The 72,089-nt window shown below is 33.2% G+C and overlaps 1 pseudogene; it reads left to right on the forward strand.

Annotated features, from left to right (window-relative positions):
- The first annotated feature begins 13,686 nt into the window (after window positions 1-13,686).
- LOC149530347 (uncharacterized) lies at window positions 13,687-37,470 on the forward strand (annotated as a pseudogene).
- Window positions 37,471-72,089: the final 34,619 nt, after the last annotated feature.

Genomic DNA, 72,089 nt, shown 5'->3' on the forward strand with positions numbered 1-72,089 from the left:
GTTTGGTGTGTTCTTTGGAAGCATATTTATTAAAGTTTTGCATTTAGAAAGAAATTAGAATTTACATATGCAATATATCTCTTTCTTGCAAAGTGTTTGACAAAATGTCAAACAATTGAATTTGAGAAGGATTTGGTGTTTCACAAAGTTATAACCTGTTGGGGTTATTACAAAGGAGACTATTACAAAACCTCCTAGTTAAGCTACATGAGCTAATCTAGAGCATAAAATAAATACTAAACTAAGAATTCCATGATGCAACTATAAGAATGCAAGTATGAGAATACAAATGCAAGAATGCTCTACATTCTTCAAAGCTCCAAATTGACAAAGAAAACTTGTAGCATAATGTTAGTACAAAAGTATAAAATGAGAGAATGAGGAGAGAGCCTCCTTTAAAAGATAAATGGACAATTGAGATTAAGAGGCAAGAGAGGTCTAATAAAGGGTGGAGAATGCATCTTGAGTGATCTATGTGCACAAGCATCTCATGTAAGAAAGATCAATGGTTGAATTTAAGAGGAAATAAATGTGTAGAGGCACTAGTACATTTGACCTCATTTTTTGACCAAAATTTTTGACCATCTATTAAAATGTTTTAGATTGGTTAGAATATGGAAGGAAAAATATCTTTTTTTTTAAAAAATCCATGCCTGTGTTGGTCAAAAACATGTTAAAATGAAAAAGGGTTTCCTATTTCATTGTTATGTTTCATGGAGTGTGCGCAGGAGCTGCACAAGCATTCACTTTGATTTTCATGGAGCGCAAGAGCTGCAGGAATGAAGGAGCAGGGTTTCCTATCAAGATCTAATAGTGTATCAATTGAATGTGCACTTGAGGTGATTTGTGGGGTGATGTGTGAAGGGTTCTTGAAGAGTGACGTGCGAAGCTATTAGGGGTGGAGTTATATTATGGGTTGTGCCATAGTCATTAAGAGATCCAATTGCAAAATTCAGCTTTATGCACTAGAGTTCCAAAAATTGTTTCAAAGCATCACGTAGTGTGCCACAATAGAGAATTATTAAGGTATTAAGGTATGAAGCATATTGAGCCTCCCAAACTTAGGTGAAAGTGTTCATAAGTTGTCCTTGATGTTGATATTTGGTATATTGGATATGAACATTTGATTAAGTTTGATGATGTGGACCAAAGACACATTTATTGGCTGGCTTTATTAACATGGTTGAAATTTGTTAATAACATATTCAATGACAGGGTCTGTGATTTGGCATCTAACCTAGGTTTAGAAATTGTGATCATATTATGGATTGCTTTGGTTTAACACCTTGGTCCAAGATATTCCATGTGGTGACTTTGTATAGATGAATTTCAAATTTTCTATTTTGAGCATTAACAAAATTCTCAAAAACTAAAGGTAATTGTAAAGCTTCTCTTATGAACCCTAGCAAATACGTCACCACCATGGACTTTTGCTTGATCATTTTGAAGGATTTTTTTTGTTGAGATTTATTCATGGGTTCAATAAATGTCAATCTACATAATGCGACAAGTTTTTTTGGTGGTCTTTTTGTGTCAAAAGACAAGGATCTAAATAGTTAAGAATGTGATTTCTATTTTCAACAAGATTTTTTTGTGTTTCATCTAAGATAACTGACATTCAATGACAATTTTTTCAAGTAATCTTTATTTCATTATTGGTAGTACATAATTTATTTATAGGTTTAACATCATTTGTGTCTAATGTAATATTATGAAAAAATATAGTAGTACTGGGATTTGTGTGAATCATTATTCATGAAGGATCAATGAATTTGTCTCAAAAACTACATAGCTAAATTTTAATAGCAATATCACAATTTAACTTCTTGTGAAAAATATCTCCTACTTATCATATTATGTTTTGTTTTCTTGTATAAATACATTGAAGAAACAAGTTTTGAAAGACTTCACTATCAAAGATATATTGCTTCTTAAACTAAGATTGAAGGAAGAAAAAATAGGTTTTGTTTATGTTTTTAATAAATCTCAGTTATGATTATTATAAGACCCTGCATATCAATTAGTTTTTTGAAGGAGATCTTCTTGTTTATTAAAAGAAAAATAGTATGTTCAATTTAATTATTTTGTGGGTGAAATATAATTAGAGGGTTTAGATAAAAAATTATTAAGACCCTATTTTCAACCAAAAGCTTATATTTTCAATTCTAATAACAAGAAGTGGTTAATGGATAAGAAATATGTTAAGGATTTGGAACTATTGTGATAGTTTTGTTTATTCACAAGATTATCAGGTAGTTTTTTTTTGGAAGGAACTTTTCTTTGGCTCAAGAATGATTTGAGGTTTGTTTGAAGAATAGTTTTTTTCTTAATAAAATCATTTAAGGATCATCAGGAAGAAGAAAAAAAAATTCTCTTTTGTTTGATACTAGTTTGGACAGTACAATTTGGCAATTGTGATTATACATGACACTGATGATATAGTTACTTCTTTTTATTAGAAAAAGTTACAGTTATGTTTGATTAAACATAATATTTTAAAGAGGACTAATACCTATCCATAGTTATGGTTTTTTAACGTATTGAAACATTTTTTATTTACGGGCTAACAAAGGGTTCATTATAACCAAATAGTTACAGCCTATTGTAACTGATATGGAATAGTGAATGACATATTTTGCATCCCTATATAAGGGAGTGTAGATATGCACATGATATATAGTAAGTTATTATTCTCAAAAAGATAATCTAGGTTTTTTATTATTACAATATTATTCCCAAACTAATCCATCATCAAGGTCACACACCCAACACTTCAAACCAAGGTTGCATGAGGACAGGGCTACTTGGGTACTTGGTGTAGAAGCATCAAGAGATGCCCTCAAGGCTTTGAAAACATCAAGGAATAGGAGTGATATTGGGTCTAAAGGACCTAACTATGAAATACTAAGGCCTATAGTGGCTATGGATTATAATGAATTCAAGAATGTAATCAAATGTCCTAATGGTCCTGGTAAGGACCATAGGACCAAAAGTTGTCAAGTGGAACCTAAGATGCCAAATGGGATAAAATGGATGTAACAAGTCCTAAATAATAGAATAAGGTCAATTTTTATCATAGGTAAAGTGGTAGGAGTCTAGGGGTTTACATTTTAGAAGTTCACAAATTTGAAATTCAATTACCTAACAGTTAGGTATTGGAGGGCGTAAAAAAATCTATTGTTTTTCAAATTGTAATGATCATAACAAACTAGAATAAGATGAGGAAGGTTGGAATAGGGTCTATAAATCCTCTAAAATGTGTTTGATGTAAGAGAGAGACAGAGATCTAAAGATTTGTATAGGAGATACAAAGTGAAGTCAATAGTAAATAATTTTCTTGAAAATTAAAGTTTGTCACATGATTTATTGATTCATTTGAGTAATCAAACATTTGGATATAGTTGTGGATTAATCTAAGATTTTAATACTGACTTGAATGCTCTACTAACAATGTTCCATCAGAATTTCCATTTTGCATTGCTGACAAATTCATTTCATGCTACTGCTTTTTCTGATTTAGAATGGTTTTGATGGTAACTAGGGCCATTCTGTGAATGTTGTCTCTGTTTCACCTAGACTGGGCCATCTATAACATAAATGAGATATTAATAACCTAATATATGCAAGAAGTGTGGTTTGATTGGTGTACACCAAGGGAATTGACAAGTAAAGCTAATAAATTTGAAGCCAACTGGCCTTAATAAGGGGTTTGTTTCATGTTGGAAGATGTTAGTACATGTTGAATGAATAGCGAAAAACCTGATAGCAAATTAACTGGCCTTTTTTATTGATGTAGACAAGCTTTTGCCACAAACATGCTAAGTCTTTGCAAAAAACTTGGTGAGGTTTCTGACATACTCTCTCAGTGAAACAAATAAGTATGCCTAGTGGTAGTCCCACCAAATAATAGGATCTAATAGCACCAAATCAGCATGATATATTCTTTGCAATAATAGTACTAGGGATACTTAATATATATGTGAAAGAAGTTATACAATAGACCAAAAAATGGAAGATTAGCACTTTTACATAAATTAAAACTATTGGTAAAATTAAATATTGTTCATGTAAAAACTTTTTCATAGAAAAATCTGTGGCAAATGCAAATGGTTGATGAAACATCCAGTTCAAGAGAACTCCAGACTTAGCAGCAATGATAGTGGATTGTCCCAACAATTTAAATATAGGCTCTTAAAAAATGTTTGGTATAAACAAGAGAATTGCTGTTGCTAAAAGTATCACAATAGATTTTTTTATGTAAATGCCAATCATATTGAATTATCTTGTTCCAAAAGCATGTCCACAAAATGTTCCTAGAGTAGTTCCTATTCCTAGCTAGCCTCCTGAGATTGGTAAAACCATAGACAATGAAATGTTTGATTACACTTTGTCTGAATTCCTTAGGATAATAATCTTAAGCAACAATGATGACTGTCTCTTACTCTAGTCTCAAACTGTACAAACCTCTTAATAAATTGATGAAAATATGATGCCCCTATTGAATGATTTTCAAAAGGTAATATTCATCTACCTAGAGTACACATAGATCACCTCTAATTCATATTTCCTTTTATATCTCTAAAGAGCATATATTTCCTTGAGAAAAATATTGCTATACATTAATATGTTTTGATCTTTTAGTCATCTTCATTAGTTGATGCATTAATCACATTAGTCATTTCTATCAGGATTAGTCAAGGCATGTTGTTGATAGCACCTAAGTAACTTTCACCTTGTGACATCTCTTTGAGACATTTTGCAAATAATTATGATACTTTTTTGTATAACTCTACATTTTGCAAACATCCAGGCCTTCTAGAAATTATAGGATCATTTTAGTTACATTTGAAAACATTAATCAACAATTTACATATGTGCAGATATAAATTTTAACTAGAACATGTCCAATTTATTTGTAGATATATTTTCCTCTAAAGAAAGACCATGCTTGAAAATATGAACCCATAACAAAATAATGAGACAATGGCTGCATTATAGTCTCAGTTTTGAAGAAAACCTGATAAATGTTATTGTCCTAGCAAAAGTGTAAGGGTTTAAAGAATCAAAGAATTTTAATCACAATAACCCAGAGTCATTGTAGGCAACATGGTCACATTGAAGGGGGCCATGATTTTCATCCATTACTGAATGTGGATTTCCTACTAGATGATCATGGAGGTGTGAATATCCAAGCTGAGGATAACACTCCCATGGAAGAAGATGATAATGTGCCAGACGACATGATTGAAGAAGATTGTATTGGGGTAGGTGATGAAGAGGCTCACAATGATGGTACTAGTGAATCTAATAATGATGATGGAGATGGTCTTGATATACCTTTACTTGAGAAGGCACATGAGCCCTTATATGAAGACTCCCAAACAACTCTACTCTTGGCTATAGTGTTGTTGGTGGACTTAAAGGTTATGACTGGTATATCCAATGTAGCAATGTCATATATGCTAAGGTATGCCATTTTTTTCATCTTCAATATTAGCATACAATTACTATTCATTATATTAACAATGCATATTTTTTGTTGTAGGTTGATAGGTGAGTTTTTTTTACCACCATCAAACATTTTTCCTTGTTTGTACTTAGAATTATCTACCATTATGATTCAAATTGGAATGAAGTATCAAAAAACACATGCATGTCCCAATGATCACATTCTATATCATAAATAACATGATTTTGCAATAGAATACCCTGATTGTCATATTAGTAGATATCGGTCAGATCAAATAATAAAAAGGGTGTCTCACAAGGTTCTTCAGTACATTCTCATTATTCCACATCTTCAAAAATTATTCAGGTGTGCTAGCTTGGAACAATTTATGGATTACCATGCATGCAATAAAAGTCAAGATGACATTATGTGAATGCCTACCGATGGTTTTGCATTTAAAGAGATAGAAGAAATATGGTCACACTTTAAAGAAGAACCTTGTAATCTGAAGCTTTCATTGGAAATAGATGGTGTCAATCCATATGAAGATATGAGACCTATTTACTCAGTGTGGCCTATTTTTGTTATTAACAATAACATTCCTCCTTGGATTTACATAAAGAGGGAGCACATAATGTTGTCAATGATTGTGCCAGGTATTTTTTCATTTTATAGTTATCTAAATTAATTTATAAATAGTGCATGAAAATGGTCATAATAATTATGTAATGTTTATGTTCATTCAATTACTAGGTAAGTACCAAGTTAAAGATATGAACGTGTATATTGAGCCCCTAATTGATAAGTTGTTGAAGTTATGGAATGGCATCACTATGTATGACATCTCTAGACCGATAGGATGCTGACAATTTCAATTCCATGCAATGCTAGTATAGATAATACATGATGCCCCTAGCTAACTCATTTTTGTGGTATGTTATATTGTTAAGATCACATATTTTTGGTCTATTATAGTGCATACACATTACTATTGTATGCTTAAGTTGCACATGATAATTGTGCATGATCCAATTGTACATGATCTTTTAGGTCTTTAGACAAAGGTAAAATTCACATGTCTAGTTTGTGGTCCAAAGATGAAATCTCGTCATTCAAGAAGTTTAGGAAAGTAGGTGTTCGATGAGTTGAGGCACTTTCTTCACAATAATCATAGGTATCAAATTTTTGACAAAAATCTTTTCAATGGGAAAGAAGAGACATCGTCAAGGCCACAAAGAATGACACCTCATCTATGGAAGTTGGAATATGATCGACTAAATCATCGAGGTAATCTCCAATTTGTAGTTTGAAGTTTCAAAATTATATTTTGATATTGTCTTATATTTACTAATGTTGTAATTGATTCTTGTGAAGGTCATCAAGGCATTAATGACCAACTTCCTAGAGGCATAAAAAGTTATCCTACTCAATTTAGTAGGCTACTGTACTACAAGGATCTCCCAATTGTGTATTTGTTTGATGCTATGCATATTGGAAAGAATGTAATAGAGATACTATGAAAAATGTTGGATGGAAGGCATGATAAAGAACAAATTGCCAAAATTTATACTGAAATTCATGAATCCAATCATGCACTAAAAGATTTCATTAAATCAAATAGCAATAGAGACTACATAAATACAAGTGCCCTTCCTTGGTTATTAATGGAGCAACAAACTGATGCATGAAAAGAAGTCATAAAAAAAGAAAAATTTCCAATAGGATTTGCTACAAATATAAGCACTATTCTATCAAAGAAAGGTGATTTTGGGCTAGGGTTGAAAACACATGATTGGCATATCTTCATTAAGGTAAGTCATGTTCTCTATTTACAATATATTTGTAAAATTGAATGTACTACCTATTAAATTATTTAATAATATATTGAAATGATCATTTTTTAATGATTGCAGTAAGTCCCACCTCTATCCCTTCTGCACCAGTTTGACAATAGTATTAAACAAGTTATCTATGATCTTGGAAAATACATGAGGTTAGAAGTGTTTTTTCTTAGATTTGTAGCCTTTTATCTAAAATCTATTGTATAATTTTATTTGAAATCTTGTTTATGTTTTTTTGCATGTTGGATCTCTTTTAGGTGGTTATCATCTAAATAAATTGATAAAAAAAGATACAAAATATTGGAAGAGAAAAATTCCATAGGTTATGTGTGAAATGCAAAGTGTTTACCTTCAACTTTTTTCAATGCTCAAGAACACCACCTCATACATCAAGTTGAGGAGATTGAATTGTGTGGACCTGTATAAACTAGGTCAATGGGGATGGTCGAGATGCACTTGAAATTTATGAAGGGCTTCATTTGACAAAGAGCACATCCTAAAGGTTCTATGGTAGAGGGATACATGGTATACCAGACCTTGGTGTACACTAGTGAATATCTTCCAAAGTTTATAGTAAATATCCATGTAGATCGCATTTGGGGTCCTAACTTTGATGACAAATTTGAAGGGGAGTACTTGACAGGGAAAGGTAGATTGAGGAGAGTGAGAGGTAATTATAAGTTATTTTTTCTATAGTTTAATAATTCTTATCCATCATCAATACATATATATATATATATATATATATATATATATATATATATATATATATCTGTTGTTTCTAACTAGTGTAATTTTTTTTTTATAGTTGGTCATGAGTGGGATGCACTACATTTGTACATTGCAAACAATTTTGATTGGATGATGGTATGGATTGAACAGTCTCAAGGAAGTGGTCACTCATTAGCATGGGATGGTGTTGCATCGTTGGTTAAAGAAGCTCATTGTAATAGAGATCCCAATGTTATGCCAATGGTACTTGATCTAGTATATGGCTTAAGAGATACAAAGGTACACATATGATTACTTATCATGAGACATTAATTGATATCAACTCACAGATCGATGCAAATAATTTTGACATGTCTAAATAATTATAGGTCAAACACCACAATGCTATGTACTACCATGGTAGTAAATTTTGCACAAAAAAGTCACATGAAACAAAGAAAATGGGTGATTCTGGGATAAGTGTTGTCTTTGTGGTCACCAATATTTCATCTAGAATTGACATACATCCTCAACAATCTAAAAATTGATACTATGAAATTTTGGATGATGTACTTGAGTGTGACTTTAATTCATTCAAAATAGTTCTATTTTTTGTAATTGAAATGATCTTGATAGGACTGTTATTAAACTTGATAGTGGATTTACTATAATTAATACAAGGTCATTTGAGCTAGTCGGAGATGAGCCCTATGTTCTTCCAAGCCAATGCAAGCAAGTGTTTTACTTTGGTGTTCCACACAAACCAATTTTGTCATTTTTTGTTAGACATGACCGAAGAGGAAGGTCGATAAAGTATAATGTGATGGAAGAAGAAGATATTGAAGAAGCACAAGATGAAGTAAATGATTATTAGAAATGATAGTTACCCAGTGATGAAGAAGAAGAAGATGGTGATGATTTTGGTCATGCTGATGATAATGGTGATAATGATGCTGATGAAAATCATGATCATGGTGATGAAGATGGTGATGATCATGGTGATGATGATCATGATGATGATGGTGATGAAGATGATGATGATGGCAATGAAGATGGTGGTGGTGATGACGATGATCAAAGTGACAAGTACGATGATGGTGGTGATGATGATGATGACATGGATGAAGATCATGATGATCAATGAAATGTCCAAGTAGGATCAATTTTAACTATGATGGGGTCATGTATGACCAAATTTTTCTTTCCAAACCATATGTGCAGATATAAACATTAAGTAGAACATGTCAAATATTTTTTTAGATATACACATTAGTTACACCAAATTTTTGGCTAACTTAAGAAAAATTATTTACATATACAATATACTTTATTTTTATTTTTTTTAGTAAGTCTATTACTTTAATTTCGCTCCTGATTTCTAAGACTTACTAATCTTTTTCATAGGGTGACATGGATGCACCATCTCACACACCTTCAACGAAGGTAAACATTAATTATTGTAATTTCTAATGCAAACATAGAAAAAAATGTCATATTATTATGTTCTTTTCTTTATGGCTTTGGAGTTATTTTGATGAAATTTTACCGATATTTGATGTGACAAATGATAGGAAAAAGATGGAATGATAGTTGATCAAATGCAATTTGAAATACGAGCATCATTTGTACATGACATCGCCCTTAGTGTTGACCCTATATTCATGGCCCAATAACTCAAAAAAAGATACATTGATGAAATTTTTAACATTATCATTGAGGGTGACACAAGTGACGAGAAAGATGTACTGAGAAAAGAATTGGACTGTAGGGTCCAACATTTGAAGGTAAGCAGTAATTTGACTAAAGCAATAATAGAAATTCAATAGATGTTAATATTTTATAGTATCTTATGGATCATGATCTCTAATTTTATTTGTTCTTGTATAGAAATATGTGATAGTTGTGACATCACATGGTGAACATGGTGAGGGTTGTAGCACACAACCTTTGTGTAAGTAACACATTCTTTGTTTGTTTTCACCAACATTATAACACTTACCTCTTTTTTTGTGGACTCTTCTAGCTAGTATCCCATTTGATCTTTATCCATTGAAAATTTATTTGCTAACAATATTGTATTCTTTAGCTCATGATGAAGTGTGGACACCTCCTTCAGTCGGTGGTCCAGTATTGCCTTGTGCATTTTCGGCAACAAGGACCATGCAAACATCCTCATCTATGCCCAATAAAATTGGTAAAACCTTGTTTTTCTATATTTTGTAATGTGATAATCATGCTTTTTTTTTATGGGTGGACTTTTTACTCATGTACCTATCATACATACTAGAGTACAAAATTTGGTGATTAGTACTTTGGTACGTGTGACTGATCCATTTCCTAGAGTAGTTTATGTGATTAATACTTTAGTTCCACCACCAAAAAAGAATTCCTCATCACTTTCATTTTCATCCTTATGTCTATATTGCTATGTATAACTATAGATAAGAGCTGGGGAAAATTGTATTTAAGACATTGGGATTTGCAAACCCGGGCTATTAAGCCTTACATGCAAAACATACTTCTTTGGCTTTTCATTTGTATCTTTAATGACAGCTTTTGTTTATGTGTTTAAAATCATATGGAACTTTTGTAAGCCTATAGATCATTGATTCTTTCCATTGCCTGATAGTATGGATATCAACACATATTAAATTGCTTTCTTTCACATGCATGCTATTTGTCAAATCTATCTACCGAAAAAAAAAACATACGTACCAGAGTAGGTTCCTCCCAAAAATATTAGTATTGGATGCTAACAAAAGAAAATACACTCAAAAACATTGAGATACAGTGAAATCCACCATAATTTGTGTGTTATCCTTGCACTCTGGTTACAAACTAAAGAGAACACTCATGCTTAAAGGATGTTTCTCAAGAACCCAAGTACTCTAGATGCAGTGTAAATCAATAGTTTCAATTGTCAAAAAGTCATATTAAATGAAACATTAAATATGTTGTCTCCTATAGTGACATGCTTGAGGTATAAAACTCAAATTATGTGAAACAGTTTTTGGGGAAAACTGTATATGCTTTTTGAATCAACTTTTCCCTTCCTGATGATGGATCACTGACTGCAAACCAAACAATCAATTCAAAATACATATAGAATTTTTCCCATGAAAGTCTTGCACATACCATATGAACTATGGGAAGCTCAAGCCCACTATTAAAATGATGATTTATATTCACCCATTTGTGTATTGCCTTCTATTGTTCTTGTAATGATAGATTTTGTATTCCATGACCTGTGTGAATTGCTAGACATTTTCAATTGAACAATTTAGAATACTTTTACTACTATTACATGTATAGGGAGTAGGAAAAATATTATTTTACATGACTATTGTATACTTGTAAACAGTAAGAGATGCCTTAGTTAGAGAAATTGACAATGGATTATCAGTGCATGCACTCTGTCATTGGCACTTCATTGCTTTGTGTAAATGTTAAAGTGTACACCTGATGAGGTCGATTAAAATTACAAGTATTTAACCCCATAGTAAGTAGCTCATGTCCAATGATCTATCACAAACCTCTACTAACACAACCATCATAGAATCAGTTCCCTTTGCTTATGGAAAAACTATTATCACACACATAAAATAGAAGTTAAAAATGAAACCATTAGATGTTACTATATGTGTAAACTGAACTATGTCAATATGAGATCTAGAATTTTTATACTACATGCATCCACCAATGCCAATCTGTGATCAATCACAATCTTTATCAACTCTAGCTCTGCCTATATCACTTCTCTGACCATTCATGCTAAAATATTCAATTCTACTATAAAGTTGCAAATCAAAACACAACTTAACTGATCACTCCAAACTTCAATTTCCAACTGACATAAAAGTTCTTGACCAAGGGTTTTCTAGAGGAAATTACATGCTATGCTACCACAATGTGTAGCTCAATGCTGACCACTCTAATAAAACAATACAACTCAAAGAATACACATATTACATCATAAATACTCATAATTATGTATTAATATGAAAAAAGTTAGTTTGTAAAAACCACAAAGTAGTTATTTTTTAATCATTACCACCATAAAAATGAATTTGCAAACAACATACTCATTAGATAGCCCATGTTCATCCTACATCCATATTTAGTTGGTCTCATAACTTCCACTCACCTAGACTGCTAATAAAACATAGACTTAAGCTAATTCATCAAGTTGCTCTTATCTCCTCATAGATTAAATTATTCCACTATTATAAGGACCATGTCATTCAATATTTTTTACTGGCAAAAAATTACCAACTTCAAAATAATCATTTTAAGATCTTTAGACTAGAACTACATCATAAGTATAAATCAAATATTGTTCAAAGAGTAGTCTTCACACAACTTTCTAATAATGTAAATAGAGATGACTTCAAAATTTCCTTCAATCTATATTCCATCAACAAAGCATATATCAAAAACTTCACAGAGTTCAAGTGGCATATGCACATATCTTACTTCTCGATGCTTTGTTTATGTTTACAAAGGCATTTTGTTCATAACAATTAGAATTTGTTGTATATGATGTGTATACAACTTCTAGGGCACTCAATTCCACTTTAAGGCTAATTAAATGTCAATAAAATAAAATATTTAATTCTAAGTATCTTTTTCTATTTACAAAGGCATTTTGTTTGTAGCAATCAGACTTTATTGTATATGAAATGTTTGAGACAACTGTTAGGGATCCAGTTCCATTTTAAGGCTCATTCAATGTCAATAAAGAATTATTTTTTTATGACTACTTCATTTCTATTTACAAAGGGATTTTTTTGTAGGAATCAGACTTAGTTGAATATAAAATGTTCATATAACTTCTAGGGCATTCAATTCCACTTTAAGGGTCATTGGATGTCAATGAAGTAAAATATTTTAAATCTTCAAACTCATCATGAAGAATGGTAGTAAAAGAATAGTATGGTCTGTAAATGTTTTTCCTAATTCATCAGTGGATGTAACTAGTGATAAAAGTTATGTCAGATAGATCTTATTGTAGTCCTATTTTGTGCACTAATAGATAGACCTTCAATTGATAGAGCAATAGAGAGAAGTACTATTGAAGTTGATCCATTTCTTGGAGCAATTTGTGTGGTTAGTACTGGTTCATATGCAAGGACATATTTCTGAACAAGAAAACTATGCTTCCGTTAAAAGAATGAAAGCTTCCAGGTGCTTTAAAATTGTTATTATTTAAAGTGAAAATTTAGTTTACTTTTACATTACTCATTTTGAACTGATAATCGCTTTATGATTTTGTATATAATAATGTTTTCTTTGATCATCTTTTTTATATGACATTGAAACTATTTGGACCCACCATATGTAAAAGGTACATAATTTTGTATCATTGCTACATAATTTTTATTTTCTTCCATTTATTGTACTGTATTAAAGTTATTGATCTAACAATCTATTTTATTTTTTAAAGGTGGAATTTACAAGCTATGGAATTAAAAAATAAATATTTTGAGGAGAAATTTGGGAAAAACATTTTTGACACTGGCCTACTTCTGAAAAGAGCATCAAAACATTTAAAGACTGTGAGGGATCAATATATAAGGGGTCTTAAGGAGAACCCAAAGTAAAACCATCCTCCTATGATTCCACTAATGGAGTGGAATGAAATAATAGAAGATGCAAAGGAGAAAAGGCTATGTAAAAATAGAGTAAATGAAGCAAGATAGGGCAAAAAAGGTATGTCATGATTGTATTAAGTACATTGTAATCATGCACTAATTAGTGATATTTGTAAATATATAATCTAAGATGTTTGAAATTGTTCATAAATTGTAGGACACATATGTGGCTCCAAAAGTGAGACTACAAAAGGTTGGCCAACACAAACTTGGATTTGGTGGCTATATGAATCTTTAGTCTCGACTTGTAAGTAGGAGCAATGAAATTTCATATTAATTTTTTTATATAACGTTGCAAAAAATTTTGTTTAATGAAACCATACATGGATAAATGACAATATTTAGAAAAAAATATAGAGTACAGAATTCAATGTGGAGCTCATAGACGAAGATAAAAAAATTGCCTTGAAGGAATGCTATAAAGTTGCGGTTACACGCCTACACGAAGAATCTGAAAGCCTTGCCCAAGAATCCAATGTACCAAATGATATCTCATAGGTAAATTGGTCAGATGAAAAGTAAATGAAATTGAATAGTTGAGAAGATTCTTTTTTGATGTTAGTTTTGAACATAAATTGACTGCATAACAATGTGCATAACATTTTACTACAACCTTCACATCCTATCATAGAACCTACTCATGACGAAGGTCATGATGTGCATTATAGTGGTGGAGGTATTAATTTTCTAGTGGAAATTAATTATGCAATTATGAATAAATATTTTAGAGCATGTTGAACATCATGGTGAAGGAGTGGAGCATATTCCAAGTGTTCAACATGTTGATGTGGCAGTGGATCAAAATGTTAATGTACATGATGTGGCATTGTCAGGTAAGAAAAATGCACGTTATGTTGTACTAGTAGTTAATTATAGACTTGTAACAGTTAAAAAAAGAAAAAGAGTATGCCAATTTATCTCATTTACTTGTTCTTGCAACAGAGCCCCCTTTAGTGTAGTAGCCTCCTGCTCCTCCAAAGAGAAGGAGCCATCATAATTTGACATTACACGTGCCAGAAGAGGAGGACAATGAGGAAGATATGGATGCTCCTATGAGGATTTTTCTTAAGAGAGCTAAGAATTTTTTTTTTTAAATGATGTTTTAAAAATGCTTTTTGATAAACCTTGTTGGATAATGAAAGAACTTTGTTTTAAGTAATTATCTATGAATGATGCGTATTAATATTGATTTTTATTTTATGTTAATGAATATTGTTATGTGTTAATGAAGTCTTGATTAGTATTGTGTATTAATGAATTTTATATCATATTAATGAATGTTATGTGATTGTATTGATTGAATGTTATAGTTCATAAATGGATGGATGAATGAATGAAGTATGTAATTAGATGATAATGGGTAATTTAGATTGATGTTAGGGGGAGGGGGGTGAGGCCAGATGAGCTTCCACCTTCATGTGGTTGGCCTTGTTAAGTAGAGAATATTATAGTATTCTTGAAACCAAGTGAAGCTCAAACTAACATACCAAGGAATCGCAAAACCCAAATCCATCTACCTCTCATCTTCTCATCCCAATAAACCAAGAATTATTTTTTGCTTCTATTAAAAAAATTTCTTCTATATAAATATAGTGACTATATGTGCATGAAAAGTTAGTGTCAACACTCTTGTTGTCTCTGACCCAGGAGAAAGGCAACATTGATCTGGCTATTCAATTATATTTGATCGCTATTGAGGTATGTCTAAAACCGTAGTCTTTTAGACCTTTATTGTAATATTTTATGATGGTGATGGTTCATTCAAACTTTTCATTAGTTTATTTTACATTATGGACTTGAGACTTCTATGTGGTAATTAGATGCTTTATTAAATGGAACATGTATATATGGAAATCTTTAAATATGTGTTATGCTTGATATTAATTTTCAGAAGTCTATAAATGTGTCTTGCTACATCTTTGATAGCTCTAGGGTTTATTGGTGTTTTATAAGTCTAGTTAAATGTGATTAATGACTGAATAAAATTTTGTTTAACATACTTTCACCAGGTGAATCAATAAAGACAATTTAAGTGGGGGGAACCGAATAAGGGAAGTGGAGATTTTTCTACTAACCTACAAATTGTCTGGGTCACATGTACCCTGAACAAGTCCTTTTTTTTTTTTTATCATGTGGAAGGGCTTAGGTTTAACTTGGAGAAGAAACTGTCAAGTAATGATAAAACAACCAATATGAAGTAACATAATAAATTGTTTTAAACATTTACAATGAGAAGTAAAGGGCTAATTGAATTATATTGACATGAAAAACTTTTAAGTTAATTGGAGTTCAATTTCACAAGTTAAATGTGGGAAAAATACAAGAAAATGTAGCAACTAAAACTCTGATAAAATACTATAAAACATACAAAAAGAATCTATGATAGTTATTTTTATGCCAAATTTATTGTATAGAAAAAACAATAGAGTTCAAGCATCAAATGCAATACATAAAAAAAATTCAATATTACTTGTTACTCTCAAAGTCTAAAATTGTTCATTCTTGGAGAGTATGAGTAGAGAAACTGATGTGAAAATGAAGAAAATAGTTACTCATAGAAGAAAGTAGTTATTTTTAATAGTCCACAAAAACCCACAGATTGATCAGTAATATCTAAGGCTAGTTTTTTGACCAAAAAAGTAAGCTAATATAAAATCTATGTTCTAGTTAGATTAGCACTGGCTACTAGTGGTTTTCAGTTATTCATGTTTAAACATAAGTTTTTGCTGAGTTTTGCTTCTATAATTTCAATTTGTTAGTTCGACTAGCACATTGATATCTGATCTGAATTGTGTGCAATGACTTGCTCTTTTGTTACAAAGGTCGAGATTAGTGCTCATTTGAAGGTAAATGTATTTTTGAGAGTCATTTTACATGCATCCCATTGAACACACACCACATAATGTGTAGGAAGTTCCATTTAGAGTTTTCTTTACAAATGTTGGACCTTGGAAGGAATTTTTATTTATTAGCTAATTGGGATATGCATTTGCTTTACTTATGTTGTTTGGTGGCTAGTTGATCAAGTCTCAATATTTTCCTCATCTTCTATTTACATTTTTTTTAATTTATATTTTTCCAATTTTGTTTTGAAGTTACAACCAAACTTCTGTGATGTGTGGTCCAATATGGCTAGTGCACACATGCAGAGAGGAAGGTTGAGTGAAGCTATAGAGACTTGTCGTCAAGCTCTTCATCTAAATCCTCATCTTTTAAGCCTCTCTCACATTGAAATTGTACATTTTGTATGCACTTCAAGACTTGCCTAAATTCTGTGGTTGTAATTTTTTTGGTACACTATACAGGTTGATGTACATAAGAACCTTGGAAATTTGTTGAAGGTGCAAGGATTAACTCAACATGTAAGCTCTATGCTTTTTCTCTTGATACTTTGCTGGCTGATATAAATTCAATACTTGAATTCTAGAGTTCTTAGCATGGTCCAGGGATTTGTCTTCTAAAATATTGTACTTTGGCCTAATTGGTAAAGTTTTATGTTGGAAATTGCTGAACATTTTTTATTATTTTAACATGAACAGGCATACTTATGCTATATGGAAGCATTGCACATACAACCAACTTTTGCAATTTCTTGGTCAAATTTGGCTGGCCTGTTTATGGAAGCAGGAGATCATACAAAAGCCCTTGCATATTATAAGGTTAGCTATTATTCTATGTGTAGTATATTTCACACGTCACTTGGGGTTTATCCATGATGGAGCAGATGTTCTTAATGAACAAGATGTGCAACAAAATTGTAGTTTTTAATTCTCATGGGTGTCTTTTCATCTGGAAAAGCATCCTAGATAAATTTATTATTTTCATTCTAAATTGGTTGGTTTTTATATGCAGGAAGCAATCAAACTTAAACCTAACTTTGTTGATGCTCATTTGAATCAAGGTATTGTTCTTAAGGTAAATTTTTGTTGTTTGGAGCTCTACTATTCACTTTTAGCTATGGAAAGTTGTGCTCATGTTCATTTTTTATATATATCCAATGTCATGCTATGGGAAGGCCCCAAGAGAAAATTATATGCTATAAGCAAGCCATTAAAATAAGACCAAACTATGCAATTGCTTATGGTAAGTATTCCTTTGAAAATTTAGGTGATGGATTTTTTAGAGGGGCTTGGATAGGGGCTAAATCACACAATTGTCATTTATTGTATTATGTTATGTTGAATCCTTGTTTGGTTGTATGTTCTATGTTTTAGATGATATTTTCTTGCATTCCTAGCTTTTAAGACCTGCCTAAATATGGTGCTTCCTAATAATACCTTTCTCATTTCTGCTTGTCCCATCTTTTTCTTTCGTGAAGGTAAACAGACTGGGGCACTAGTGTTGGCATGCATGAAGTATGTGTCTCAACCTATAGTTTTCCCAAGTGCTTGTTTTTTCTCAAGTCCTAGCAAGGAGTCTGAACTGAGTCTTTCATGTACCATGGTCACTCAATTAGTGTCCCTCACCATTGTACTTAGTCATCTAGCTAGCATTAAGCAATGTTGTGAGGCTACATTTATACAATCTTCACCACACTTTTTAAAGAAGTAGTAAACTATATTTTTATTTGCACAATTGGACAAATGCAGTTGATTCCACGAGTTATGGGTTACTTTAGTAAGAAATATCAAGCACAAGACATCTTAGGTAACTAGTAAGGTTGAGTTTAGTGACAGGGAGTTGGTGGATATGGTATGTTTTGTATTGCAGGGAATTTTGTAAGCATTTATTATGAAAAAGGTGAACTAGACTTGGTGATAATGCATTGCAAGAAAGCTATAATGTTGGATACAACATTCTTAGAGGCCTACAACAACTTGGTGAGTACTACACTAACTATAAGATATTTTCTCTGAGTTATTTATTTTTTTCCAGTAGATAATTGTCTGAGGTGAATTTAGTCTATAGTTGCACAATGTATTATTCAAATTAATAGTGTCCTTCTTCCTAATAAATATATTTATGACCTAAATGCAAACTCTTATTTTATTTTTTCTAGGGAAATGCTCTGAAAGATGCTAGAAAAGTGGAAGAAGCCATTCCCTATTAAGAGGTTAGACTTATGTTTCTTTAAATCATAACATATTTTATGTTCTACTTATGTTGCAACCTAGTTGATTGCATTGACTAAAACTTTTTATAATGTTCTTCAATGTGTTCTATTCTCTTAATTCTTGCATTTTGAAGATGTTCCTTGTATTTATGTGTATTCATGTCTTACACTTCAAGAAAATCACCCTCAAGCACTTACTAATCTTGGAAATATATATATGGAATGGTAAGATAATATTGGAAAAGTGGTTGTATTCTTGTGATGTACACATGATTTTTTTTTCATTTACTTAATGTTGCATTTAAAGCTATCATTCATGTTAATCTACTGCAGGAATATGATCAATGTAGCTGCTAACTTCTACAAACCCACACTAGCTATAACAACAGACTTGTCTATGCCTTATAGTAATTTAGCAATTATTTATAAACAACAAGTAAAAAAATGCATCCATGTTATCCTTGTTCTATAGGAATAAAGATATTACTTACATCTAATTTATCATACTACTCATATAATAAGTAGGAAATTAAAGGTGCTTCTAGGAATCTCTTTCCAAGTCAATAAATTTATATTGGTAGGGGCATTATGCAGAAGCTATGGCTTGCTACAATGAAGTTTTTTGCATAGATCCTACATCAGTTGATGGTCTAGCTAACATAGGAAATACATTAAAAGAGATAGGTTGTGTTAGTGAAGCAATTCAAGATTATATATGTGCTATAACATTTAGACCTACCATGGATGAAGCACATGCAAACCTTGCTTTTGCTTATAAGGACAAGTGAAGATATAGTGTATGTACTTGGTGATGTAATGCTCAAGTTGTTTGCAAGTTATATAACAGCTAAGTTTCTTTATTTCTACATTCTTGTAGTGGCCATGTAGAAGTTTCTATGAAGAGGTACAAATAGGCATTAACACTACGATCTAATTTTCCAAAAGAAACTTGCAACCTTTTACATACATTATAGGTTTGCTTGTGTCTGTTGTTTATTGTGTGTTTAATATTGACCTTTTCCGAGCTTCCTAGTGCTCAATTTTTCAATAGTGCAATGGTCATTTCCTTTACTTTTTGTTATTATAAGATTTTAATGTGGATGTGTAAATTATAATGATAGCAAGCATAGGATCATAGTGGAGTAGGTGGATAACAAAAGCTTTTTAATAGCCATTATATATATATATATATATATATATATATATATATATATATATATATATATATATATATATATATATATATATATATATATATATATATATATATATAACAAGCTTGGAAATTTACAAACCTCTTAAACTAGTTTAGATTTTTTAATTATGAGATGCATCTACATGAAACACATTGAGAAAGAAATCTTCAGATGCCTATCTAACTTATGTCATAAGTCCATTGTAGAAAATTTTAGGTAGAAGGTTTTAAGATACACGTGTTAGTATTAAATCAATGCATTTATTTTTTAAGCATTGATTAGTAGAATATGGATTTCATGTTGTATCTTTGATAAAAATGTCTAATTTTGTTTGTATCAGTGTGTATGTAATTGGGAAGATTGGGATAGCAAGTTTATGGAAGTGGATGGAATTATTAGGCAGAAAATCAAGGTTCTTCTAGCTGCAAAATTCATTTAGCAATGTGGCTTTATAGTAATTTATATCATTTCAGTTGCTGAATTGCTCTGGTTGATAATATTATTGCAGCTTTCAGTTTTCCTAGTGTGCAACCATTTCACGCAATTGCATACCCCATTGATCCCATGCTTTCCTTGGAAATTAGGTATACTTGTTTTAGTTTTTATCATATGTTTTGAATTTACAAATCAACATTGTTGTGTTTGTAAAGTAACCAAGTGTTTTTTTATAGCCATAAGTATGTAGAACATTGTACTTTGATTGCATCTTGCTTTGGTCTTCCACCTTTCAATCATCCTCCTCCTATCCTTGTCAAGAGTGAAGGTGGAAGTGGCAGGCTTCGAGTACGGTATGTTGGACATCCATTTTTTGGTTACTATTCACATAAATTTTCTATTAAGTTGGGTCAACTCTTGCTATAGTTTTGTTAAAAGTGTTTGTTTGACTAGGTACATGAGTAGTGATTTTGGTAATCACCCACTTTCACATCTCATGGGATCTATTTTTGGTATGCACAATTAGGAGCACGTTGAGGTTGGTCTCATACATGGCTTCTAATTTTGTATATATTTTGTATAAAAGTACTGCATTGTGGTTGAGATTTATGGTTTTATGATTTTCAATCATGTGGGTGGGGATGTACAGGTATTTTGTTATGCATTGAGCCAGAATGATGGTAGTGAATGGAGGAAATGCATATAGGAAGAAGTAGAACACTTCATTGATGTTTCATCTTTTTCATCTAATGTAATTGCAAGAATGATATCTAAGGATAACATATAAGTTCTTGTCAACTTGAATGGATTTACGAAGGTAACCTAGAACTATTTCATTTTAAACTCAATTGTTTTAGCTAGTGTTTGAGATACCCAAGGGACTTATTTTTCCACTTCCTTGAAATGTATAGAGCGGTCTATTGCACATGGATTTTTTGTTAAATGGAACTTTTGTATGCATCCTCTTGTTTATGCAGGGTGCTTGGAATGAAAGTTTTGAAATGCAACTAGCACTAGTACAAGTATCTTACATGGGATTTCTGAGTACCACTAGTGTAGATTATATTAATTACTTAGTGACAGATGAGGTAACCAGATTAGTTTGAATATAGTTTTGAAATAGATAAGAATGGGAGATGGAGGCACTTGTAAAGGGGATTTTTTTATTGATGAGCAATGAACGATATATTTTATAGGATTAATATCTTAAATATGTCTATGATCATTGTTATTTTTTGTGTATTAACCAAGAAAAATGGTTCAGTATAGTTTTTTTCACGTATGTGCTTTGCACATATCTATTCAGAAAAGCTTTGGTGTGGGCTCTCCCTATGGAAGCCCATAAGAGGATTATTTTCCATTTATTTAAATATTCTTCAACAAGGTTTACAAGCCTACTCTCTTGTGGATTTGAACCTCTAACCCCTCCTTTATGGAGTACACATGGCTTATATCATATTGGATCAATAGATAATGTGGAATTTAGCAGTCCTTGCCTATGACTCAACAATCTTTCATGAATTTAAGTGTGATTTATCCCTTCCTCATGAATGCAAAATTTTTTACTTTAAACTAGTAGTTGTAGTCCTCCATCCTTTCCATAGTGGATGACTATTCATGAGAAGAAGCTAGGGATATATTAAAATTTAAAGAATAGTTGGGAAATGTTTCTTCTCAGTTAATATGGAGGATGAATGTAGTTGAAGTTGGGTCGGCATTGGATTCCTTTTGTGGTTTGAGGTATTCTAAATAGTTTGTGAATGTTGTAGTCTACCATGTCTATAATTGATGCCTTACAATTTTTCTCTATTACTGCTAGCAGCTATTATGCTCAGACTGTATTGATTTTGAATATTATTTCATGATTGTAGATATGAATCGATCTTAATTATTATTTTCACAATTTTCCCATGCAGTGTTGAACTTAGTAGTTTTCTGGGCTAATTTATTGCCCCACATTTGGTAATCAGTTTTTGCCTTCCATGGATTTTTCTAGTTAACATTTATTTCAAGATAAAATTTCCTTCCATAAATAAATTACTATATGTTTATTTGATCGAGAGGCTTAAAATTATTGCAAATCAATTTTTATAAGGTCTTTGAATAATGTAAAGCTACACTTGGTTTCTTCTTCTTGTTGAATTCAACACTTTTTAAATGTTGTTTCTAGTGTTGGACTTATCACAAAGAATTGAGATAAGTCTTCTCATCTAGGTCATTTTGGAGGCATTTAATTCAACCTATAATGCCATTTCCAAAATCTTACCACTTGAAAGTTAAATCCCAAGAGGCTATGCACATATTGCATGAGTTGCATAGAGATTTTTCATTCTTTGGTTTGTGTATGGTATTTTGTTAAGGGAAATGTTACTGATCTCTAATTTATAGTTGGAAGCAGCTATGAAGTGGGAAGTTATGTCCCAAAGCCTTCCTTGCATTTCATTTCAAAAGAAATTTTATCTTTTCAATTCCCATTTTAAGTTTAAAATCTTGCAGAAAGATCCAGAATTCACAAAGGCTATTCTTGGGGATAACTTAGATGTTTTTCAAAAAATTCTTAGAAGATGCCATCAAGAAAGGTTGCAGCAAAAACGTATACAACAGGAAGAATTAGTAAGTGAATTTTTTATTCTTTATTGACCTTGCACATTCTACTTATGGTTTTGAACTTCTAGGTTGTGCTTGTTTGAATGAAGGTTTTATCAATGGAAAAAATAATTCTATGCTTGCTTTGGCATCTAGATTTTCCATGGTAGTGCTTATTGTGCTTAATGAATTCATTTCAAGTTTTCATGTATTCTTGTAGATGAATTAAATAAGTGATGTTGTTGCTTAAATAGGATATTGATTGTTTGTTTCTCTATTTGTTGAAGAATTTGTTTTATCATGAAAAATCCTCTTTTGATTTTAAAATTTACTTAGAATGTGTAGCAATCTGTAATTGGTACTTATATTAATTCTAACCTTTATCTTGAAACATATAAAGTTTTGCTTGTTTAAGGTACTGCTTCTTTTTTCTTTTCTAATTCTATAAGGGCTTTGTATGTGGTAGGCACTTCTTAATACTAATCCTTTTGATATTGTTACACAATGGAACATTGAAGAAATGATTCGACAGGTATGAATAATTTGATCATAGTGAAGATTATAGATAAGTCATAGAAGCATAAACTATATATTTTGTTATATATGGCTAGTATACAATCATAAATAGCCTGTTGAATACATTATAGATAAAAATGTGAGTTAAATGGTAGCTTTAGTTAATTTACCTTATTAAAATGTATATGCATCCTTAAAGAAAAATCAACAAACCAAAATGATCTAATTGAAGTATTGATTTCTAGGAGCTTCAGGATCTACCTATATTTAATGTTTGAAATTTGGTCATTTTTACTGGACCTAATAGGACCTCAGAAATTAGTCTAGAGGAGAGGCCTAAAATTCACGATGTGTGATTATAAGTTATGAAATTTCCTATAGAAAAACATTTCTTAAAGAAAGGTAGTATAGATTATATGCATATTTGTCTATAGCTTCTTCAAAAGACCTTGGATAAGTATTTCTATGTAATTAAATCATTTCCATGATCATCTTCTGATGTTTTCTATAAATCTATTTTCTATGAATGAAAATTTTATTGATACATAATGATCTTTGTTGTATAATTGATTTGATCATCTATTTCATATAGTCTATATTGCAAATATATCACTGAAACTCCTACTCATTTCTTAAGCATTGTGAAATTACTAATCAAGATAGTTCAAGAATATATCCTAATAATAAAATGACCAAAATCAAAGAAATGATGCATCTTTAATATAATTTTGCTTGTGAAGTGCAATGTATTTCATATCTTTTGTCAAATCTAGTGGGTGACTTATTTTAAAAGCATCAATTTGTGTCTCTAATCCATTGTTGATCTTTCTTCAGCATTTATTTTCCTTAAGAAATCATGCAATGCTACCCCTAATTGTCAGACATTGAAGAATTTCCTAGTCCATAGCCCTTAAATAAACAATGTTGACCAAGTTGAGATTAGAAACATTATTCAACACACTTTCACTTATTTTTTCCACTTCGGCTTCTACATCAGCACTCACATAGGGGATAGGAGCCCACAACAAAGATGAAGATTGTTGATTTGTGGTGCAAGTTAATTAGTGAGGAGGAGTTCTTAAACCATATTGTGTGATCAACAAATATGAAGTGCCTCACACCCTTGTAAGTATTTCAATATTCTTAGCTTCTTTGAGACATTCTATAAAATAGTTCACATGCCTTACCTATGATTTGACATTTTGCATGCATCCTACACTCTCTCATCCAGCTGATGATGGATTACAAAGAGTGATCTAAAATAATGAAGTCCAAAATGAACTTGCATTACAAATGGATTGTGGAAATCTGATATTGTTAATTTTTCATGCATGTCTAGGAGGACAATCACAACTTAAACATCATGCATGTCTAGGAGGACAATCACAGCTTAAACATATATGTTTAAGTTGTGATTGTCCTCCTAGACATGCATGAAAAATTAACAATATCAGATTTCCACAATCCATTTGTAATGCAAGTTCATTTTGGATTTGATTGTGTGTGTTTTTTAGCATCATCATTTTAGATCACTCCCTGTAATCCATCATCAGGATGGGAGAGTGTAGGATGCTTGGTAGTTTTCTACCAAGTATTAGTCAAAATTTTGACCAATGCTTGACAATTTTCTACCAGGCATTGGTCAAAATTTTGACCATAATGCTTGGTAGAAAAGTGTCGAGCATTGGTTGAAATTTTGACCGATACTTGGTAAAAACCACACCCAATAGTTCTAAAAGTTTTGACCAGCGTATCGGTCAAAATTTCAACCAATGTGTGGCAGTTATCCACCAAGCATTGGTCAAAATTTCAACCAATTCTTGGTAGAGATTGTAGCAAGAATTTTAAAAGCTTTCAACCAACATATTGGTTGAAATTTCTACAAGAAAATTTTTGACCAATTGGTTGGTCAAAATTGCAACCAACCTAGGTCAAAATTTTGACCAATATTCATCAAAAAATGAGGTCAAATGTACTAATGAGGAGAATTAAAGTTATTTTGAAAATAGAAGATTCCTCTCACATAGAAAATTATGCCCCTCATGTGAGACAAAAAACCTTTTATTTTATTTTTAAAATAAGAATAATGCTTTATGTGTGCACAGTTAGGATAACTGGGACTCGAGGATTTTTATTTAATTAAAAGGGAGCAAGTTCTTTCAGTTATATAAAAGACTTAGGATAAGATGGTCAAACCATAGGTTATAATTGAATAAATAACAAATTGATTTTTTGATCAAGAATAAACAACAAATAAATTAATAAAAGATGTTAGAAAGGGGGCTCATAGTCTAGATGACCACTTTTTGGGTGATTACATTTTCCCCTCTTCGACTAATGTATGATCAATCTAGGAACACATTACATCAAGGAATGAAGATAGCAAGATACCAAATAGATAGAGAAACCTTAACCTGCAGAACAAAGCACAAAGAGATAGCAAATCCGGAATGCATAATTAGTTAGCAACAAACTAAAAATAAGGAGAGATATATACAATATCAATACCCAATATGAGCATTGATATGTCAAGCCAAGTAGCCAAAGCAAGTAGATGAAGCAAGAGAAATTATACAACCATAGAAAATAAGAAATTTGCAACAATGACAGAATATTCCTACCACCTTGGGATAAAACTTGAAATGAGATAGATGCATAAATGAGCTAGGTATGATCAAATTAAGATAAGCCAAATTCTGTGATGATAGATAAGGGATTAAGACCAAAGAATGACCACCGAGCAATGGAGATATGCCCTAGTTTGATTAAATTTGATCAAGAAGATAAAGCATCAGAATTAGGTCAAAACATGAAAAAAGATGAATTGAAATGAAATAGAATGAAGAAAAAGAGGTGAAGAGAGTAAAAATGATGAATAAATGAAGGAATGATGAATTCCCTAGTAAGATTCAGAGATTAAGCCTTAGAAAGTTAGTCAACTATGCAGAAGAAGGAAGAAATTTAAAAACACAATTTTGACTAGTAAGATCCAAGGAGTTCAAAAATTAGGTAAAAAAACATGTCAAAATGTTATATAAGGGGTCCAAAAGGGTAGATAGATGTGATGATAAGATTAATCCTTTTGATGACAACATATAAAAAAGGTAAGAAAAAGCCAAAAGATGACAAGATATGATCAAGAAGAAGTGAGAGAAGATGAACACAATTAGCCAACATGTCCATTAAAGGTAAATAAGACTCTCTCAACACACAAAATACAAAGTTAGTATGTAAAGGTGCAATTGCAAGGGTTATATAAGCAAGTCCTATTTTTAATCATCAAGCCTTATTAAGGACATTGGAAGATCATACAATCATCACTAGTATAACTATGAGGATATGAATATGATCTATATCAAATATAAATATGGGAACCTGACCTATGCATCAAAGAGATATAAGTCGAGATGATGATATGGTTAGATCCCTAGGTTTAGCATAGCAAGATTATTCTTGCATTGAGACACAAAATGTTGAGATGGATGTAAGAATGCACTTGCAAAAAATAGACAAGGATGACATTTTGTGGATCCTTAGTGTCAAGTGGGTCAAGAAAGAAGCTCAAGACATCTAAGATTGACCAAAGTACACTTGTAGATAGAAATAAAAAGAAAACATGCCCCATGCCCCCTAGTCCTCTGGTTCATGACATCATTGAGAGGCTATTAGGGATAGAATACTCAAAAAAAAAATCATCATAGACCTCACATGTAGAAAATAAGTCAAGCAAGTTTCAACAAATGTTTAGTTTAAGTGTTTGTGTGTGTGTGTGTGAAAGTCATGTGACTATCTCTTTAGGACTCAAGTCTACCAGTAAGAAGTATCACACATGCTAGATTGTAGCCAAAGTATCTGATAAGCATTGAGAAACACTCAATGTCAAGAGAGGTGTTTAAAAAAAATATTAAGCAATTTGCCAAAGAAACGCCAATGCAACAAGGAGACCTTGATAAGCTACTAATGCAGGAGTATCCTGGGTGTAAGAGAAATCTTGCATCACCCAAAAATATTTCCTTTTTGTTTCTTAAATAAGGGTTGTCTCAATGCAAGGTTTTTTTCTATGAAGGCTTTCTACTTAGTAAATTAGTCATATGATATTAGAATTTCCTAATTTCAAAGGTGGATGTTCATCTTGGATATATTAGCCTACTAGTTGAGGCTCAATTCCATATCATGGGTACTTATGCATTTAATGCAGATTTTTGTATGTAATTTTGGTATTAAAACTTTAGGATTATCATTAAAGACCTTAGAGGCCTAGATGGGCTCCAAAATGGGGTCAACTAGATCTTGCATGAGTCAGACCCTAAAGATCAGAAGTTTTAGATTCTGAAAAGTGGTTATAATAGCCAATTGGAGTAATAGTTCAAAAGTTATGGCCTTTCAAAGTTGGGTCAACCAAAATTTCCAAAATAAGTGTCAAAGGTGTATCGTGCCAACTCTATATGCAATTTTAGAGGTAATCGGTCTCAAGGGTTAGGGTTTGATGTCTAGAGACTTCTAAGGAGGTGTAAACATGCTTATTTAAGGAATCCTCATGGATTTTCTAGGACAACTCTGGGTGATAGTTCATAGCTCTATATTGAAAATTAGTGTAAGAAAGGTGCCTATGTGGGTTTACATATTGTATTTCAAAATTATATAATTTTTCATTTGTGGAGATAATAAGAAGCCCATATTTTGTTCTCACAAATTGTTGTTATTTCTTTGTTTTTTTAATGTGTTTATGGTATTAAGGGGAGCACCCTTCATCAACTGGTATTAGATTTGGAGTTCCTAAGTGTGTAAATAAATCACCTACTATGAGGCAATTACACTAGGACTATGGTTTTGGATGAGCATATAGATAGATCAAAGATTGTGAGGCCATTTGCACCAAGGTTTCAATAGAAGTGTAAAAATGCTTCCACAAAGAGAGCATGGTGGAAGAGCTATAGGTTGTACACCTTATGCTTTTAGATCCCTCCAAAGATAGATGCAAGCATTAGAAGAACAAATGTATAGAGGAAAAAATCTTGTCGTAAGAGATAAAAGTGAGGATGAGGATAAAGAAGAAGAAAATGATGAAGTAGATGCAACTTTTAATAAAGAAGAAGAGAGACTTTTTAAGGACATCTCCAAGATTGGAAAAAGACCTAAGTTTGAGGTTCCCACATTTTTGGGAAATCTTAACCTAGAGGAGTTGATCGATTGGATCAATGAATTGGAGGAATACTTTGAGTATGAAGATATTGAGGATCTTGATAGGGTCAAGTTTGTGAAGGCAAAACTAAAGGGACATGCAAAGATCTGGTGGCAGGAGACTCAATTGGAGTGAAATAAAAGAAGGAAAAAATTACTAGATGGGATCAGATGATAGCTAAACTAAAGTGACAATTCATTTCCATGGGTTATGAGCTTGATCTACTAAAGAAAATGCAAGGGTTGAAGTAAGTAGGAAGATCTATTAAAGAGTATACTATGGAGTTCTATTGGGTTCTCGTTAGAAATGATCATGAAGAAGCTGAGAAAGAGAAAGTTGCCTATTATCTTAATTAGGTTAAGGCCAAGAATTTAGGAGGAACTGAGTTTGGTTCAAATGGTCACTATTGAGGAGGTGTATCATTTTTCCCTAAGAGTTAAGGAGAATTTGAGCAAAAATTTTGATAACAAAAATAGTGGTAGAGGTACCAGTGGAAGATCTGGTAGGTGGTCTTATGAAGGCTAAAATGATGATCAAAAGAACAAGGATGAGGCCAATAGTAACAGTTTGAACTGGAGGAGAAACAATTCTAATCATTTTCATGATCAAAATAATAGAGATCAGAGGAAGAGGTAGAGGGAAAGGATTTGGAAGAGGATGTTTCTGTGGAAAATTTTTTCACTATAGAGAAGGACATAAAGAATTTGAGTGTTCCTAATTCCAAGGAAGAACTAAAGGCTAGGCCAGAGTTGTGCATGTTGATGAAGATGTCAAATCATCCCATTATGAAGACATTAAAAGAGGAGAAGTCCTAGTTCATAGGAGAGGCTTGTTTAGTGGAGAGAATGAACCTAATCAAAGGAGGTGTTTGTTTCACACAAAGTAAAAATGTGAAGATAAGTACTTTGATGTGATCATTGAGTGGAAGTATTGAAAATATGGTGTCAGAAAAGATGGTCACAAAGTTAAATCTTAAGAGCCAAAAACACCATCATCCATACCTTATTGCCTTGGTGTGGGATGACCACAAGGTCATGGTCAATGAGAAGTGCCTAGTGAAATGGAAGCTACCAAGATGAGGTGCTTTGTGATATCATACCTATAGACATATGTCATATCTTACTAGGGGGCCATGGCAGTTTGACAAGAATGTTGTACGTGATGGACAAGAAAATACCTACACTCTGACAAAGGATGTAGTGAAATGTATGTTAAAGCCATTGAAGGAGAAAGAAGAAAAAGTATGTAGTGCTACCAGAATATGTTTTGTTGATGGGAAGGAGTTTCTCAAAGGTATGAGGTGTGAGCACGTGTATTTTTTTGTAATCTCAAAAGATGGCAAAGGAGAAGTAGAGAAGGTACTTGCAAAAGTTGCATATTTGTTGGGAGAGTTTCCTGATATTGTGTTAGATAATGTAGTTGATAGATTAACACCAATGAGGAAGACCAATCACCACATGGATTTGATTCTAGAAGCTAGTTTTCCAAATAAGGAAGCACACATAATGACATTAGTAGGAAGTGAAGATTTGAAAAAACAAGTGCATGCATTATTGTAGAATAGGGTTGATTCAAGAGAGTCTGAGTCAATGTGCTATATCAACATCCTTAACACCAATGAAGAATGGAGAATGGAGGGTGTGCATAGATTCATGGGCTATCAACAAGAACATAATCATGTACATATTTCTATTGCCATGGATGGATGATATTATGGACTACTTGATCAGAGTTGTATATTTTAAAAAGATAGATTTAAAGAGTGCATGCCATCATATTCACATCAAATTAGGAGATGAGTGTAAGACTTCCTTCAAGATCAAGGAAGGATTTTACGAGTGGTTAGTCATGCCTCGTTGGCTAACCAATACACCAAGCACTTTCATGAGGCTCATGAATGCGGTACTGAAGGAGTTTCTAGGTAAGTTTGTCATTATTTACCTAGATGATATTTTAAACTTTAACAAGGCATTTGAGGAGCTTTTAATGCATATTCGTAAGGTGTTTGATAAGTTGAGTGAAGTAAAATGCTAATAAATCTATAGAAGTGTAGTTTTGTAAAGAAAGAGATGGTGTACTTGGGATTCATAGTATCAATAGAAGGTCTAAAATAGACCCTGAGAAAGTGAAGGTTATCCTTGAATGCCCTACTCCAAGGAGTGTGATTAAGGTAAGATCTTTCCATGGACTGTCTAGTTTTTATAGAAAGTTTATTAGAGGTTTTAGTAGTATTTGTGGGCCTTTGATTGAAATAATGAGAGGGGATAGGAAAGAACTAGTTAAGTAGATAGTAGGAATAGATATGAGTTTTAATTTGTTGAAATATAAAGTTACAGAGTAACCTATTTTAGCACTTCCAAATTTTAATAAGGTATTTCAAGTAGACCTTGATGCTAGTGGTACAACAATAGGAGCTATTTTGAGCCAAGAAGGTAGATATGTTTCTTATTTCAGTGAGAAATTAAATGATGCAAAAAGAAAATATTTTATTTATGATCACAAATTTTATGCTACAGTTTAGGCATTAAAGAAGTGGAGACACTATCTTCTTCCTGAGGAGTTTTTTTGTATGCATATCATCAAGCTTTGCAATATTTGAATAGTCAAGAAAAATTGAACCAAAGACATTTGAAGTGGGTCAAGTTTTTGCATAGTTATACATTTTTTTTGAAACACAAGAGTGGGAATTCTAATAGAGTTGTAGATGCTCTTAGTATAAGACAATTTTTGCTAACAAAGATGCAAATTGAGGTGGTTGGTACAAGGAATTCAATAATTTGCATCTAGAGGATCCTAATTTTTGTGAAGCTTGGAAGGCTTGTACAGAACCTGTTACACTTGATAGGAAAAAGTGGTTGGATTTCATAATCCAAGATGCTATGTTGTTTAAAGGATGTCAATTGTGCATTCTTAGAAGTTATATGCAAGATGTTGAGCTATCATTTTACACAATGCTTAATGATAGGAATCCTTTCAAACTCCTCTCTTAAAAAGCTAATTTAGGATCAACTCCAAGGTTCTAGATGATCTTGCAACCTACTGGAATCCACTCAGTGGAAGATAAATATGAGTGTTCATGAGGATGCCTTTGTTGATTCTTAAACAATTCAGATAAGATTGTGAATCTTCTTACTATCTCAAAATAACAACCTCACAAAAAGAAATATATTTTTCTATTTTTTAATGAATGGAATCTAACAATTTAACTATATGAATTCCTAAATTAACCAAGGAATAGTAAAGAAAATAACAAAGATAGGGTAACAAGAAATTTAAGCAAATGACTTGAAAAGTAAAATCCTAATAGACATAAGCCACAAAAACAACATGTCTACAAGTTAAGCCTTTGAAAATATTAGTAGGTAACCAATAAAATAGGAGTAGTGCTTCCTTAATTCCATTGATGCAATTGTTGATGGGAATTTAGTAATCATAAGATGTTTCACTTTTTATCAAGTTGCAAGGCCACCAAAAGTGTGCCCATGCAAGACAAAAAGCTATGTAGGAACAATAAGGTGATCTCTTCTTGAACTAAGTATGTTAGCAAAATTTGTAGAACTGTAGCAAACACTAGAATTAAAAGATTGCACAAAAAAAAAAACAATAAAACTATTGGCTCAATTACATTCCATGAACATACATTCACAAAATATAACACAATTAGACAAGAATCACTACACTCCAAATGTGAGCACCAATAACATATATTATTGTATCAAAATAATGGCCCAAGATACATGTTACATTCTTGAATTTATAATAAATCTTCTCCTCAATTTTTGTTGAGAGTGAGAGATATCTTTATGCAAACATATGCTTCTAAACTAATAAAACAAATCTATTTATGTAAAAACTAACTCTCTAATTGGTGCTTAGTAGGACTCCATCCATATTTATATCATCAAATGGATGATTGAATATTTAAATATCTTTAAAACAAAGAAAGCATGAGAAATTAATAAGAAGAATTCCATTAGATGATGTAGGAGTGTTTGGAAGTGCCAAAAATAGAAGCTCCATCTTCACTACATGTTTGTAGGAGTTAAACTACTGTCAGAATGCATTTTCAATGCATGGAAAGTTCTAAATTTAGAAGTGGCAGTTAACTATCGGTGCACCTTTGACTTCTTCAAAAACCTCCAATGCACCTCTAAAAAAGTGCACCTCAGAAGCATTGCATCTACATGCCTGGCACACCTGTGCACCTCGAAAGCAAGTTCAAAAAAATACAAAATTTCACCAAGTGTTAAAATTGAAATTCTAGCTTTTGGGTTTTGTTCCCCTTTATACCAGCACTACATCTAATTATTTGCTCTTGAATTTCTCAATAATCTCAATGACTTGAGTTGCATCTAGAAAATCTAAAGCTTCATATATGTCCTTCACTTTTTTTCTACAATTTACCTCGATATGAGTATCTACAAAATCTTCAAGTTTCACATCCAAATAAAGTAATGCTTCTTCAGTCCTAAATGCTTGTCTAATATCATTATCATTAGAAACTTCTTCAAAAAAACTCTGGATTTTTTCAACAACTACTTCTATAGTCATCAATTTGGCCCTTGAATCATCTTCAAAAATATCTAAGCATGCATCACTATAATGTTTCTCTGCCTCCAAAATTTGCTCTTGGGTTTGATCCTTGAGCTTATGAATATCTACATGTGATGTTTCCATTACTTTATTTGCATCCACAATCTTCTCTATCCAACCATCAATTTTATCTAACTCTTCCACTATATATACCTCTATTAACATTTGATACCTTTGTCCATTGATTGACTATAGTGCTTGCAGGTCATTGCCCTAGGTATGCACTTCGACCATTAAACCAAAATCTTGATTCAAAATGTCAACTAGCTTATCTACATTATTTTGCATATGGTGTAGCAACTTAAGATTTCCTTGTATAATCTACACACCTTTCTCTTCAAAACTTTGTCACCATTGCTAACAAGCTTTCAAAAATGGGTCTAGCTATATTGTCTCCTTATCTCTTTTCTCCAATCTCATATTCAAAGTCTCTTGAAGATTTTTAGGATCTAAGGGACCAAAAACTTCATTAGATATCCTTTTAAGATCTCATTCTAAATCCAAAGTGTTATCAATTCTATGTCATCCTGTTCTAAGTGCCTAAAAACTTCTTTAATTCTATTTGTCACCGTTAACTTTGCAGTGTCCAACATGGGTTTCCCAAGCACAACCTCCCTAATTTGATAATCTTTCAAAGACAATTCATCACTATATATATATATATATATATATATATATATATATATATATATATATATATATATATATATATATATATATATATATATATATATATATATATATATATATATATATATATATATATATATGCGAAGGAGGGATAGCAACATGGGAAAATAAATCCTGATTCTAATTACTCATAATAAAGACTAATGCCTATGCATCTTTTGGTGGTGACTTGGGTTTCATGAGAACTTCAATCACTACTCTCATTATTTCTTCCTTAGAATCATATTGTTTCCTTTTTTTTCTAATCACCTCCTTTCTCAACCATCTTGAAATATGTTCCATCAGAGATTTGCCTTTTGATAGTGAAGGAGTTTGTTCTGCTATGCTCTTCCCCTTATCACTCCTCTTTGAAGTCTTCTCCTTTTGTGAGAGATCCACATCGAGAGTCTCTATATCTGTTGAGCCTAGAGTTCTCATCTCTGTGTCTTGGGAAGTTTTTTGAGGCTGATCACATATTTTCCCTTCCTCTGACACTTCATCAATGGATATTTTTGTGGCTCTTCCTCCTATTCTACTTGGACCTATTCTTCTTCATTTCTTGGAAGCAAAGGAGTAGTGAAACCTTTATCCATGCAAAATGTAATTTGATTTGGTGATGATGGAACTACTTTATGTCCTTGTGGTTGTGATGTAAATTGACTCCAATCCTCCCATTGAGGTTAATTAATTAGAATATCCCATATCTTATCTCCTACCAATTCAATTCCAATCAGCATAAAATCAAAATTTGACATTTGAAAGACATCAGTCCCTTCACCCTCCTACTCATCAGTCCATTGTTGCAACTCATTCTCTGAAGTAGTAGACTGAATAGGCTACTTGAGAATGGATGGTGGTGTAATGGTGAAGCTTCTTCTCTATTCTAACTTTGATTCTCTAGCAAGATGAGTCCTCCAACTCAAAGAAAGGTTATCTTCTTCATCTTTATCATCTTCTTCTTCCTCTTCTAGAATTACTTTCAGACTAATGGAAAAGGAATGACTCTCCTAATCACCTTTTGTATCCTCTTGATCAAAGTTTTAATCTTTCTTCTTTTAGGAGCTAATGGGGAGGCTTGCACCTCTTTTTGAGGAGGAGACACTTCTTATATTGTTGCTTCAATCCCTCCTTGCCCTTGATCTAGCAGTGGCACTTGAGGATTATCCTAGGTTTATGTAGCTTCTACATTCCTTGACCCTTGTACATTTTCTACCCCTTCTTGTGGCACTAGTTGAGTTGGCTTCTCTTCTGGCTCAACTTGTTGGGGAGAAGTTCTCTTCCTCTTTCCTTTACCCTTTTGAGCCTTATAATATCCAACTTCTCTTTTAAGTCGGTGCACTATTTTTGGCCTCACTAGGTACTGAGTTGTAAAAGTGAGCATTGTTACCTTGGCTTCTCTACCTCTTTTTAGGCAGGTTGTAGCATGGAAGACTACCGCTTCATGAATTGGATCCAATTTGAAAGGTATTTTAATCCAATCCTTAGTCAATTTGGTGACATTTCTAGCCCTATGATTAATATCTAAGTTTTCTTCCTTGTCAAGCTCAACATTCATAATGGGTCAATCAAAAATATTGTCTCTACTGTACTATGGATCAAGGATATCCTTAGTATCTTGTTGTACTACCTTTATAGGAACTTTTGTCTTCGAAGCACTACTTTCCAAATAGAGAGTCATCCTATAATAATCCCTTATACAGTTATTGTAGTTGTCTACTACGTTCATCCAATGGTCCTCGATTGCATCTTCATGTTGGAATGTTTTTCCTGCTAAGTACTACACTCTTCCAATGTTATCAAAATAAGGATGGGCAGAGTTATATTCCTCCAAGGGATATTGATCCCACTCAAGCTCAAAAGATGGAATATCTTGTCTCTGGACCACACTAAATGGTCCTATAGTAATGGGCCACACTCAAGTTATCTTATGCTACTTCCTTACTCTATAATATGCATACAAGAGTTGTTGAGCAATTTCCAGCAATATAAGTTTATCGCTTGGATACCTAGGGAGCTTCTTGGGATTAATAGTCATACTCACTACCCTTATATAAGTGAATGTTTGAAATTGGATGTAATAGGTACCAACTTTAAAATCTTGGTTGGTACCTCATCTAACATCCTTTTCGCATAATCCCCTTCAATGAATTGAATTATCACAAAAATAAAATCATCATTCACTATCATGTATTTCTTGTTGTACTCTAGAAGCTTTTTCTTTACTAATTGGGGATATACTATATAGGGCCATGCATTTGCAGCTTGCATGTTGCCCTTTTTAAACAATCCTAGATAATCTATTGCCCTTGCCACTAATAGGTACACCAAATAAGATGTCATGTAGAACTTATAGTTGTTCTTAACTATCACCACCTACTCATCCAAATTCTTAATAAAGTGCACCATCCATATGTTCAGGTGTCCCAATGTTGGTAACCTGATGACTCTACTTAAGATTATTATAGAATATCCAATATCCACTTTCATATAACCCCTTGTCATGTTCACTTTTCCTACTTTATGCCATACACGAGTCTTCTCAATGAGATATAAGGACTAGATGATTTTAGACACTTCCTCTACATGTTCCCTATGTCATCTTTCCACCTGGTGATAGGTTAGTCTAATAAACTAATCTATCCTCGAAAGATGGAATACCTTCTCTATGTTCTTAGGTAAAAGATCTAGTATGATCTCTCCATTTATACTCTTCACAACCCTTTCCTCAAAGACATAGTTTTCTGCTAGTCTTATAATCAACTCTGAGGACTATATCGATACTGGGTGTGATACTGCATTGACTAGCCTTGATCAAATAAGAGCAGATATCAATAGGGACCTCTCCATAGGTTTATTGCACAACACCAGGAATGCATTCCATTCATTATGGCCAAGTTTTGTGTCCTAAATTTTTGAATAGTCATCTTGGAAGTGTGACTTTGTAGGAACACCTTGAAACTTGAAAATCACTTGTTTCAGGTGTAGTGAGGGAGGATGATGAAGAAGCCATTAAATCTGCACAAAATCAACATCTATTAGTTTGGAGTTTGAAAAAACTTAATTAATATAAACCCTAATGATGACACAAAAAAATAGAAACCCTAATTTCAAAAGGACATCTAAAAAACCACATTCTAACCTTGATATGTAAAAAAGAGCACACATGGCACACCTTAGAGGTGTGCTAGGTGCGCTATCTCTTATGGAATATTTTATTAAGGGTGCTCCTAATGGTGTGCGCTAGTTGTGCACCCTATCAACACTTGTAGCATAAAAGGGGTGGGCATTTAGTGCACCTCATGGGGTATGCTAAATGTGCACCCTTTAATCCTTTAAGGGATGCTTTCAATGTAAAGGTGTGCAGTTGCGTATCTTTCTCCAGTGTTAGTTTTTTAAAAATTTTTTAAGTTTTTAACATTTTGACAACAAGGTACACTACTAGTGCACGTTAGAGGTGTGCCAGATGTGCACTTTGTTTATTTGGATTTTTTAATGTGTGCTCTATGCAGGTGTGAGGGTGGCTTTGGTGCATCAGTGCACCTGAGGAGCTACATAGGTGTCAGTGTTGGAGTTTGGAGGAGAAAATAAGGTAAGGAGAGTGAGGGGGTCATGGGTTTTATAGACCTGGGGCTTAGCACACCTCTTGGAGGTGTGTAGTGTTGGAATATTCAAATATGAAAGAATACTTATGAGAGGGGGGGTGAATCAGAAGTATTGTGCTTTGATCTTTAAAACCTTTTATCTGAAAGTAAATTGCATGCATATGAACAAATCAAACAATTATAAGAAACACATATGCATCACCACATAACACATGAGATTTTGTAACCCAAAAACCCTCAAGAAATAAGAAGGTAAAACTGGGGTGGGGATGATACCCACAAAATCACTGCAGTAATAATGTTCAACCACTTCTGATGGTCTGCCCTATTAAAGGCCTACCCTATTAAAGGCTTTACACTGTATCAATAGTGACCTGGTTAAAGGATTTTAAAAACTTAACATGAAGTGTCACCCTGTTAAAGGATTTAATCACCTAATGAAAGGATCTTCAAAATAGCTGCTAAGATAATCTATTACCATAGGGTTTTCTTTCTAATACAATTTCTAGAGAGTATTAGGTATAATAAACCTGATAGCTTACAATCCTTCGATTGCTTAATGTAGGCACTTGATCTTCTTTCTATGAACTTGATCCTCTGAGATCTGATACTCTTTGTTTTGAAATAGTTTTCCTTACATTCCCTCATCCATCCAAACTTTTTGTTCAATGTGATTTCATCTTCCTTATAAAGACATTTGAAGACTTAGGGTTAGGTATGGATCTACGATCTGTATTGAATCTTTTTTTCCCGCTCATTCCTTGCATTTCACTTATTGGTTGCATGCCTTCTGCATTTTTCTTATTGGTTGCATGTAGATTACATAGGAAAAACAAAAGATTCGATCTTATCATTTAATCCTTCAAAATTCGTTAATATTTTGGCCATGAAAATGATTTACATCAGAATTTGTAATGTTACAAACTTATATGTGCATTCTGTGTTGCTCGGCACTTGTTGTTTCCTGATGCTCGGTACTTATAAAAAACTGGCTTACTCGACATCATCTGTGACTCATCACTTAAATATCACTCGGCACTTGTTTCATGCTCAGCACTTGAAGTCACTAGGAATCTGTTCTTCACTCAGCACCTGATCTTCACTCAACATCTAAAAGTTGCTCGACATACATGGTGTACTCGTCTCCAATGTAGAATGTGATTAAGTGTGTTGGCACTCAAGTGTCAAAAACCATTATGAGGTTAACATGTAGCTATGTTGCTACATAGCTCTAAGAGGGAAACGCTTTCCTCTTCATTGCCTTAGCACACTAGTGCACCTAGGGAGGTGCACTAGGTGCATATTTTTTCTTGCAAAAATGACTTTCTCGCTCAAAATTCTAGTTTCCAGAATCTACTTTTTCAGGCCGGGACCCAAATTGGCCAAAGAAATTAGGAAAAATCCTAAAAAAGACTCAAACCCCAAACTAGGGATTTGAGTAAGCTTAAAAATAAAGGGGTCCTCATTTCTAAGTGAAAATGGGGCATGCGTTGTGAAATTGCAACAAATAGCCCTAACAAAAAGGAAGAAATGACAAGAGTTTTTCTTTATTAGCAAACATCCCTTTGATATGTGTTAAACACCAACTAAATCTTGAATACTTCAAGTGTATTTCAAGTCACTTTACAGTCAAAACCTCAAAATCTTGAATCTCCAAGTTGACTATGTGTTTAGTGTATCCATTTCCTTCAACACCTCAAAATACAATCTATCAAAAAAAATTGACAACTTGGAAACAATCTTGCATCCCTTCCGGTCCATTCGTTGGGAATCTTTATAAAAGTTGTTTATTAATCCCTTGTCTAACTAGATGATAGAATCTATTCTGAGGGCTCTTAATGGGTTGTCACTTTTCATTTCAAGTCTTGGGTAATCTTCTGAATACTTTCTTCATGTAGCTTGCAATGTCTCCATTTTATTTTTTGATGAAATAATTGTTTTGATATTGGATAGCTCATTTAGAGTGCATATACCTATAGTCAAATTACCTTTCTCAAACTTTGTAGAATCCTTCATTCTTAACACCTTTTCTTTCTATATCCTGACCATGCTTCAGCTATGTGGCCAAGACATTAGTATCATTTCTCAGATTTATTTTTTTGTGAACATCCCCTATGTTCCTCTTTTAAGAACTATTTAGAAACTCTCACACCAAACAATGATCTTAGCAATTCCTTTAGGAAGACTCTTCTGTTTGAACTAGTGGGGTTTAGACAATCCCTTGCTACCTTCAACCTTGGTTTGAAAACACCTAAGATAATTGATCTTTAAATTTGCAATGTTGAGAACTTCTTGATCTGCAATTTTGAATTCAAGATTGAAAGTCCCCTATTATTGCAAGTAAATCCATTCCTCAATTGGTATAAGAAACAAAATTGTTAAAATATTTTGACAAAGAAATACCTCTTCCCAAAAGTTAGGACCAAAAGAGTGGTTAATAAGATACATCAAGATAAAATCTTGAATGCACCTGACCCTTGGACTAATGCAACTTTGAAAATAAACACACAACTAAAAGAAAACATGCAACCAAAAAGAAACACAATTGAAAAAAAAAAAAATAGGCATCAAAGTAATTTTTTAGAAATTTCCATTATCTGGCAATGAAACCAATTCCCCCTGTAAGGAACTCAGCCTAAAAGTATTTTCTCTTAGAATTTCCATGATCTAATAAGTACCAATCCACAAGCATTGGAACTTAGTGTGGCTATCCAACTTTTCTTTTGCCTTGTTCTAGAGTAGAACAAGGTTAGATATTTGAAAGGCTTTAGTGTGGCCCTCTTGTCAAACCATATTTTCACAATAGCTTGATGTTTCACCATATGATCCAAAGCAGCTATCCATTTTTATCCATCTTCAAAAGATTTATTAACTTGATCTGTACTCTATCAGCATCTTTAGCGTACTCACTCATGAACTTCAAAATAGGAATCCTAAGGTTAAGTGGGAATACTAGCTCTTGTCTATAGACAAGTGGATATGGAGATGTCCCCAAAGCATTCTTGACCTTGACTCAGTCCATCCATAGTGCATATTTTAGTTGAGTGTTCCAATCCTTGGGATTTTCCTTCAACAATCGTCTTATTACTATGATCAAGTTCTTATTTGTAGACTCGGCTACACCATTTCCTTATGGATAATATTTTGAAGAGAACTTGATAATAACCTAATTTTCCAATGCCCATTGAGTAAGAAATACCAATACAAAGGCTAATCCATTATCACACACTAAGGAGAATGACATCTAAAATATAGTAACAATGTGTTTTTCCAAGAAGTTCGTAGCCACCTTAGCTATGAAATTTCTAACCATCTCTACTTTTGTCCAATGTGTATAGTAATCAATAGTTGTGAGAATAAAAGTGTGCCCAGTTGACAAGAATGGGTTCACTAGACTAATAAAATCCATCCCTCACTTTGTGAAGGGGTATACCTTGAACATTGGTTGTAATGGCATTACAGCATGTCTTTATCTGTTAGCACTGGTCTAACAAATGTGGCAGGTGTGCACGTGTTCAAAAGTATCTTTGAATATCATAGGCCAAAAATAACCAGATCTTAAAATCATATGAGTAGTAGCCTCTGTTGAACCATGCCTTGTACCATACTTATCATGAAATTGTTCCAAAACTTTTTTTACTTTTTTGTGTCCCAAGCACTTTAGGTAAATTCCTTTATAGTTCCTTTTATACAATTTCTATCATGTAGCATGTAGGATTCACACTTCATTTTGAGTCCCCTACACTGTGATTTATTCATCCAATTAGGGTATTGATTTTGTAAAATATAGTAAACAGTATCCCAGTACTAGACATCTATTATTACACCCTGGTCAATATCAACTTGAGACACTAGAATCTTCTTTTAATCTTCCACTTCTGTTTCACCACCAAATCTGAATTTCTTTTCATCCTCAATTTGGTTGTTCGCTATGATTTTTTATAATCCTTGGCCTCTTACTAAATTCATGGGTTGACTCTCTAAATCAAATTCTTGAAGGATTTCTATTCATTTTCCTTGTCTTTCACCAAGTTCATTTTGCATCAACAATGTCTTAACCGCCAGATTAGGCACAATCACATATACCTTGCTCCTTAGTATATAATGGTGGAACTTCTTTAATACTTTGATTAAAGAAAAAGAATATTTATCAAGATTGGAATAATTTAACTTGACATTTTTCAGAGGGAAACTCATAAAGGGAATGGGCCTTTCATCTTCTTTTTCCTTCTTCTTTATAAGAATCCTAGCACATGAATGTTCTCAAGCAAAGGAGTATGTTTTGAAAGGTAGTCCATAATCTAGACTCACTAATACTAGGGCCATAGAAATGGCCACTATAATATCCTCAAATGATTTCTTAATCTCCAAAACCCATTCTATTTTTGCTCCCTTTTTGAGTAAATCATTAAGGGGATGAAATATCTCTGCAAATCCACTTATGAATTTTTGCATGAAATTTATCTTCCCAAACAAAGACTCAAGTTCTTTTCAACTGTTAGGAGGTGATAACTTTAGAATGGCTTCAATTCTATCAGGATCAATGGAGATTCTAGCTTCAAAGATGATATGACCTAGGAGCTTTCCTTTAGTAACTTCAAAAAACATTTCTTAGGATTGAGTGATATGCCATATTTATGACATCTATTGAATACCTATCTTAAATCAGTAACGTGAGTGCTTTGATCCTTTGAAAAAATAGTTAAGTCATCCATGTAGATGACTATACACTTATTTTTTAATCCTTTAAAAGCTTCATCCATGGCTCATTGAAATGTATCTCCTACATTAATTAGCCCAAAAGGAATTCTTCTATAAGCAAAAATGCCCCACTTAGTCATAAAATTTGTCTTCAATCTATCTTCTTCATCAACCATTACTTTATTATATCCTAAATATTCATCCAAGAAAAACATCATCTTTGAGCCATTTACAATTTACAAAACCTCATCTATTGAAGGAAAAGGGTAGTTGTCCTTTTGAGATGCGAGGTTCAAGTTATGAAAATCCACAAAAGATGAATCTCTCCAATCTTTTTCCACATAGGAACCAAGTTAACCACCCATGTAGAATGGTGAATGGGGAAGATAATCTTGGCATCAAGAAATTTTTTAACTTCATTATCACGGCTTCAATAGTGGGACTAATAGGCCTTTTCCTTTGATGAAAATGCTTTGCATATGGTTTTAATGGAATGCCATGCGTAATAATCTCAGGATCATATGTTTTGAGCTCTTCATAGCTCCAAGAAATTACATCCTTATACTTTGTAAGTAATTTGAGCATATATTCCCTTTCCTACACATTGCATGCCTTTCTAATCCTTACCATTCTAGGATCTTCATCGGTACCCCAAATTGTATGAATTGCATTCTTTAATCCCTTTTTCTTGGACTGATCTTCTATTAAGTGTTGATACATCACAATAAAAAATGTGTTCCAACTCAACCATCCCCTTAGGAATAGTGTTTGTTTTTAAGTTCAAGATCCCATTTTCATCTTCAAGTTCATCATCCTTAGGTTTGTCATCTAGAGTGTCATCAATCTCTTGCCCTTTAGAGTGGCCATTGCACATGATAAATTTGAGTGCATATTGATCATCCTAAAAGATTTGGAAGTTTGTAATGTTGTCTAGGATAGATGGAGCAACAACCAATTATACTAAAAATCTTTTCAATTTTGTTCTCTTGACAGGTTGTAATGTGCTAGCTGAAATAGCGAGGGCATCTACTACCATGTTTTTCCTCCTTAGAATTGACTTTCTATTAAAAGCTTCAAAATCATCCATTAAATCGCATACTCTTTTTTTGTAGGCAAGCAACCTCTTATCATTGCAAGAATATATTGATTTCACTTGTCTTATAAACAACTAAGAATCTCCCTTGACTATGAGAGCTATGATTCCTTTCTCCAATGCAAAAATAAGTCCTCAGATCAATGCTTTATACTATGTAACATTATTAGTACATCTAAACTATAATCAATATATTGCATAGAAAGAATTACTTTTTGGGTTGATCAACTCAATAACTACACCAACTCCTAATTTGCATTTGGAACCATCAAAGTGAAGTGTCTAGATTGGATCTTCTTTGGGTTTTCTAACCTTATACTTATTTGTTCTTATCTTTTATTTCACTTGGGCCTGAAAGGATTGTTTCTTGGGGATCCACTATGATCTCTTTTAGGGTGGAGTTGATGATTTTCCATTATTCATCCTTGATACAAGAAGTGTATGTTTTTCTTTTTTATCTTGAATTTCTCCAATTAATTCTATAATTTCATCTATTTTGGGTTTAGGATGGATGACTACTGAAGTCCATCCTTGACCTTTTACATATCATCTCCTTCTTTGGACTTTGATTATTCCCAGTGCAGGAGAAAAGAAACCTCCACCATCAAAAAAGGTATTACTGTATGATGCATTTAGATCTTTAATTTTGTCTTCAACCTTATCCATAGATCTAGATATATTTGTAGAATATTGATTTTTTGTGGGTTCATCTTTTGGAATGTTACCACTCTTTAATTCCATCATTTGTGTTAATACCTTAGCAACTACTTCTTGGCACAATTGACATTCGAACTCTAAATGACTAACTTTATGCAATCAACATAATCTTGGGAGTAGGATACTAGGGTCAACATCTTCTCCTAAACATTGTAAATTAGCCACCATGTTATTTATGAACTGTGTCATGATCTCTTGCTTTGGGATTGAAATCCTAGATTTTTCATCCTAATCATTTGATATTTTTGTTGAAGTTGTATCAAATGCCATCACTTTGTAAGAGCCCAAATCTTATTGTAATAACACAACCTCATTTGGAGCATTATATTCTATAATAATTTTTTTAAACTTTGGGTCAACATCTATCTTGATTTGATTGTTCAACCCTTTCCATGGTAACCATAACTAAGTAAAATATGTAGAGAACCATCCTCTTAGGCATTTTGTCCATTCTTAGTAGTAGTTTGTATGTTTTAGGAATATCAACCACATGTATATCAATGATGTCTTGAATTTGGGGGTCAACTATCAATTGTATCCAAACATCTTTCAACACACTAATGACTTTCACCTTTATTTTATCCAATTGTATCACTATTCAGTTAGAGGGTTGAGGAGTGACTCCCAACCTTTATGCTATCGACAGTGGCATAACATTACAAGAGGCTCCTGAATCAATTAGGAAATTATGAAGGTTTTTCCCCTATATCGTAATACTAAGTAGAAATAGGGGTACCTTAACCTTGTCTTTAAACATAGTTGGCTTTGCCTCTGAAGCATTGACTTGTTGAGATATTGTCTTTTGAGGAACAATACTTGTATTATGGGGTACATTTGTATGATTAAGGGTTTTCATCAGTGCCTCTTGTTGGTAAGGATAATTTTGTAGCATGTCAAACATGGACATGTTGGCCTTTGTTTGTTTTAAATCTTCCACCGTACTATAATTTTTAGAAGACCATGTCAGCTTTTTCAAGATTGTTGGCACATTTCCTTGATTTTGATTTTGTTGTCCTCCATATGGGTGCCTAATTGGTACCAGATTATTACTTGCTCTCAAATTGAAAGGAGTTGGTTTTAATGTTAGAGGAATCCCATCTATCATAGGGTCTTTTCTACTTCACAGATTGTAAGTATTTTGATTTTCATTGTGAAAACAAAGCATCTCTTCTGATTGAATATCTGGTTCTTGACTAAATGGAAAAGAGAATTCTTTGTTGGTTAATTTTTCCACCTATGTGTTCTATGTAGAATCATAAGATTTTAGTAGCATAGCATTAAATTGCACAAGAGGTACATTATCATTTGCTTGTGAATTCTGATTCATGTCTTCATTTCCATTGTAATATGAACCATCATAGTTGGGTGCACTTTGACCATCATCATATTGATTGATGTCCACATACTGAAAATTATTATTATTATCTATAGGAATGCTTCTATTATTTAGACAATTGTTCCATTGTCAATTCTGTCTTTGAAAGCCATTATCACAATCAAGAGGATTGAAATTATTTCCTACATTGTTGTTCCCACTAAAATTCCTACTGTAATTCTAACTATAATTATTGGTGTTGTAAGGACTAGCATTTTTTCTCTAAAAATTGTTATTTTCTCCTTGTACCAACCTCAAGCGATTCATCTCATTTTTCATTTGTGACATGGTCTTCTTCATTTGACCAAATTCAGAGACAAAACTATTGTCTACCTCAGTGGAAGTTGTTGCATTTTGCTTGAAGAAAGCTTCTTTTGGAGTTTCATATCTTGGATATATTATAGCTAGGTTTTGCAGAGTGGGTGATTATTGTAATGGAACTAGAATCATAAGTATGATTTGGTTATGCATCATAGGTACTCTGACAGGACATGTTGGCATCATTGTAATAGGTTGAGCTGGAAGCATCAATCCTCCTCTATTAGGATTGGCCTACTTAGTAAAGGTAATTGCTTTCATGAAGAATTTATCCAATGTGTCAATATTTTTTGCAAGAAGTCTTCTTAGAAAAATAGTAGTAAGATGGTCCATAGCATTTAGATAAATCTGAATAGAAACTTTAACTAGTATTGTGTATAGAATTTCCAATTTGTGGTATGCCATGTAAAAGAAATGGTTGAAGTGTGAAACCATCTCATATGGCTCCCTTTTGATTGATATGAATTTTTTATGTATATAGTTGGGTTGATGAAAGTTTTTAATTGTTTCAAGAACAATTTTTCAATTTTCCTAGTTTCCAATACATCCAGGTGGAAAATTAACATGCCAATTAAAGAAAACTTCCCCCAAAGAGTAGGGAAATAAGAAAAGAACCACATTCTCATTAGAAATCTACTTTCAATTAAAAATTTCCTTGAATACCTTGATGTGATCTTCAATAGTTCATATCTCTCCATAGATGAACCTTGGGCAAAACTTCTCAAGATTGTTAGGAAGATCATTGAGTACACTTGTCAAGTTGATTGGTGAGTCTACAACATTTTCAAAATAGGACATAAAAGGATTTGGTGGAATAATGGATGGTTTTTGTGAAGGTGGAACTAAAGAAGATGAAAAAATGTGGAATAGAAGTGGTAGAATTTGAGGTAATCCTTTATCACTATGAGGTTTATGAAAATGGCTAGGTTATAGGAACTCATGTGCACTGGGTGAGGATTTTAAAGCTCAGTAAAATGGGGATGATGGATCAAGATCCTCTAGTTTGCATTAATTCTGGAAAAAGTGCACCTCTTCTCAAAAATATGGCACACCTTGGAAGATAGCACACCTGACACAACTTGGAAGCTCAAAAGCTTAGAAATTTTTTTGAACTTTATAAAAAAAATGTAAAATTTTGATATTGAAAGTTGTTTTCTTCTATTCCAAATATTGGGGGGGCTCCTTCTAGCACCACTTTTGTTGAGTTGTCATTTTGCATGATGATTAATGACAGGAATCCTTTCAAACTCCTCTCTTGAAAAGCTAATCTAGAATCAACTCCAAGGTTCCAAGCGATCTTGTGACCTACTAGAATCTACTCAGTAGAAGATAAATTTAAGTGTTCACAAGAAGGTCTTTGTTGGTTCTTAAACAATTCGGATGAGATTTTGAATCTGCTTGCTATCTCAAAATAACAACCTTACAAAAAGGAATATATTTTTGTATTTTTTTTTGTTTTTAATGATTACAATCTAACAAAGAAACTATATGAATTCCTAAATTAACTAAGGGTTAGTACAGAAAATAACAAAGATAGGGTAATAATAAATTAAAGAAAATGACATGAAAAGTAAAATTCTAATGAACATAAGCCACAGAAACAACATGTTTGTGAGTTAAGCCTTTGAAAATATTAGTAGGTAACCAATAAATATAGGATCAGTGCTTCCTTAATTCCACTGATGCAATCATCTATGAGAATTTAGTAACCGTAAGATATTTCACTTTTCATCAAATTGCAAGGCCACATAAAGTGCACTCATGGGAGACAAAAAGCTATGCAGGAATAATAAGTTGATCTCTTCTTGAACTAAGTACATCAACAAAATTGGTAGAACCATAGCAAACACTAGAATTAAAAGATCACACAATCAAAATAACACAATAAAACTATTGGCTCAATTACATTCCATGAACATACATTCACAAAATATAACACACTTAGGCAAGAATCACTACACTCCAAATGCGAGCATCAATAACATATATTATTGCTTCAAAATAATGACCTAGAATACATGTTACATTCTTGAATTTATAAAAAAAATTCTCTTCAATTTGTGTTGAGAATGAGAGATATCTTTATGCAAACATATGCTTCGAAAATAATAAAACAAATCTTTTTATGTACAAACTAACTCTCTAAGTGGTGCTTAGTAGGACTCCATCAATATTTATATCATTAAATGGATGCATGAGCCTTTACATGTCTTAAAAAAAAAAAAAGCATGAGAAAATAAGAAGAAGAAAGCCACTAGATGATGTAGGAGTGTCTCAAAGTGCCAAAAATAGAAGCTCATCTTTACTAGGTGTCTGTAGGAGTTAAGCTCCTATCAAAATGCATTTTTGATGCATGGAAAGCTCTAAATTTAGAACTGGTAGTTAACTATCAATGCACCTCTAACTTGTTTAGAAACTTCCAGTGCACCTTTGAAAAAATTCACCTCAAAAATAGTGAATCTACACACTTGGTACACCTATGCACCTTAGAAGTAGATTCAAAAAAATGCAAAATTATACCAAGTGTCAAAACTGAATCTAGATTCTCAATTTTGTTTGCCTTTATACCAGTGCTATGTTTACGTATTTGCTCTTGAATTTCTCAATAATCTTGGTGACTTGAGCTGCATCTAGAAAATCTAAAGCTTCATATTTTTCCTTCACTTTCTACCTATAATTACCCAGCTCGATGTGATTCTCTGCAAAATCTTTGAGTTTCACATCCAAATCTAGTAATGCTTCTTTAGTCCTAAATTCTTGTCTAATATCATCATCATTAGAAGCTTCTTCAAAAAATTTCTAGAATTGTTCAACAACTGCTTCTATAGTCATCAATTTGTCCCTTGAATCATCTTCAAAAATATCTAAGCATGCATCACTATAATGTTTCTCTGCCTCCAAAATTTTCTCTTGGGTCTGATCCTTGAGCTTATGAATATCTGCATGTAATGTTTCCATTAATTTATTATTGTCTACAATCTTATCTATCCAATCATCAATTTTATCTAAATCTTTCACTGTATATACCTCTATTAACATCTGATACCTTTGTCCCTTGATCGACTATAGTGCTTTAAGGTCCTTGCCCTAGGTATGTACTTTGTCCATTAAACCAAAATCTTGATTCAAAATGGCCACCTTCTTATCTACATTATTCTGCATATAGTGTAGTAGCTTAAGATTTCCCTATATAATCTACACACCTTTCTCTTCAAAATTTTATCGTTGGTGCTAACAAGATTTCAAAAATGGATCTAGTTGTACTATCTCCTTATCTCTTTTCTCCAATATCACATCCAAAGTCTCCTCGAGAATTTTAGGATCTAAGGGACCAACAACTTCATCTAGATATCCTTTTAGGATCTCATTCTATTTTCAAATTGTTATCAATTCTGTGTCATCCTATTCTAAGCACTTGAATACTTCTTTAATTCTAGTTATCACCATTAACTTGGCACTATCCAACATGGGTTTCCCAAGAATAACCTCCCTAATGTGATAATATTTTGGAGAAAATTCCTCAAAATCTATATGCAAAGGATGGATAGCAACATGAGAAAATAAATCCTAATTCTGATCACTCATAATAAAGGCAAATTCCCATGCATCTTTTGGTGGTGACTCAGGTTTCCTAAGAATTTCAATCAATTCTCTCATTCCTTCTTCCTCAGAATCATATCATTGCCTTTTGTTTCTAATCACCTCCTTTCTCAACCATCTTAGAATATGTTCCATCAGAGATTTTCCTTTTGATGACAAGGGAGTTTGTTCTACTATGGTCTTCCCCTTATCACTCCTCTCTAGAGACTTCTCCTTTTGTGAGAGATCTACATTAGGAGTCTCTGTATTTGTTGAGTCCATAGTTCTGACCTCTATGTATTGGGAAGTTTGTTGAGGCTACTCACATATTTTCCCTTCCTCTAACACTTCATTGATGGGTATTTGTTGTGGCTCTTCCTCCTATTCTACTTGGACCTATTCTTCTTCATTTCATGGAGGGAGAGGAATAGAGGAACCTTTATGCATGAAAAATATAAATTGATTTGGTGATGGCAGAGCTACTTTGGGTCCTTGTGCCTATAATGGAAACTAACTCCAATCCTCCTATTGAGGTTAATTAGTCTGAGTATTGCTTATCTTATCTCCTACAAATTCAGTGCCAACCAACACAAAATAAAAATTTGACATCTAAAAGACATCAATCCCTTCACCCTCCTGCTAATCAATCCATTGTTGTAGCTCATCTTCTGAATTGGTAGATAAATAGGCTACTTGAGAATAGATGTTGGTGTAATGATGAACCTTCTTGCTATTCTAACTCTATTGCTCTAGTAAGAAGAGTCATCCAACTCAAAGGAAGATTATCTTGTTCATCTTCATCATCTTCTTCTTCCTCTTTTGGAATGACTTCTGGGACTAATGGAAAAGGAATAACTCTCCTAATCACCTTTTGTATCCTCTTGATTGGTTTTTTAATCTTTCTTCTTTTAGGAGTCGACGGGGAGGCTTGCACCTCTTGTTGAGGAGGAGACACTTCTTGTATTTTCATATTAGTCCCTCCTTGCCCTTGATCTAGAAATGACACTTAAGGATTATCCTGGGTCTATGTAGCTTCTACATTCTCCAATCCTTGTACATTTTTTGCCCCTTATTATGGTAGTGCTTGAGTTGGTTCCTCTTCTGGCTTGGCTTGTTGGGGAAAGTTATATTCCTCTTGCCTTTAGCCTTCTAAGCCCTATAATATCCAACTTCTCTATCGAGTTGGTGCACTATTTTTGACCTCACTACAGACTAATTTGTAAAAGTGGGCACCGTTACCTTAGCTCCTCTACCTCTTATTGGGTGGGCTATAGCATGGAAGACTATTGATTGAGGAATTAGATCCAATTTGAGAGGTCTTTTAATCCAATCCTTAGTCAATTTGATGACATGCCTAGCCTTGTGATTAATATCTAAGTTATGTTCCTTATCAATCTTAGCATTCATAATGGATTGATCAATAATATGGTCTCTATTATACAATGGATCAAGGACATACTTAGTATCTTATTTTAATACCTTTAAAGGAACCTTTTATCTTCAAAGTATTTCTTGCCAAATAGAGAGTCATCCTACAATATCCCTTATACAGATATTGTAGTTATCTCCTACATTCATCCAATGGTCCTTGATTGCATCTTCATGTTGGAATGTTTTGCCTGCTAAGTAGTGCACTCTTCCAATGTTATCAAAATAAGGATGAGGAGAGTTATATTCTTTCAAGGGATACTGATCCCATTCAGGCTTGAAAGATGGAATATCCTATCTCTAGACCACACTAAATGGTCCTATAGTAAAGGACCACACCCAGGTTATCTTATGTTCCTTCCTTACTCTGTCATATGCAAACAAGAGTTGTCAAGCAATTTCCAATAATATAAATATGTCACTTGGATACCTAGGGAGCTTCTTAGGATTGATAGTTGTACCTACTACCCTCAAATAAGTGAATGTCCAAAATTGGTTGTAGTAGGCACCAACTTCTAAAATGTTGGCCACTGCCTCATCTGACATTATTTTTACACAATTCCCTTCAATGAGCTAGATAATTGCAAAAATAAAAGCATCATTCATTATCTTGTATTCCCTTTTGTGCTCTATAAGCTTTTTCTTCACCAACTGTGGATATAATATATAGGGCCATGCGTTTGCATCTTGCATGTTGCCCATTTTAAACAATCTTGGATAATCTGTTGCCTTTTCCACCAATAGGTACACCAAATAAGATGTCATGTAGAACTTATGGTTGTTCTTAGTTGTCACTGGTTGCTCATCCAAATTCTCACTAAGAATGGAAGCCCAATCAATTGGCATCTTTGCTATTTTGTTAGTCTCAATAAAATGCACTATACATATGTTCAAGTGTCCCAATGTTGGTAACCCCATGACTCTACTCAAGAGTATTATAGAATATCCAATATCCTCTTTCATATAACCCCTTGTCATGTGCACTTTTCCTACTTTACACCCAAGAGGAATCTTCTCAATGAGGTATGAGAACTGGATGATTTCAAACACTTTCTTGACATGTTCCCTATACCATCTTTCTGCTTGGTGATAGGTTAGTCTAATAAGGTTAGTCTAATAAATTGATTTTCCCTCACAAGATCTAAAACCTTCTCTATGTTCTTAGGTTAGAGATCTAGTATGATGTCTCTAGTTATACTCTTCATGACCCTTTCCTTAGAGACATAGTTTTCCACTAGTGTCATGATCAACTCTGGGGACTATACTGATATTGGGTGTGATGTTGTGTTGACTAGTCCTAATTGGGTAAGAGAAGATATCAATGGGGACCTCTCCAAAGGTTTGTTGCACAACACCAGGAATGCATTCTAGTTGTAAGGAAACTTGGTAACAAAGAATATAACCGTTTCCACATAACCCATAATAGATCTGAAATAAATATGGAATTAAAATCCACATGCAAGAGAATAGATAACATACCCACAAAATGTGACACAAGATATACCCTGGGAAACCCTCATTGAGGGAAAAACCCAGCCTCCAAAAGCATCCATCACAATGTATTATTCAGCAAAATAACCATTGTCATACAACCATGGAAGCCTTCATGGCCATAGCCACAACCGAGCAAACTATGTGAACAAGCATGAATCCACACATCCCATGCCATGCTTTCAACCTTCACAAATGCTCCCTTGGCTAACCTATCAAGCCTTGTCCCGCTTGACTCTTGTCTTTTGTCTTCTCCTTGTCACTCTCTCTCTCTCTACAACAACTACCCTTGTGGCTGCTTATATAGTAGCAAGTCCCATAAAACCACCAAGTGGTATTACATAAACCATGTGCTAAAACCATGTGCTACCTAACTCACTGACCCCACATTTAATATTGGGCATTTAATTTTTTTCCCCAATATTAAATAATTACATAAAATATTTTCACAATGTTACAATACAACTCATCAAGAATATTCCATGGGAATCTTTACATGTTGCACGTCCATCTCGGCACAACATTACATAATAAAATAAAATAACAAAATTATGCAATGTGTGCAACATCCATTATCTCAACAATCTCCCACTTGTTGTATACATTGCATAGGGTCAATCCGTAGCCACACAAATGAACAAGGGAACAATCCCTCCCAGCACATCCACCATCATGGATCAAAATACACCAAGTGCTCCATCCTGGTACCCGTGACAAAATCAAAGTATCCAGCATCTCAAACATGAATGATCTCACCTCCTATTATGCCACTGCCATTGGACATACATAGAAGCCATCCAAAGAGAAAACCACCCAACCTGTCACATTAGAAGATCATAAAATCCTGTACCAACTAAAATTCCAAGCACAAAAACTTGATCCAAAGGTAATCACATGTATTTGTAGTTGTCAAAATATCCATAGCTGAAATAGCACCCACAGCAAAGTGCCAAACCCATCCAACTATCCATGCCTCAAAGGTATAACAAGTGAATCTTATATCACTAACATATCCAATCTACAACCTACAATCACAAGCCTCAAGAGCAATATCTACCACATATATACCAAGAAGCTCCCACTATAAAAGATAATGTCAAATCTATAACCAATCCACTCAACACATCTCAAAGAAGTGAATCCATGTAGTATCAAGGACATCCACAATACATAAACTAATATCCTGCAAGAACAACTCTCCAATGCTCTCCCAAGTTCACCACAACCAACAGAGGAAAGAGAAAGAAATAAACATGTCATCTCTCACATGACATACATGAGCACAAACCAGTGATCACAATCTCTAACCAATCTCAAATCCAATGTAGGCAAAATTGAACATCCGAGAAGATAACCAAGACCAGAGAAACCATGCAAATCATAACCTGTATCATGTCCTTCTACACACACCTCTAGATGTAAACTGTGCAAGTATGATCTCCTCCATAAAACCCCAACAAGAAGCCTCAACAACACCCAAACCATACCATATAACTAATCATGGATGTAAGCCTCTCACAAGAAGATCAAACTCATAAAACCATTCCTAAACCAAGGAATAACCATTCCTAATCCAAGGAATATGCCCAAATATAAAACCATCTCCTAAACTCAACCAGCATAACAACATATACACACGGAGATAACCAATGCTAAACCATCTCTCAAATGAACCCTCCAGAACTAACTCATATACCGTAGCTCAAGATCCATATCCATGAAAGACAAGCATAAATATAATGCAACTGAGAGAAAATAATGGGCTATACCTCTCAAGTAGAAAACCACCGAGTAGACCAAGAGTGGGGAATGAGAATGCTCATCAAGATACCCAAGTCTCCAACCAAGACTCATCTAAGAACAATCTCCTCTCAAGTCCATATCAGGTGATTGCCCCTCGGACTTCCTGCTGAAACCATCAACCGTCCCAACAAATACTTCTCTAATCCAAGAGAAATCAGCATCACCACCATCTCTAAGTATCCATGAGCACCTGTAACCAATCAATCCATGCCAACTCCAAATGCAACATAGCAATATCATGAAGTATGCAGCTTATGATCAATGTACTCAATACCAAGAAACTAAATCAAGATCAATGTCAAAGTTCCAACCATGGCCTCAGGAACATAATTATGACAACATGATCTTACCATCTCAACTAAAGAGATAACATGCTCCACATGAACACACCATAATATGTCACAACTCTAAATGCGTATCAAGAGTATACCATGACATAATAATGAAACCATCCTCATACCAAGGATAACATGCCAAATAAAAATATAAACCACACCTTTGCCAAGAACCCTGTGAGTCCTCAAAATGCAACCATCTCCACAGACCATGAAGAAAACCATCTCCACATACCATGAAGAACCATCTCCACACACCATGAAGATAACCAAGAACTCCATGAGTCCTCAAGATCTAACCATCTTCATACACCATGAAGATAACAAGTGCACCATGCAAATGTCAAAGATGCTTCTGCAGCAACAGGATCTAAGACAAACCTCCAACATCTGCAAACACTCAATAAATATATCAATGCCAACAACTCCCACTCAACCGTGGTACCAAGTCACCTATGGCATCATAAAATCCATCCTCTCCAAACCAAGAAGATATAAACCAAACCAGGAACTAATCCTGCACTGTCACCCCATCACTGTCACAAGCTCTCACTAAATTGTGTATCCAAGCTATCCATGACATCATGATGAAAAAATCCATCCTCTAACCATGATAATCAACCAAGGCATCAAACTATCAAAGAACTCAAAGTGCACATCATGAGCTCCTCAAAAGAAACTAAATAACTATGATCCTCAACCAAGAAGATATACCACCATAACCAAATCAGAAATCCAAGCTAATAAACATCAAGGATGTACCTGTATAACCAATCATGTCATGCCAAAATTCATGACACCATGATCACATCCATGAACAGAGCATCTATCTCTCAAAGTGTCCAACCTATCAGCATAGTCAACCACAATCTTCTGCCATGACTGTACCTGGTAACAACATCTCATCCCTTCTACATGAAGATAAAATCATGTGACATAGGGCATAGACAACCCAAATCCAAGCCACCAATTTGATTATGCATCAATAATGAAAGATCAATGGGCAAAGACAACCCATAACCAAGCTATAAATGCAACCTGTAAGTATAGACCGCTTACAACACTGCACAACTTGTAGACCCAACAAGTCATCATGCATATCCAAACCAAACACTGATAACCATATCATCATGAGACCAATATGAACTAAGTATACAATGACATCAAAACTTAAATCTCCAATGCCATAAACTCATAATGTTACCATAGTCAAAATATACCTATAAATTGTTCAGATAAATATATCACCAAATAAATCATGCCAAACCTGCACCAAATCTAAACCAATGTGTAGATCTCTCAAAGAGCTTTCCGTTGACTACTCGAAGTCCAAAATCCGACTCCGTATGCCCAAGTTATGCCCTAATCCGTGCTCAAAATAAACAACATCTAACTTTAGGGCTCTGAAAACCTGACAAAATATCAAAAATTATAGAACCAAACGTACACCATGTTGTAGTGCTCTGAATTAGCTTTCCAACACCTATAAGAACTCTAAAATTTGATATTCTGAGAGAAAGTTATGGCCATTTTACTAAGACAGTCTTTTTACCATTTTCAGTACGATTTTTCATTTTTTATTTTTTCAGTGATGAAAATTCTGACGGGATTAAATTTGACGGCCATCATGGGCTGAAACTAAAAAAAATTCTTTCATTTCCTCTGAACATGGCCAAACTAGGGCATATTATATATCAAAATTTATGGAAATGTTGACCCGGATCCAGCGGTGAGGTCTTTTTTTACCCAGGAGGTCATTTCTGCATGCTACCCCCTATAACCCTCATTTTAAATGAAACATCCAAAAAAAAACTCTTTTGTCCAACAATTTCCCATGCCCAAATATTTTAACATCCCATCATAACAGCAAACCCAAAAGCCTCAGATCTGCAATAAATCATTCATATATCTTGCCCTTTCTTTTATCCTCTCATGCATTCCCATGGATTCAATCTAGGGTTACAATAATAATAAAACCATAGCTCTGATACCACTTGTAAGGAAACTTGGCAACAAAGAATATAACCATTTTCACATAACCCATAATATATCTGAAATAAATATGGAATTAAAATCCACATGCAAGAGAATAGATAACATACCCACAAAATGTGACACAAGATATACCCTGGGAAACCCTCATTGAGGGAAAAAACCCAGCCTCCAAAAGCATCCATCACCATGTATTATTCAGCAAAATAACCATTTTCATACAACCATGGAAGCCTTTATGGCCATAGCCACAACTGAGAAAACTATGTGAACAAGCATGAATCCACACATCCCATGCCATGCTTTCAACCTTCACAAATGCTCCCTTGGCTAACCTATCAAGCCTTGTCCCGCTTGACTCTTGCCTTTTGTCTTCTCCTTGTCACTCACTCTCTCTCTCTACAACAACTACCCTTGTGGCTGCTTATATAGTAGCAAGTCCCACAAAACCACCAAGTGGTATTACATAAACCATGTGCTAAAACCATGTGCTACCTAACCCACTGACCCCACATTTAATATTGGGCATTTAATTCTTTTCCCAATATTAAATAATTACATAAAATATTTTCACAATGTTACAATACAACTCATCAAGAATATTCCATGGGAATCTTTACATGTTGCACGTCCATCTCGGCACAACATTACATAATAAAATAAAATAACAAAATTATGCAATGTGTGCAACACCCATTATCTCAACACTAGTCAATATGCAAAATTTTAGAGTCCTAGATCTCTAAATAGTCATCTTGGAAGTGTGACTTTGCAAGAACACCTTGAAACTTGAAAATGACTAGTTTTGGAACCATCTTTTTAGTGAGGGAGGATGATGAACAAGCCATTGAATCTATAAAAAATTAATGTCTATTAGTTTAGAGTTTGAAAAAACTTAAGTAATACAAACCCTAATGACAATACAAAAAAAAAACCCTAATTGCAAAAAGCCATCTAAAAAACCAAATTTTAACCTTGATATACAAAAAAGAGCACACTTGGCACACCTCAAAGGTGCGCTAGGTGTGCTATCTCTTATACAATAGTTTATTAAGGTTGTACACCTTGCACACCTGATGGGGTGCACTAGGTGCATGCCCTATCAACACTTGTAAGCACAAAAAGGGTGTGCATTTAGCGCACCTCATTAATCCTTTAAGGGATGCTTTCAAGTAAAGGTGCGCAGCTACACACCTTTCTCTAGTGTTAGCTTGTTTAAAGTTTTTTTAGGTTTTTAACATTTTGACAACAAGGTGTGTAGCTAGTGCACCTCAGAGGTGCACCAAATATGTACTTTTTTGCCTTGGTTTATTTTTAATGTGTGGTGTGTGTATGTACAAGGGTTGTTTTGGTGTAGCAACATAGCTAAGGAGCTACAACACAGCTAAGGAGCTACACAAGTGTGGGTGCCAAAGTTTGGAGGAGAAAATAAGGTCAGGAGAGGGGGGGTTGTAGGTTTTATAGACCCAAGGCTTAGTACACCTCTTGGAGGTGTAGAGCTATGCAGTTGTGCTGCTACATAGCTCCAGAGGGAAATGCTTTCCTCTTCATTTCCTTAGCACACTAGCACACCTAGGGAGGTGCACTAGGTGTGCATTTGTTTTGCAGAAATGACTTTCTCGCTCAAAATTCTAGTTTTTGGAATCTAGGCTTTTAGATTGGGACCCAAATTGGCCAAAGACATTAGAAAAACCCATAGAAAGACTTGGACCCCAGACTAGGGATTTGAGTAAGCTAAAAAATAAAGTAGGGGGTCCCCATTTCTAAGCAAAATGGGGCATGCATTATGAAACCACAACAAGAGATAATCTCATCAAGGAGAAGCATAATGGTAGATTGGTTGGACACTTTGGTAGAGATAATACCATTTCCTTGGTTGATGATATTTTTTATTAGACATAGCTACAATAGGATGTGAAGAATTTTGTGCATAGTTGCAGAGTATATCAAATGGAAAAAGGCATGAAGCATAATACTAGGTTGTATCTGCCATTACCTATACTTGAGATGTTGTGGGAGGATGTTAGAATGGATTTCATTCTTGGTTTACCAAGGACACAATGTGGGTATGATTCAGTATTTGTGGTGTCTGATAGATTTTCAAAGATGACAGTTTCATTCCCTACAAGAAGACTAGTGGAGTTGTTTGTGTAGCAGAATTGTTTTTCAGAGTAGTGAGACTACCTAGTCAGCTAAAGAGTAAGTTTCTAATCAAGATAACGATTTTTTTGGGTATTTTTGGAAAACACAATGGAATAAATTGAAGACAAATTTGAGGTTTAACTCATCACATCATCCATAGACTGATGGACAAATCAAAGTTGTGAATAGGAGTTTGGGGAATTTTTTGAGATGCTTGGTTGGAGATAAGCCAAAGGGCTAGGATCTAATTTTACCAAAGTCAAAATTTTCATATAATAATTATGTCAATAGGAGTACTATTAAATAACCATTCTAGATCGTATATGGGAGCAATCCCAAAAATGCTTCTAAATTGAGGCAATTGGATAAAGGAAAATAAGTAGTGTCAAAGAGAAATATTTTACTAAACATTTGAAGAATATCCTTGAGGAGGTGAAGAAGCACATTAATAAGATGAATATGTAGTACAAGGCTAAGAAATATGTGAAAAAGAGGTACAAGGAATTTTATATTGGAGATGAAGTCATGGTTCATTTGAGAAATGAGCATTTTCCAATGGGTACATATAGTAAGTTAAAAATGAAGAAGTTTGGACTGTGCAAGATAGTGAAGAGGCATTATTTTGGAAATGCCTATGAAGTGGAATTTCTTGTTGAATTGAATATTTCACTAGTATTTAATATTTTAGGTTTTGCAAAGTATTATGAAGGAGGTGATTGAGATGAAGTTGTAGAAGCATAGTGGAGTATTCTAGCAACTAGTTCAGCTACAAAGGATATTGAGGAGATACTAGACAGTTGTGTTGGAAAAAGTACAAGGAGCAACACTTATGAAGAGTACATGGTCAAATGACAAGGGAGGCCAGTAGAAGATTCATCATGGCTAGAAATGGAGGAGGTTAATCACCTTGATTTTCTTGTGAACACCTAAGACATGACGGGGTCACTTCTCAAATCACCCCAGGTGTTTGATGCAAGAACATCCTAGGTGTAAGAGAAATCTTGCATCACCCAAAAATATTCTTTTTTTTCTTGAATAAGGGTTTTCTTAGTGTACAATTTTTGTTTTTGAATGCTTTCTTCTTAGTAAGTTAGTCATACAAGCTCATAATATCCTAATTTCAAAGGTGGGTGTTCATCTTGGATATTTTAGCCTACTAGTTGAGGCTCAATGTAATATCATGACTATTCATAGATTTATTTCAGAGTTTTGGTGTGAAATTTTGGTATAAAAACTTTAGGCTTACTATTGAAGACTTAGAGGCCTTGGATGGGCTCCAAAATGGGGTCAACTAGAGCTTGCGTGAGTCAAACCCTAAAGACCGGAAGCTATGAATTTTGAAAAGTGGTTATAATAGCCAATCAGAGCAATAGTTCAAAAGTTATGACTAACCAAAATTTTCAAAATAAGTGTCAAAGGTGTATTGGGCTGACTCTACATGCAAATTTAGAGTTAATTGGTCTCAAGGATTAGGGTTTGATGTCTACAAACTTTTGAGGAGCTGTAAAAATGCCCATTTAAGGAATGCATGTACATTGTCTAGGAAAACTTTAGGTGATAACTTGTAGCTTTGTGTTGCAAATTATTGTAAGGAAGACACCCATGTGGGTTCACATATTGTATTTCAAAACTTTGTAATTGTGCATTTTTGGTGATAATAAGAAGCTCATTTTTTTTCTCACAAATTGTTCTTATTTTTTGTTTTGGAGTAAGGTAAAAATAGATTTTGAGGAGACCTAAAACCCCATACAAAAAACAAAAGATCAATGATAAAGAGTCCACTTAGTTTTACAAGGACTGAAAACCTATAGTAACAACATCAAAAAATTAAGTTTTACAAGGACATGAAACCTACGAGTAGCATTCTAACAAAAAACTAGCTGGAAAGTAAAAACACAATAAAAGATAAATAGCATAGAGGTACAAAATGAGAAAAAATGAATAACCCTTCATCAAGTGATATTAGAGTGTACCTTCATCAACTACATAGTTCATGCCCCCTAGACCTAGACAATAGTCAGTTCCATGCTAGGCAAGGCAAGAAAAGAAACATGAGATGAATGGTGCATAAGTGCAAGTGAGATACTGATAGACATATGTGCAAGGGTCTCAAGTAGCCCATGTTTCCAAGTTTTTCACCACTTGGCAATATTTTCTATCTCTTAAGAAAGATTACATCATTTTTTCCCAGCATTAAGCAAGGTATAAGACATGATGTAGCAACAAGTTGGTCGATAAGAAGACATAGATAGGCAAGGAGTATGAAGTGAGTTAAAGAAATCCTCAAGCACTTGCCCCTCAAGAGTTCCAAAGTGAGGTAAAGATAGCCATATCAATAATGTGTTGGATCAACAAACGAAGCCATGAAAGGAGATAACATGTAGGATAAAAACTGAAAGCATATAAGCAAGATAACATATAGGATAAGCAATTTAAGCCAATAAGTGAGATACCATAAAAACGTGTAGCCCAAAAGAGTGGATATGTCAAGAGGCCTATGAAAACCATGTTTTTCTTTATGTGATCAAAACCAAGGGGTCAGTTGGATATGATAGAAATAAGATAGAACAATATGAGTGAAGCTAGATATGAAGGTTATAAGTGAAAGTGAAAAAAATGACGACAAGGAAGTTGATAGATAAGATAGCCAATACTCAAGGTTTGCTCAACATTATCAAGATCAGAGAGGAAAGAGGGAATATACAAATTATAGAAGAATTATACATGACATATATTTGGTAGGTTTTCATTATGGTACTTATCCAAGGTGCCAAAAGAAGTGGTTTTCTCCATGGGATGAATTTATTTCTCTTTACTTTTGCTACCAAGGATCATATTACTAGGTTTTCACCAAGGCACTTTTTCTTTTCTTTTTTCGTAGATAGAATAGATAGTTCTCTTATTGGAAGGATGAGTCATGACAAACCAAGACAAAATAAAAGTATGTTGAAATATGTTGATAGGGTGATGGAAGGGAGATGATAGTAGGAAATGTATATGGAGGATATGAGTTCATATGTTGGAATGTTGGGAGTATGGATAACAGGTAAGTGTAGGCTTGAAAAGATTGCACAAGGGAAGGTGAGAAAGTGGGAAAGATCAACATTGACACACACCTTAAAGGGTGATGAAATGATGAAGAAATAATGGATGAAATATCTTGAGGTTTAGATGTATGAGATAACAAAGTAATCTTGGAGGAAGATGGAATGGAAGGCTTTGAATTTTTTTTTGGAAGATGTCTGGAAGAAGATGGAGTGGAAGCCTTTGGAATATTTAATGTCAACTTTGATTTATTTTTAATGTTCAAGTATTTAAAAAGATACTTGAGAATCTATACAAATTTTGGATTTTCTTTTCCTTTTGATGCTTTAGAATGCATTTCTTTAGTGATGGATTTAGGAACCCATATTTTCTTTGATTTCACTTTTTGGTTAGTGGACCTTTTTGGTCTCTTGAATGCATTCACATGTCAATTATATGAGACATAGTGATCACTTGTAGATGTATTCTTGTATATTTTTTTATGTTGATAATCCAAATTGCTTCCAAAAGACTTGGGACTTGTGGATGAAGAAGGTTGATATGACAAGTTTAGATGGATGAGTGGATGGATATTTGCCAAAAATGAGTGTCTTTGTTGATCTTGAGGTATGATAGGAGAGCTAGGAGATGAAGCAGGATATGGAGGAGCATAAGGTCCCAATATGGATGGAAGTTTTGAAGGCTTTAGATTTGATGGATAAGGACCAAGGATAGACTTGGAAGATATAAAGGGATAAGCAGTACTGATATCAACATATTTATATTGAGTAACATGACCAAGGCCATCAATTTACTCATGGGCATATTTTATAGGAGAAATATGTTTAATAGGAGCACTTGAAGCTTGATCATACTTTTGAAATGGATATGGATAAGTAGAACAAGAGGGGATACTTTGATCTTGACAAGTTTCTTTGGATAGCATAGCCATAGTGAGTTTTTCTTGATCTTCAATAAGCTCAATGGAAGTAGTGGAAGTGGTATCTTCATCATACTTTTGAGGTAATCAAAACATAGGATATGGAGGAGTGACATCTTGAAGGAGATAAAAAGGTTCTTGATCTTTCTTGACATTTATATCTTTATCTTTTTTAGAGTCCTCTTGACATGGAGCCACTTCTAAGGACAAGGGAGAATGTGAGGTTTGCATAATAGGCTCTTGAAGAGGTAAAAAAGGACTAGTTGAAGTAGGCATAGCATCACATGAAGGTTGAGGATCTTTAGTCTGAGTAGAGTAGAAAAGTTTTTCATCTAAGTGAAGGTTAGCTTGAGTTTTTTTAGAGGTAACCCTTGACGGTATACATAGTCAAAAAAAAAACCATTGGGTTCTTTGTTTAATGGATCCATGTTGGAAATATTTTATGCTTTGGGAAGTTCATGCATGTTGGAAAAAGTAGGGGTGTCAAGAAAACCATGACTAGACATAGGTTCAAAAATTTGATCTTGCTCTAGAGAAATATCCCCATCACACGAGTCAATAGATCTTTCAATTTCAACTACATTATCATCAATAAGAGATTGTACTTTATGTTTTAATTCCACATTATGTGAATTACTATGATCATTATGTTGATGATAAGCACAATAGATTTTGAATAATGGGTTTGCATATGAGCTATAATTAGGCAATGTGATGAGCTCATTATCAAGGTGTGTTTGGAGATGACATTATAAGAATCATCCAAGGGAGTAAAATTTCTCTCAAATTTATTCCTAGCCTCTTTTTGTTCTTTTTCAAGTGCATAGAATACATTCATTTCTTCATTATAATAGTCAAAAGGGTTGTCATGAAATTTTTTCATAGGCTGAAAGGAAGTATCACTTGCTTGTTCTCTAGAGAGGTCTTTGGATCTAGAAGATGAAAACAATTGATGTCTTGGAGTAAATATGTAGACCTAGAAGAAGAGAACAACCTTAAAGAAGATGAGTCATATGCATATGAAGGACTTGAGAAAACTCACTTTATGATGCCATTCTTTCTCTTATCCACTTTATAAGGTCAATCTCTACATACGTCATGGTCCTAGTGAGTCTATGGTAAGAAGGATAAAATGCCTTTTCTAGTTTTTCATACTCAGTGAATAAGTCTCAAAATTGCATAAGGTCATGAAGGAGTTTAAGGTAAATAAGACTCAATTGAGGTTTGGTAGAAAAATATTTGAATTCCATTTTAAGAGATGGAAATTCAAGCATGAAGTGACTAGAAGAAGCTAATAAGGTGACACAAGATAACTTGATGTCCAAATTAGAGAGGTAGAGTGTTCACTTGACAAAGAGAGGTAGCAATGAAAGAGTGGCTTGTCAAGAAAAGTGTCCAAGAAATTTATAACACAAAAGACTCAAGTCAAGAGCTAGGCAAAGTTCCAAATATCCAAATAGATAGAGCAAGTGGGATGACAAGTGAACAACCTCCCTAATCAAAGAGTGTAGTAAAGAGATCGAGGTAACCATTTCAAAAAAAAGGACTTACTATGTTTACATAGACCAAGGTGGAAACAACCAAGATTCTGAGACCAAAGTGTCATTTTAAGCAATTTCAAGCACTAGAGACATAGCAAAGTAAGGTCAAATGATGAAAATTCCCCTAGCAAGAAATAAAAAAATTGTTTAGATTTGATGTTTTGACTTGGAAAATGATTTGGAGTTTTTTTTTGTTTTTTTTGTTTTTGAAGTTTATGTTTTTTTTGGATTTTTGAATAAAAATACATAATAAAATCTTGCACAAGGAAAAATTTCTAAGGTTCAATTTGATGGATGTGTCCAATTTTGTTCCAAGTGAGGAATGTTTTAAGCATTCAAGAACATCAAACATAACAACAATCTATTAAGGTTACTACAAGGATGCACAAGCTTAACTAGGGGATGTCCTCAATATACGCAAGGTGTGTGAGGCTCAATCTATAGATGAAATAAAATACTACCAAACAAGTGGAAGCAAACAATAACCCAATATCCACCTTCACTTCCCAAAGGTATAAATTTATTTGGGGCTTAGCCAATATTGAAAATATTGCCACTTCCAAGAGGCATATCTTTAGATTCAATCCTACTATTTATACTCCATCAGAACATGGGAATTGAGTCATCCACTAGAGTGATAACTTCTATAGGAAACCCCCCTAAAAATAAAAATAAAGATTCTTATTTAGGTTCCCCTAAAACTCCTTAACAAGGATGCAAGAAGAAAGACATAAATAGAAAACTTTGGGGATTAAAAGACAAAGGGGTTTATACTAAGCCAAAATCTAAATGTGAATAATTAATTTTAAGCTCTCTTTTTTTAACATTGATAAGAAACACCAAACATGTTTACCAAAAGAAAGAAATGATTTTACAATTAAAAAATAATAAAATTATCACTTTTTATAATTTCAATAAGAAGGTTTGGAATTTATGCTTCTTGATTTCACGCTTTTTATTTTTATTTTCTCATTTGACCTTCACATTGCCTTCAAAAACTTCAATCAAGTGCATGAAATCATGAAGAAATAGGGAAATTCAAATAGTAGTAAAAAATGTATACCAAAAAATAAGCACACTTATGTAAAACCTTATTCTCAAAGAATCCAATGGAAAGAGATACTTGAGAGGCAACTTATAGCTCTCTATTTATGGCATGCAAATGTACAAAATAGTACTATGGTGGCTCTCAAATGAACCAAGCTATGAAACCCTTGCAAGGTGCACCATAGAATGAGAGATTCAAATATGAGAGCAAGAGTGCTAGCATCCAAGAACCAATATGAAATGCAATGAAAATGCAAGCCAAATGAGAGATGCAAGTTCAAGATAAACATGAGACTATTAAAAAAAACTTTCTACTTAAGCTATGTGAGCTATTCTAAAGCATAAAAGAAATCCAAATTAAATATGCCATGAAGCTACTATGAAAATTCAAGTATGTGGATGTAAATGCAAGAATGCTCCAAGTTCTCCAAATCTCCAAATCCATCTATAGATCCCACAACATAACATTAGTACAAAGCATGAGAATTGGAGAATGAGAAGAGAGCCCTCCTTTTTAAAGAAGAATGGATAGTTGAGATTAAGAAAAAGAGACTCAATCAAGGGTGGAGAATGCATCTTGAGTGTCCATGTGCACAATCATCTCACCTAATAAAGATCAATGGTTAACTTTAAGAGGCAAAACATGTATGGAGGAGAATTAAAGTTTTTTTTATAAATAAAGCTTCATCTCACAAAGAAATGTGTGCCCCTCATGTGAGACAAAAAGCCTTTTCTTTTAATTTTTAAAAATAGGAAAAATGTCTTTTCATGTGCACACTTAAGATAAGTGGGATTTTGGGGAATTTTATTTAATTAAAAAGAGATCAAGTTCTTATAATCAAATAAAAATTGATACAGGAGCATCCTGGGTTGTCTTGTTATCCTACTCATCTTTGTTCATTCTACATTTTGGAGCCAAGTGCTAGTGGTTTACAAGTTGTTGTTGTTGTCGAGCTATTCAATGTTGGTCAAGTTACTATAGCTAGTATTGGCCAAGTTACTATAGCTAGTGTTGGTTGAGTTATTGTAGCTTCCGACTGCCAGTTAGTGCTAAGCTATCTATTTTTGGCCAAGTATTCCTTCATGTGCCAAGTGAACCTATTATTTTCTGATGCTCAATTTCTTCTTTGATTGAGTTTGTCTATGATTGGTTCTTAGTTTGACCCAACTTATGTAATTAATTTGGATCATGAATTTAATGTAAAGGTCTTGTCTTGGTATGTGTACATACAATTTTAAAGCCAACCTTTCTATTATGTAATGATCTAGAATCTTATGTAAGCCATTTTAGCAAGTATAAAAGGGGTATTTTGTTTAGGTTAAGAAATCACTAAGACAATTTAGAGAAGATGTTCCTGGAATAGAAAATTTGAATTTGGGTCATGGATTTGAAGTAGTATTTTGTATTTGGCCATAACCTAGAAGGCCTTATAGTTGGACATGTATTCTAATAATTAGATGAATCAATAAAGTTTTTTTGTTCCTTCTCTCCTTGGTGTTGTTCTCTGTGTGGTTTTCTTCCATTGTGTTTACTTGACAAGGAGACTGGATAGTTAGGTGTGCCTCTAGCCCTAGCTATTCACCCTCTCCTTGCCTCAAAGACTTAGGATATAGTGGTCAAACTATAGGTTATAATAAAATAAATAGAAAATTTATGATTTGATCAATGGAAAAATTATGTAAAATTTCTAGAAAGGGAGGCTCATGGTCTAGATGGCCATTTTTGGGTGATTACATGACTGATAAAGTCTGCATCAATTTCTTTGTACAAGGTGATGTCATGACCCCAAGCACACCTTTGAGATATTCAAAGGTTTATTTAGCCAATGGTTTAGTAAACATATCTACTACATGCTCTTTTGTACTCACATATTCCAATTTAATTTACTTCTTAGTAACTTTTCTTATGAATTGATACTTAACTACAATATGTTTAGTCTTAGAATGTAAAATAGATTCTTATACATATTAGTTGTACTTGTCTTATCATAATGCATGATAATAGGTTCATAAAATGTAGTACCGATATCCTTTAGCATATGTTTCAACCACATTATCTAATTACTAGTTTTTGGTACTACATAATATGATTTTGTTGTAGGCTAAGAAATAAAATCTTGCTTCTTACTCAACCATGACACTAACCTTCCTCCAAGGAAAAATGCTCTCCCACTTGTGTTTTTTTCTCTCCTCTACATTTCCTATCCAATCAATATCAATATATGCATAAAATATAAAATTATTAGATCTTCCATACCATGATCCAAATTACAATGTCCCCTTTAAATATGTGAAAATCCTTTCTACTACTGCAAGATGTGTCTCCTTAGGATCTACATGATACATTGCTAAAATTTCAATCATGCTAGCAATATGTGGCCTTGTATGAGTCAAATATTTTAAGGTACCACTCTATATTTAGTTTTTATTATATGAGGTAAATCATCATTGTTAGTCAACTTGCATCTTGTAACCATAGGTGTTCCAACTAGTTTGCAACTTTCCATGCCAAATCTTACCAACAACTCCTTGAAGTATTTAGTTTGAGATATAAAGATACCATCTTTTGTTTGAGTTATTTAAAATCCCAAAAAGTACTTCACCTCACCAATCATAGACATTTCAAATTCACTTTTCATCTCATCATAAAATTTTTTGCTTACTTCATCATTTCCTCCAAAAATTATATCATTCACATATACTTAAATAATTAATAAATAGTCAAAATTAACTCTTGAATACAAATTACTTTTTGCTTTACGTTTCTTAAATCCTAAACTTAACAATTGTTTATCCAACCTCACATGCCAAGCTCTAGGTTCTTTCTTTAATCCATATAGTGCTTTTTTTAGGTTGCATGTCATATCTTTTTCTTTTTTTAATGGAAATCCATCAAGTTTCTCAATGTAGCCTTCTTTCTCAAGTTCTTCATTCAAGAATCTTGACTTAATAGTCAATTTTTTTTAGATGCATAAGCCAAAAGAAATCTTAGTACCTCTAATCTTGCTATTGGGGAAAGATTCCTCCATTCCTATTATGAATAACCTTTACATACAAGTCTTTCTTTGTTCCTTACAACTTCTCCTTGTCTATTCATTTTGTTCCTAACTACACATTTCGTTCTTATAACATTTACATGTTTATGCATAGGGATTAATTCCCATGTATTATTCTTTTCAATTTTATCAAGTTCTTTTGTAGCTTTAATCATTGAATCATCTTTACATGATTCATTAGTATTCTTAGGTTCAATCTAAGATATAATAAAAAATCATCTCTTACCTATCTTCTTGTCAATAATCCTTTCCTTGCATTACCAATAATTTGATCATCAAGATGGTTTCTAGCAATATATTTTGGTGTTCTCTATTCTTCTCTAGCTTCTTCAATTTGTACTTGAATTTCATCATCAATTTCAAAGAATAATTGTTGTTCTGTATTTTGATTTTGTACTGATCTCTCACTTGAACTAGCCTTATTTGAATCATCATTAGAATCATACTCAAAAGTTCTTCCTATACCTAAAATCTCTCATCAATTTTGATATTTTTATGAAATTATAGCATCTATAAGCCTTACTCTTTGTTTAATATCCAGGGAATATGCCCTCATCACTTCTAGGATCAAATTTCCCAATTTTATCTTTTATTTTGATTTAACATTTTCTTCCAAAAAAATACTTAACAATAGGTGTGTGACCAAACCAAAGCTCATAATACGTCTTACCTATCATTAGATAACTACGGCGGGGGGGAAGTGAATCTGTTATGTCTAGTTATCTCATAGTCCCGTCAACTTTTCAACACCATCAAAGAATCATAAACATCAACAAAAATAACTTCAATTAATCATTATACACATCTAGCTCAAAACTTAATCCATTCATTCAATTCCTTACAAATTGTTCCTTCCATTACCAAGTATCACTAAATTTATAGTTATTACATAGTGACATCATAGTTACTACCAAGTTGCAGTTTACTATTAAAACATGGAAATCAATTTGCAACACAAATAATAATCACACAATTTAACATCAATATTTTTAATGTGCAAACCTTTCTAAGGGAAAAACCACCTAGGACTAGCAACCCAAAAATTTCACTCTTATGAAGTGATCTCTGTAAGGAGACAACCTTTTTAAAAGTTACATGCACTTTGTTAAAGTGATCTTGTTAGACAATTTCACCAAAAGATCATGTAGACTTTATCACTCCATCTCATTGACTAAAAAGAATGGCTTGATTTAAAATACCTACAAACATCACTAATTGATGTTACCATATAGGATTTCACAGACTTGTTATCTCCACTTAGTACTTCCAATATTTTTTGCTACAATGATTAAACAATAAAAATATAAAATGACTTGTTAAGAAGAGTAACTACCTTTTCTTTTTTAGATCTTTTTTCTTTCTCCTTCTCTATCTTTTACTCACTTGACTAATTTTGTCTTCCACAAAATCTTGTTCTTCGATTCTCTCTTCTCTTCTTGGTTCACTTGGCTCAAATCCTTACTCTTTGTAATTCAATAACTCCACACTTCTTTGCAACCTTCAATCAATCTCATTTAGCTTCATCAACTCTCAAGTAACATCACAATGAAATCATCAACCACTTTAAAATAGAAACTTAAAACTATCTTGAACATCTCCTTAAATAATGTTCTCAATGCTTCCAGATTCATCCATCTTTTTCCACTTAATCAACATCATCGTTCTTAGGTTTACAATAGAATTCCTTCATAAAATGAATTTAGACACACATAAAATATAACTTTATATCATTCCTTATCCTTCTTCAATTTCCTTCATTAGATCCTTCATGAATTTTCTCATCCATTGATCTTGTAAAAAAAATGACCCTCATTTTAGATCTTCTCAAAATTTCCATATTTCTATCTAAAGTTGGCTTAGATTCCAATTTTCCAAACTTGTTCATCTATTTGTCACTCAATAAACATAACATTTTCTCATGAAACATATAACTTAGTTAATATTGACTCAATCAGGAAACATTGTTTTTGTCTTCCTTTACCGATCTCTCAAGAAATAGTATAGTCACTAGGTGAATATAGTCTCCCTTCATTAACCTTGTGACTTGGTTAAGCTTGTTATCTTCAATACTTATCAACAATACATGATTGTAAAAAAATCAAACCAATATTACATAATCATTTTCCATCTCATCCAATACCCATTGAATACCTTACATATCAACTCTAGATTGATAAATAGCCCTATAGATTGACACTGACCGATAATTAAGAACTTAAGAGAGAAGCACATGATTTTTTACAAAAAAAGTTTGATCAGAGAAAGTTTGAGTCCATGTGAAATAACTAATGTATTGACACCTAAAAAGAATGGAGAATGGAGAATGTGTATTGATTCTAGAGAAATCAATAAGATCACAGTGAAGTATAGGTTTCCTATGCCAATGATAGATGATATAATGGATTTTTTAAGTGATGCAAGTTACTTTGCGGAGATCAATTTGAAGAGTGGCTATAATTAGATTAGAATCAAAGAAGGTGATGAATAGAAAACTATTTTCAAGAAAAATAATGTTTTAATGAGTGATTGGTTATGCATTTTGGTTTAGCTAATGTACCAAGTACTTGTACTTTTATGAGGTTGATGAATGAGGTTTTGAAGAAATTCATGGGTAATTTTGTGACTATATACTTTGATGATATTCAAATATTCGGTAAGACTATAAAAGAAAATTTGTTTCATATTAGGCAAGTATTAGGGAGATCAAAGAAGAAAATTTGTTAATTAATTTGAAAAGGTATTCATTCATGAAAGAGAATTGTGTACCTTGGTTGTGATCTTTGTTGATTTTTTGAATATGGATCCTAAAAAGGTAAAATAAATTCTTGATTGGCCTACACATGAGAATGTTGGGGAAGTTAGACCATTTCATAGATTGGCATAGTTTTATAAGAAGTTCATCATAAATTTTAGCTCAATTTATAATGCCATAACTAAGATAATGCTAGGAGATAAATAGTAATTCAAGTGGACACATGGAGCAGATAAAAATTTTAAGACTTTGAAGTAGAAGGTTGTTGTCGTGCCCAAAATTTACAAGGCAAAAATACAACTAATTTTTTTTTTTGAAAGGTAAACTTAGTGAGTCCCAATTTGACATATACAAGTAGCAACTAGGTTATCAAATAGCTAAGTATTTGGGAAAAATCTACTTAGGGTCTTGAGAAATAATTATGTTCATTAGGGTGATATATACTTCAATCACAAAATTGGATGAGATCCTCTGGAGTTAGTTGCTTTGGAATAGAATAACATAGTTATAGTTTTTTTATTTCATTAAAATTTACAACTAGTTCTTAGGTAATGTGGGTTAATTAATCTTGTTTTGAGTACCTCTAGGATGTGGTTTGATTGAATACCTAATTTTAGCTTGGTTGCACTAGTAGATGATTCATTCCATTCGATACTTTAGTATCACCACATAGGTAATTTAATGGGAGATCATATATCACTTATTAGAGTTCAAGTTATGACACATGGGCTAGATTATAATTGCTTCCATAGTAATAGATTTGTCCCAAGACCTTTTTGTGTACATGTTGATAAGTGATATCACTTTTAATTCCATAGCCTAACTTGGAAGTAACATTGTATTCATAAATGTGGGATATCAAATCTTTATATAGGTTCACAACTTAATCATGGTGATGTATCGATGATAGATAATCATATTCATTCTAATACATATATATGTTTCCAACATTTATAAGGCAACCTCAATTCATTATTTATCCATTCTAAAATTCCATATTTCAAAAAGATTTTTTTTATGAACTCTTACATTTCTAGGTATGCATTTCATAGGTTATTAGCATGTAGAGTATTTGTAAACAAATTTAACATTAAGACACTGGATTACCTCATGATAATATAATATAAACTATTATACTATTATAGGGATATTGACCCTTTAATTATGTACTACTAATATCTACTTGTATTGTTACACTTACACTTTATCATTTAATAAGACTCTAATCACACTAATAACCTACTACTATGCTATGGAATTTTTTTACTAAT

This window comes from Cupressus sempervirens, chromosome 11, assembly GCF_028749045.1.
Source record: "Cupressus sempervirens isolate cs-2001-9-10 chromosome 11, ASM2874904v1, whole genome shotgun sequence".
In the NCBI taxonomy this organism is placed as follows: Eukaryota; Viridiplantae; Streptophyta; class Pinopsida; order Cupressales; family Cupressaceae; genus Cupressus; species Cupressus sempervirens.